At 34.1% G+C, this 72089-nt stretch overlaps 5 protein-coding genes and 1 pseudogene across 6 annotated transcripts; 2 read left to right on the forward strand and 4 right to left on the reverse strand.

Moving 5' to 3' along the window:
• Positions 1-308: 308 nt before the first annotated feature.
• On the forward strand, positions 309-5382 carry LOC110736388 (phosphoglycolate phosphatase 1B, chloroplastic-like). Its single transcript, XM_021916597.1, has 12 exons — positions 309-682; positions 1525-1592; positions 1736-1828; positions 1908-1979; positions 2399-2470; positions 3134-3193; positions 3316-3368; positions 3992-4089; positions 4241-4340; positions 4634-4737; positions 4822-4932; positions 5032-5382. Exons 1-11 carry the CDS (start codon positions 400-402, stop codon positions 4926-4928), a joined length of 1110 nt encoding a protein of 369 aa, XP_021772289.1. The 5' UTR covers positions 309-399; the 3' UTR covers positions 4929-4932; positions 5032-5382.
• Positions 5383-6823: 1441 nt separating this feature from the next.
• Positions 6824-20872, forward strand: LOC110736390 (probable E3 ubiquitin-protein ligase ARI8). 2 transcript variants are annotated; one of them, XM_021916601.1, is made up of 16 exons: positions 7254-7421; positions 10587-10711; positions 11001-11106; positions 11263-11353; positions 11834-12006; positions 12507-12611; positions 12824-12912; positions 13872-13979; positions 14199-14289; positions 14398-14487; positions 18654-18701; positions 19368-19439; positions 19517-19616; positions 19695-19821; positions 20113-20270; positions 20360-20872. In XM_021916601.1, exons 1-16 carry the CDS (start codon positions 7254-7256, stop codon positions 20368-20370), a joined length of 1662 nt encoding a protein of 553 aa, XP_021772293.1. In that variant the 3' UTR covers positions 20371-20872. The 2 variants fall into 2 exon arrangements, with proteins under 2 accessions (XP_021772292.1, XP_021772293.1); XM_021916600.1 differs by having other exon boundaries at positions 6824-7421; positions 20113-20872.
• A 232-nt stretch (positions 20873-21104) lies between these two features.
• On the reverse strand, positions 21105-29343 carry LOC110736389 (gamma-tubulin complex component 2-like). The gene is made up of 21 exons (XM_021916598.1): positions 28995-29343; positions 28825-28871; positions 28629-28674; positions 28167-28301; positions 27855-27986; positions 27339-27422; positions 27139-27237; positions 26896-26987; positions 26623-26695; positions 26394-26546; positions 26153-26272; positions 25932-25985; positions 25073-25156; positions 24845-24919; positions 24618-24746; positions 23040-23165; positions 22829-22936; positions 22548-22610; positions 21851-21925; positions 21545-21720; positions 21105-21460 (listed from the first exon to the last, which is right to left on the reverse strand). Exons 1-21 carry the CDS (start codon positions 29076-29078, stop codon positions 21337-21339), a joined length of 2079 nt encoding a protein of 692 aa, XP_021772290.1. The 5' UTR covers positions 29079-29343; the 3' UTR covers positions 21105-21336.
• A 4008-nt stretch (positions 29344-33351) lies between these two features.
• On the reverse strand, positions 33352-42051 carry LOC110737205 (annotated as a pseudogene).
• Positions 42052-42091: 40 nt separating this feature from the next.
• Positions 42092-46152, reverse strand: LOC110736391 (receptor-like protein kinase). The gene is made up of 2 exons (XM_021916602.1): positions 42858-46152; positions 42092-42741 (listed from the first exon to the last, which is right to left on the reverse strand). The coding sequence occupies exons 1-2, from the start codon at positions 45841-45843 to the stop codon at positions 42389-42391; spliced, it is 3339 nt and encodes a 1112-aa protein (XP_021772294.1). The 5' UTR covers positions 45844-46152; the 3' UTR covers positions 42092-42388.
• Positions 46153-47489: 1337 nt separating this feature from the next.
• LOC110736392 (AP2-like ethylene-responsive transcription factor AIL1) lies at positions 47490-54785 on the reverse strand. Its single transcript, XM_021916603.1, has 9 exons — positions 53825-54785; positions 52874-53513; positions 52445-52527; positions 52253-52261; positions 51956-52044; positions 50977-51050; positions 50801-50851; positions 49361-49437; positions 47490-48872 (listed from the first exon to the last, which is right to left on the reverse strand). The coding sequence occupies exons 1-9, from the start codon at positions 54039-54041 to the stop codon at positions 47998-48000; spliced, it is 2115 nt and encodes a 704-aa protein (XP_021772295.1). The 5' UTR covers positions 54042-54785; the 3' UTR covers positions 47490-47997.
• Positions 54786-72089: the final 17304 nt, after the last annotated feature.

A 72089-nucleotide genomic window follows, 5' to 3' on the forward strand; every position in this document is an offset into this window, starting at 1 on the left:
CCTCTCTTTTGATCCTAAATCATTCACGAGCCGCTTAAAATTCAAATCATCAAATATAAAATCAATTTTTTCTAAATTTAAATCAAATATAATTTACGTCATCAAGGTCAACATAGTTTGACTAAAATCACTAGTGATATGCAATAAATCTAAATGACAAACTGCATAGCGTTCGACTAAAATCACGAGCGATATAGAATGAATCCGAATCCGAATTCCGAACGATGAACTACATGAATTTGGTAGACCCATAGTCATCATTCATCAAAGATAAATCAAACTACAACTATAACCACTCACATAAACCATGTTATCCCCACCACACCCCCGCCTTTTTTTCCAAAAAAACATAACGGCCACAAAATCACTTAAACCAGATCATCCTTCATCACAGTCAAGATGTTGAGTACTTGCAGTACTAGCAGAGCTGCCATTTCCGTCGCTTCTAATTCTCTTTCCAAAACCCTAATTTCTTCCAATTTCATCACCAATCCGAGAAATCTTTCCTCATTTTCTCGTCAATCTCTCCATTTTCTCACTCTCAAATGCTACAGTAGCAAGAATTTTGATAGTAATAGCCGTAAAATGGCGTTGAATTTCTCTCCTCGTGCTTCTGCTCAGCAATTGAAGAATCCTGGTGAACTTATTGACTCCGTTGAAACCTTCATTTTCGATTGCGATGGTTTGATGCTAAACTCAATCTCTCCTTCTTTGCTATTATATTTTTGTTGATTTTGCTGGAAAATTGTTTATAGTGGCGAAAATATGATGCTGATGGATTTTTAGTTTGATTGGTTTGGAGTTAATATTGTAGACTTTACCGACTAAACTAGCTGACATTACGAGAAGAATAAATGAATGATTGATAGCTCTTACGTAGTGGTGAATATAAATGCTTATGGTTTAAAATGTCACCAAAATGTCTCTTAAATTAGAAAATTTGTTCACAATGAGGGTATCAATTTCATTTTTAGTGATCTGATAAAAACATTTGATGGGAAAAAGTTTTATGATAGTTTATGATGTTATTCTTGCTAAAAGCTACTGTTTGATGTGTATATTGGATTGCCAAGAGAACTAGGCATTTACATTGGTTGCATTAATCTTGGTATCGGAACCATTTTGTTCATTCTCTCTCGGTTCTTTATTTTTTGCTGTTGTGATTTTGGTGGTGGTGCGTGGGAGGTTGGGGGAAATGTTGAGACCAACTCATTATGCGTGTGCACGTGTGAGTTGTCCGGGAAGGTTTGGCACCTTAATTTGGGCTGTTCACAATGCGAGGGCACATTGGTGAAGAGGAGATACTAACCATCTTATAGCTTCAGGGTGGTTTTCCTGTTTCCTACCATTGCCAATTGATTCTACGATGGGACTCAATTGGGTGTATGAGTGATCATACTCTTCTTATCCTACCTGCCCATATTACAAATACTGGAAAGTCAACATAAAATGATCTTCTTGTGAAAGATGTCAAAATAAAATGATCTTCTTGTGAAAGATGTTAATACACCTCTATGTTTGTAGGTGTTATATGGAAAGGGGATAAACTAATTGATGGAGTCCCAGAAACACTCGACTTGCTAAGGGAAAAGGTTTGCATATCCTAATTATTAAGCCTGACTACTAAATACTTCTATTTAGGTGCTTTGAAATAGAGAGGTATATTGTGAGTTCAAGTAAGATCAGCTCTTTCTTCATTTTTTTAGCATACTTAATGGCTTCCTCTATCCCACAGGGTAAACGACTGATATTTGTTACCAATAACTCAACCAAGTCTAGGAAGCAATATGGAAAGAAGTTTGAGACACTTGGGCTTAGTGTCACCGAGGTTAGTTCTGGATATGTTGTATACTTGTATTGAACTCTTTGTGAACTTGTTTACTAAACTCATAACACACTTCCCTCAGGAGGAAATTTTCGCGTCATCTTTTGCTGCCGCGGCTTACCTTAAATCAATTGATTTCCCAAAAGATAAAAAGGTATGGCTTTGAGGTGAATTCCTGATTTTTACAAGGAAGACTTTCTGTTTTGAGCATGAATTATCCAAATGATATGACCTGAATGGCTGAATGCATGTGCAATTCCCTTTTGCCGAGGGCTAAAAACTTGAAGTAATGTTAGTTAGATTTCTCTACAATTTTGTAGTAGATAAATTTTTATCTATTTCTAAAGACTATAGAGCAACTTGTATATATTACTATGTAGTATCACAAAGTACAATTTAGCTCTAATTATGTTTGCTGAGATGTTATTTTTAACCATCACTGTCTGTTGTTCCAAATCTGTATGTACCAGGTTCTGGCTCACAACTTTGCATTTCACTAATGACTTCCTTTTTATCATTGATTTCTTGAAGTTAATATCTTGGCCGTTTACTGATGATTATTACATCTCACAGGTCTATGTAATTGGTGAGGAAGGCATCTTGAAGGAGCTTGAGCTTGCCGGATTCCAATACCTTGGTGGTCCGGTATAAATTTCTTCTGTGTAGCATGAACTTTTGGAAATTGCATTGCATTCTCAACAGCCTATTATGTGTTATGTGTAATAGGTTAGATTTTCCCTCTTATCATACTTGGATTTGATCTGCTATGTTTTGGGCATTCATAATTCATTAGACAGAATGGGCTATACATTGAACTAGTGTAGAAGCTCTTGTCAACATACCCATTTTGTTAATTATACTAGTATACCACAAATGCAACAAAGCCACAGAGTTTCATATTTTGGCAATTTAAGGCTTTGAGTAAGATAACCTTTGTAGCTTGTCAAAGTTCAACCTGTACTAGGTCAGCATTAAAGATTGAACTTGCTTCATTATCTAGTATGAGGCAAAGGCAACATAGTCATAGGAGTTGAGGTTTTTTTTATACTGATTTATGCAATATATTCTTTATAACTTGTTATCCTGCACTACATTAGCTTCAAAGACCAAACTTGTCTTTCATCTTACTTGGAGAAAAGGTGACCTAGTTTTGCAAGAAAAAGACAAACTATGTCTGTGTAAACTTAAGGTATCCAGTGGCCTCATAAAAAGCTTATTTAAGCAGAAACCAGTGTTGGGGAATTTTTGTGTTAATCACACTCGCCATGAATGTGAATATGACTGTTGTATCTGTACTTTCTCATGCAGGAAGATGGAACTAAGAAAATAGAGTTGAAGCCTGGTTACTTGATGGAGCATGATGAAAGTGTAATATCTCCTAGACTTTAATAAGAACCATTACACGACTATAATTAGATTCAGAAATGCTGTTCTGATTTGGTTTATATATTAAAGTCTTGCTTATACATGAATACCTTCAATCAATGTAGGTTGGTGCAGTTGTGGTTGGATTTGATCGATTCTTTAATTACTACAAAGTCCAGTAAGTTGCTTTTGTTTAATACTTCTACTTTGTAGAGTTTTCCTTGTATTCAGAGTTGTTTTTGTCAATACTCGTCAATACTCTTCTGGGCCAATCCCCAAATAAAGAAGGTAAAACGTGGTTCTTAGGTAGAAAGTAGAAACATCTGAGAGACTGTCTTTCTTCCTGACTGCTTGAAAATTCTGCTGGGATTTGAACAATGCTTTGTAATTCAGTGATTCACTTAGCATTGAAAATCACAAGAACACAATTCCTCCATCTTGAAAAACTTCACATGAGCATGGTATTATCTGGGAAACTCTTGGTTAGTCTGAGGCTCTGAGCTCTATTACCTGGTGAAATAATGCTCCCAAGTACCAAACTGTTTTTTTAAACTTCAAATTGTAGAACCTTCACCTTGCAGCTTTAGGGAAGCGTTATTCTTTCACCTTTTTTTTTTTTTTTTTTGAACTTTCAATAGCTATGTTTACAGCTTACTTGCTCCCGTAGTTGTCTCTGGCTCCTATAGATGGCTGGTGCAACTTTGCAACTCCACTTGGTTTAGTAATTTAACAATGCTTAATGCTGTTTGCTACCAAGTTCTACAGTTTATTCTTATAATATCTCTTTTATCTTGTCTTCAGATATGGAACACTATGTATCCGTGAAAATCCTGGGTGTCTCTTCATTGCTACAAACCGTGATGCTGTTACTCATCTTACAGATGCGCAGGAATGGGCAGGTTTACTTTTCTCCAATCACTCTACTGGGTTTTTATGAATCTATGCTATAAATTTCACCCCAACACAACTGTGTTTAACATGTCTCCTCAACCCTTCTCAGTTAACTATAGTTACTGATGAAGAGCTTCTTGTTTCTTTTCTTATGTTCAGGCGGTGGTTCAATGGTTGGTGCTCTTTGTGGATCTACTCAGCGAGAGCCCCTTGTTGTAGGGAAGCCCTCTACTTTTATGATGGACTATGTAGCAAAAGAGTATGGCGGCCTGAGTATTCTTTCTTTTTTTTTTTTTTTTTTTTTTTTTTTTTTTTTTTTTTTTTTACCAGGCATTTGTTCATGCAAGTTACATTTTTATCTAAACAACGTACACCCACCCGTTTAAAATTGTTAGGCGGGCACCTGTATTTCTAAATGTTCTAATCCCTTATATCAAGCTTCTGATCCTCTTTTAGAAAAACAAAAAGAAAAAATAGCTTCTGATGTAGGCATATTACAGTCCAGAGTCTTAAATCTCTATTTCTAACTTCTTTGACCATACCAAATGATAGGTTTGGTATTTCCAAGTCCCAAATATGCATGGTTGGGGACAGATTGGACACTGACATACTGTTTGGCCAAAATGGTGGCTGCAAAACACTCCTCGTTTTATCAGGTAATAGCCATGTCTAGTCATGTTTCATGAACTTGTTAATTGTTAGATGCATGACTATGTCTTCCTGATGATTTTGGAAAATAGGCGTGACTAGTTTGGAAACACTTCAAAGCCCCAACAACTCTATTCAGCCAGATTTCTACACTAACAAGATATCAGACTTCCTTTCACTTAAAGCTGCCAGTGTATGAGCATGTAAGCCTCTGAAGCTGTTTTCTTAAATCCCTGTTTTGTGAACTTCTTGTATTTCCTTCTCTCTTCTGCAGCATCATTGTGAAGTTTGCTTTATTACAGTGATGCAGGTTAGGAGCAATAAGTGAACAACAAAACAATCCGATGTGTGGTATACAAGATTTTATTTATTTGAAATATCGAATCATATGGTTTCCGCCTTCCGGCTTCCAGCTGATTTTTCGACCACAAGAGGTTTCCAATTTTCTGGAAAGCTGCTCAAAGTCTAGCAGTGTAGTTTATCAGTCAATCACTCAATTGTCACAGTTTTTTCATTTTCACTTGTATGTTACAACTGTATATGTTGTATAAAACATCTCCATTGTTTACAACTCAATGACATTGGTGGAATTTGATAAGTATGCAGTAAACAACTTCTAAGTCCATGCTGATATATACAAATCTTTTCTGCCAGAGGTTGTTTTTGTTGGACACTCAAAATCAATTGAAGAATAGCTACTGCCTGCTACCGCTAGTCATTCTTTTCATTTGAAGCTCGCTTATTTGATGTGATAGCCCCCTGATAGGCCACATTAGTATCATGGACTCGAACAGTATGCAGCCTATGTTGTGGGATCGATGGTGGGTTTATTGTGTTGAACACTTGAAACTTTTTTTTTTTTTTTTTTGACAAGACAAGACAAGAATTGAACACTTGAACTTGAATAAGGGTAAGTAGTGCCCTGGGAGATTATGTATGGTCCATACCCTAAAAAAAAATAATAATCAATAAAATAAAATAAAAAAAAAAGAAAACAATTGTGTAATGTATGGTTTTTTTGGTGTTTAAAGAGCCAGAAGAGTAGATGATGAGAATCGATTCCAAGATTTCTTGGAACCGGGAGGGGAGCTCTAACCACTTGAGCTATCCCTTACTCTCATTGTGTAACATATGGTGACTCCCTACTCCCTACTCCCTATGTCTTTTGCCAAAAGGTTAATGGGACTCGTATTACGTATTTACATCCATGCCGGTTTGCGTAAGACGGTATTAGTTATAGTTATCTCATTTACTACGTCTATCATACATTAGTTATAATCTATAATAGATCATCACGGGTAAGAGCCGGTGTTGTAAAACAAAAAAAAAAAAAAACCCTTTCAGAGTATTATCAAGGATAAGATATTGCTTAGGGTGGAGGATAAGGGAGGTGGTGGATTCTAGTTGTGTACTTGACTACTGGTACAATTTATTGGATATTTCAAATCAAGAACAATATATTGGATGATTTCAAATCAAGATGGATTCCTTATTTCAAAGATTTTCACATATCATGTATTATAGGTAGGATGAGGATAAATTTATTTCTACGAATATGTAATTTCATATAAAAAAAAACTCGTGTGAGAAAAATTATTTAAACTTTTAAATTTTCAAAATTTGTTATATTATCCACTTATGGTCAGGTTTAAAGATCTCGAGTACTTGACAACTACTTAAGAACAAAATTTTGTCTTTCTCAAACTTTCAAGTGATATTCTTTAGTATGTAATGATTAATAAGCTGTCCATGAAAAATTATTACCTATATCTACTTATTCTTAAAATACTTTATTATATCCAAATTTCTTCAAATCATGATTTCCTATTCCCTCACACTAATATTACATCAACTTTTTACATGTCTGCAATAGCGGCACACTATCACTTCATACTATACACGCTAAAGTATAACGTTTACCACTACACGTGCTCGAGAGATTCTTATCATGTAATTAAAACCAATGCAAATTCTCTTAAGTGTACAATATAATTTTCCTAACTAGTACGAGTAGAAAGGAACAAAAGAACAAGAGAATCAGCAGACAGGATAAACCAAAATCACTGTTAAAAATAAACAAAATCACAACTTATTTCACTTCCATGTTTTTTTTTTGGCCTCCATAAAAGGGCATATCTCTCTTGTTCAGACAAGAGCAAGTAGTTTTTACATTCAATTTCCCGCATATTCATTTTCTTCACCTTTCCTCTTCCCCTCATTTTACACCAAGCAACCATTTTCTCTCTCCTCAATCTCCGAGATCTCAAATTCCCCTAATTTCTTCACAAATCCATCCAATTTCGTACTCTAAATTTCATAATCTCATTCAGAAATTTGATTTTCTCTCCTCTCCTTGCTCGATTCTCTCACCCCTAAATTCTAGGGTTTCATTTTGTTGATTTCATTGTTAAGAACTCGGATTAATTTAGATTATCTTGTATCTATTAATTTAGAGGAAATTTGGTTTAGGAAAATTCGTTATCGTTAATTTGGAGAAATTTTGGTGTTTTCTGGAAAATTGAAAATGGATTCGGAGGATGACATGCATGATGCCAACGATGTTGAATCGCTTGAAGATTTTTACAGTGGCGACACTGCTATCGATTCCGATGATGCTGCTGATGGCGATTATGAATTCATTGATAACGATTCGGAAGACGAGTATGATGATTTCACTTCTCATCGTAATCAGGTTAGCTCCTCTAAATATTGTCTAAATTATTGCATTCTGAATTTTTATTATGGTGTTATTTGATGTACATCGTAATATTTAAGTTTATGTGTGTTTTTGATGATGTTGAGTGTTGTTTCTGAGTGTTTAAATGCTGTTTTTGTTTATGTTCCTTTGTCGTGAAAAGAATTACATTTTTGGATATAAGGTGAAAATAATCAAGGAAATTCTTTGATTGTAGAGAATACTCTCATCTTTGTGGCATTAGAGTGGTATAAAGTTTGAATTTTGGTTTGCTTTGTTGTAGAGTAAAATTAGCTGGTTTGGGCTGGATCACGATCATATGATCATTTTCTTTAAGGTCTTTGATATACAGGATTGATAGCGGCTAGTTGTCATATTTCTTTTTAGGTGTAAGGCTACAATTGAATGAGAGTTGCTGGCAGCACAACCTTCAATTTCAAATAATTTAGTTTCAATTGTTGTTTAGTAGTTGATGCCTACTGTTGGTGGTGGTGATTGATCCGGTGATGCATCCATGTCTGTCTTATCTTTAAGAGTTGATTGGCATTATGGTCCTCGAGTCCTTGGTCTTTGTTATGCACCAATGTTACCTAATTCGCCGTCATGAACCAGAAACCAAAATGTACGGATTGGGACATGCTACATGGTGCAATATACTATATGTTTCTATATTTTTTGGTCATTTGCTTGAAGTTTTTTGTATGACCATTTTGAATTTAGGGCATGAGAGTTGATGTGAGCAGGTAATAAAAACTCAGTATATGAGTGTGTAGCAAAGTCGATCAAGGGCATATTCTCTTTCAATCACCCATAATGTCTGAAGATGAGGCATTGCTAGTATGCTTTTAAATAAATTCTAGGTTGCTTCTTTATGCTAGTGGATATGTATCGCTATTTAAGTTTGTACCTATATTTGGTTTTTTTTTTTCCTTCCAACTCACCATCTCATTTCCAAGTTTATGGCCAAAGTTTATTTCCTCCCAACACAACTCACAGAAAACAAGGTGGAATATCCGACTAAAATGAGCTGTTTAACCTTTTAATTTATGTGATTTATCTTTGGGTCTTGTAGCCCATAGGTATGTGTTGTTTGAGTTTGTAGTTATCACAGAATGGACATCTCAAGTGGCTATTATAATTGCACATGTCCAGTTTTTTTTGTTGTCAGTATGATATCTTACTAGATTACTTGTTACCCTATAGAAGTGAATTTAAAATATATATCCGTATCAAGTAACATAAATCCTCTTTAGATAATATATACCTCATCTGATCCATATATTGCAATGTTTCCCTTTTTTGGAAGTTTCATATACTTTGCAATGTTACCCTATTTTTCTTCCTCTCCATCTCTTCCCTAATCAATGGGTTTTTTTATCCGCACACCTCGTACATGTTGCAATATATATGGAACTGTGGAGGCAATAATTGACTAGTTCATTCTTTTCATCCCTTTTTTTTAAAAAAAAAATAAAATTATACTCTTTCCGTTCTTTAGAGATCTTCCTATTAAATGTTAGTTTGGTCATATTTAGAAATTTGACTGTAATTGGTTACTAATTATTATGAAAAATATCATCATGTAAGTTAAATCTGGTACCATGTGAATGCGTTAATCATCAAATTTTCATAATATTTATTACTCATTAGTAAGTAATTGAAGGATATATATGGTTTAAGGTGTAATTTGGAGATTGTGATAATGTAAATAGGAAGATTTATAAGGAACGGAGAGAGTAGATACGATAGGTTAGTACTATTATTTTTTTTCCCAATTTGCAAGGTTTCATTAGCGATTGTATGAATATGTATTTTTGACACGACATTTTAAAAAGTTTGAGTGAAAGTTTGGACAAGTGTGCATTTCTTGAATTTGTACCTGAGATTTAGAGTAATGTTTTTTTTTTGTTTTTTTTGTTTTTGTTTTTTTTTTTTTTTTGTGTTTGTGTGTGTGAGAGAGAGAGAGAAAGAAGAGTGGTTTTCTTTGCTACATGATGAGTTGATGAGGGATGATTAGCTATAAGGCTGAGACAGTCTAGCAATATTTTTTCTTTTGTGCGTAGTAATATTGAAAGTATGAATCCACACACTAAATATAAAAATAAATGTGGTTGGGGGAGAGCATTGGATGCTAGATTTGGATAGATTATGTGGTTCCATGATTTGGTCTTGGTTAGATGAGTAAAAAGACTGTTGTTTTTGAATTGTACTCAAGGTTGATAAATGAATAGTGCAAAAATACAAAACGTTGCATCTAGGGGTGAGCAAAACCGGGTACCCGGATTAAAACCAAGGACTCGGTACCAAAATCGATCAAACCGGGTCCATGATTTTCGGAACCGGACCCAGAACTGGTGGGGAGTGATTTTTTTATTTTTATTTTTTAGTTTTTCGGATATATTTGGAAAGTATCCCCTTCTAAATTTCCAAAAAAATATAAAAATATTGGAAAATGAGGAGGAGAGAAGTAGAACGTAAGGCGGTGGAAGAAACGACAAATGAAGTGAGCTACAGGGAAGAGGAGAGAGAAAGCGTGGGTGTTGAGAAGAGGTGGGAGGAGATTACACCATGGGTGATTGAGGAAGTAGGTGATGAAAATTAAGGTGTTTTGATGAGTCTGGGAACTGATAAGAGTAGGAAAAAGAAGGCATTTATTGTATAGGTGTTTTAGGGTTTGAGGTGGGTTGGATTTATTTTAACTTTATAAACCCCAAACTCAACTGAGTCTAACAGGGAGTGTACTAGACCTTAAAAATAATTTTTTTAACCAGGTACCCGTTCTTAAAAACTAAGAACTGGAATTGGAACCGGTTCAGACCGGTTTCTAGAAATTGTAACCAGACCCTGTCCCAATGTAACCAGTTCCAAGTCCATACCCATACCCAGCGGGTCCAAACCGGTTCTTGATCTAGAAGCGGGTCCAAATCTTTAGTGAAATAGAAGTGGTATGATTTATAACTGTGACTTGTGTTTGGTTAGATTTGCAATTATATTTCCTGCAGTGAACTCCGACCAATCTGAGCCTTGTTCTTTTTAGCCCCGTGATGTTCTGAATAAAATGCCCATATTTATTACATGCTTGCAACATTTTGTGGTGGTCTACCTGTTTTATGTTTGCAGTTTTGTTGCTGGGTTTCTAATTTTATTACCAATTTTATGTAGCAAAACTATACCATTTTAAGTGAAGCTGATATTCGTCAATGGCAAGAGAATGATATTCTGAAGATATCAACAGTGCTATCAATTTCAAAGGTTGAAGCTGGCATTCTTCTACGCCACTATAATTGGTAATTGTTGCTATGGCTCTTAAGCTATTAAGGAAGCAATGAACTTATGATTCAGTCATTGTGCTGTTTTCTATGTCATTCTTTCATGTGCTCTAGGCTTACAGCACTTGATTCTGTTATTACTAGCAATCTTAGTTATTTACTATTCCTACCTGTTAGCTTGCATATTTGGATTCATCTTGATTTTGGTATTATCATATTAGGCTTGACTGTTTGAGTGGGGACCTGTTGAGTGATGCATGCCTTCATGTCCTGATGATTTTTTATTTTTTTATATGTGACCTTGCAGGAGTGTCAGTAAAGTACATGATGAATGGTTTGCTGATGAAGAGAAAGTCCGCAACACAGTTGGTTTACTGGAAAGGCCTGTTATTGAATTCCCTAATGCAAGAGAAGTATGTAACTTGCAAAAGATCTTAATTTACTGTATTTAAATGTTTGAGATACTGTCTACTTATGTAGAACATGAAATGTTGTTAATGTGTGGATTATGGGATTGAAGAAATGTCTGTTTAAAGTAAGTTTCTCATATTTATGTGCTTAATGAACAGATGACTTGCGGGATATGTTTTGAGGACTTTCCAAGTGCTATGATGAGTGCAGTTGCGTGTGGCCATCCATTTTGTAACTCATGTTGGGCTGGTTTGTTCTAAAATTTTATTCTGATGATTGCATATTGCATTCTTTGTTCCAAAGCAATATTTTTATTGTCCATCTCTCCAGAATTTCAAGATCCCCCCTCCCTCCTGATAAATGGAAATAAAAAGTGATAATATGATTGGAACTTAGAAAGTGAGTTATTAGCGATGTAATTTTTATTGGTTGCGTGTAGTATTTTGTCTATGTTGATGTTTTATTGTTTTTGGGAATATATTGCCAATAAGGTAGTAGTTTTTGGATATGAACACAAAGTTTTGTTTTGAAAAGATTAGCTATACTATATTTCTGATCTTTGTTAGCTAAGTTGCTTATATGACCTGGGTTAGTTGATTAGACAGTTCCATTGCTTCTTCTAGCATCCAAGCAATCACACTAATTCCATCCTTTTATTACATTGTCTGTAGTAGTGTTAAAAAAACAAGACATCTCTATCTCTCCTAATTTTTCTGTGTTTTGGGTCAGGTTACTTGGGTACTTCCATTAATGACGGCCCTGGATGCCTTACTTTGCGATGCCCTGATCCATCATGTGCTGCTGCTGTCGGTCAAGACATGATAAATACACTGGCTCGTGAAGAGGACAGGGAGAAGTATGCACGTTACTTTCTTCGATCTTACATTGAAGACAATAGGAAGGTATATATGGATGAATTTTGTTCAGTTAAATGGTGAAAACAAGTGACACTTTCTAGCTTTGGTTGTTCTTGTTTCAATGAATTTGGCTGAGAAGCCTTATAAATGTTAGCTTGTAGCTGACATAGTGTTTCATACTTACATTTGATATTGCCTTCTTCTATTATATGGCAAAGGCTAAATTTTTTTATGAGATTGATTTTTCTTTTCCGGGTAGCTATCACATCTGTTTTGATTCTTCAAACGAATTTTAATTGAAATCAAGTCTTCCATTTAGTTGGAGAGGCTGTTGTATCTATGTTAAACCTTGCTATTTGAGGTTTGAAAACTGTCTTACAGTTCTAATTTCATTACTGGTGCACTTGACGTTTTATTGTTCTGTTCTTTTTTAATGGTTTTCAGCTCACATGATGCCTCCTTGGTGCTCTAGTTTTCATTTACCACTTTTGTGAAGTATTTTGTTTATGGGATATTGGTTTAATGATTATTTTGGAATTCTGTAGGCCAAATGGTGCCCTGCTCCTGGCTGTGACTATGCAGTTGATTTCGTTGTTGGCAGTGGGAACTATGATGTGACTTGTCGTTGCTCACATGGATTTTGTTGGAGTGTAAGCTATCCTTTGCCTTTTCTTATCTGTTGTTACTTTGTCTCGGTATTATCGGTTATTATGTGGATAAATCTTGTTTTGGAAGATTACTTTGCAAACTTGTTTCTTTCATCATTTTGAAGTTAGAACACCTATATCTGACATCGCTCCAATTTGCTATTGGGGTTGGGGGAAAGTGTTTGAAATATGAGTAATGTATTTCTGATGTGCAGTGTACCGAAGAAGCTCATCGACCTGTCGATTGTGGCACAGTGTGCAAGTGGATCATGAAAAATAGTGCAGAGTCTGAAAATATGAATTGGTATGGCACCACAAGATTTCTACTTAATTAGCTGCCTTATTGGGGATTGTCTATTATAGGGTGAAAGACAGTAATATACAGTTTCATTTTGTTTTTTTTTTTTTTTTTTGGTTTCTATCATCCTGTCAATCTACAGCATAGAGCCATTGCTGAACAGTAATTGATGATGTTGATTTGAACTAGAATTTTGTCGGCTTGTTACATTGCCCAAGAACAAATGCCGTGACTTTTATTTTCTGTTGTGATTTAACGATTAAATGTTAATTGTATTTCTATAAATTGTTTAATGATGGATGCATGGAATCTCTGGACACTTGCTGTCATCAGTAGTGGTGTTAATGCTTTTTTTAAATTTACGTTCATTGAGATTGAATCTCGTAAAGGTGTATTATCTATGGGTCATGTTTTGAGAAGTTTTGAGGTTAATGTATGCTGCCACCTTGAGTCACAAGTCAACCTGCATCTCAAGTTTTTAATTATTATTGAGTAGATTTTCAGTTATGATAAAGTGGTAAGCCTCAACAATGGTGTAAATGTTGGAGTTGTTGGTGACCTGCTGAGTATGTACACCTATTTGGCTAATCCTCCCTGAATTCTGATTTAGAGTAACAGGAAATTACAATATTGGATTGGGATATCTGTTTTTGGTGAGTTAATTATTGATTTCGGTGATACCCATAATCATATTTGTGTTTTTGTGCTTTTCTTTGTTCCCAAGCTTCTAGGGTCAGTTCCTTGTTTTGGGGTTTCTTGGCAAGCGTCAGCTGTTAGTCTTTTCTCTTGTTTATGAGTGCACTGGATTAATTAAATTTCAGTTTACATGTGCTTAGACTGATTATTGCAGCTATTTTACTTGTGTTATAATTGCTTGCCTACTTTAATGTATCATTGATGGAGTTGCTCTATTTTATAAAAAAAATGTTGTCATTATTGCTGAAATGGTGTTTTAATATTTATAGGATATTGGCTAATTCCAAGCCATGCCCAAAGTGCAAGCGACCAATTGAGAAAAACCAAGGATGTATGCATATCACGTGTACACCTCCCTGTAAATTTGAATTTTGCTGGTAAGCTTATGGTTATTTATTTGCATGGCCTCTACTGAATTATGCTTTTTGTTTCTTCCTACTGCTTTTGCACTTTTGTTCTATCTTGAAGTTGTTGATTGAGTTGTTATTTCAATTTCCTTACACTCTCCCGGGGTCATGGAAGAAAAGAAAAGGAGAAAAAAGTGGGGATCTCGAAGGCAAGTCATCTGACTAAGTTTTTAATTTTTTGCCTTGCAGGCTTTGTCTTGGTGCTTGGTCTGATCACGGTGAGAGGACAGGTGGTTTCTATGCATGTAATCGTTATGAAACTGCAAAGCAGGAAGGAGTGGTATGAACACCTGATTTTCAACTATCTGTGATGCACATGCTCCTTTAGCACCTATTTGTGTGGAATGCATTTGTATTGATGAGACACCCTCTTCCTGTTTTGTCACAGTACGATGAGTCTGAGAAACGTAGAGAGATGGCCAAGAATTCATTAGAGAGATATACTCATTATTATGAACGTTGGGCGAGCAACCAATCGGTATGTAGTTGCCTTTTGAAATTATATTTTTTCTGTTTCCGTGGTTATCTTTTTACACAAATTTGGCTGGGATTAGTGTTTTGACTGTTTTCTGCTGAAACCTGCTTTATTCTAGATTAGTCAACTAGATGTGGATGATAAAATGGCTACGAAAGTGGGGTGTTATGGTCATTGCCCCTTTTGTTCTTTCAGCGATCTCTTCTTTTCCTCCTTCCTTCCCTTTCATTTTCCCTTCTCTGTCTGTCGTCTTTTTCTCATTCCATTCAATTCTTTATAAATCCAACACTTATTTTATTTATTTATTTTATTTTATTTTTTATTTGCAGTAGTTTGTCTTGTGCACTACACACATACTCCCCTTTGACTATCTTGGATTATTTTCATGTAAGGTAAAAACATAACTATGTGGGCTTTTGTTAAATTCATCTCAATGTGTAATTTTTTAGATACTTCGTTAAAAAATAATAGTAATAAACTAATAATTATCATTTAATATGAGTTAACAAAAAATTGGTAATAATTATCATTGGCATTGTTGTAAAAATGATAAGAGGCCCAAAGTTGTTGACTAAGTTTAATCCCACTCACATATTAAATCAAAAACCTAGCCGCCACCTTAGTGTAACATAAATAAATAAATAAATAATAACCTTTTAATGCTAATGACTTATTGCTATGTGAATAGGAGAGAGGAGAGAGAAAAAACTCAAGATCCTTCGTATTAAATTATTACATGCACATGAAAGAAGAGAAAATAGAAATGTCTGGAAGCAAGCCATTGAAAGTTGCAGAGCTTAAACAACTATGTAATTTTATATTAATTTTCTCTTTTTTCTTCAATGCCGTGTCAGAGTATAAACAGCTGGTTCAGACCCTGATTTGATACTTGTGTCAGGGTCGTGTCGTGTCGTGTCGTGTCGTGTCGACACGGGTATGGAGAGGGAATATGCCGAGTCCATGTAAAGTAGACTCAGTGTTCAGTTCTCTTTGATAACTTTTTTCGTGCTTACGTTGATATTGGTTAGTTAATACTTATGTATAGCAAGTTCTCGGACATGAAAACGAGTGCTTGGTGTGGGCATATCAGAGCTCAAAATATAGAATGTTTGCATGTGCTTATAACATAACAACTACATTTATACAAACTTCTAGGGTTGCTTGTTGGATCTAAATCTCAGATGCATTTAGTGAGCACATATCACATAATACTGCTTTCAATCCATCTCTGTTTGTATGCTTTCTTTATGAAATTGCAATTCGAAAAATAAAGACCCTCAGCGAGGATAAGGATTACATATTCTTGTTGGAGTGTTTAGTGTCAGTACAAGTATGTGAGGCTAAACGAAGAGAAGTAGCTATTCAATGAACCCTAAAATGTGTAAATGAAAATAATCAAAGATGATCGGCATTTTCCCCCCTCTATACCCATGTCGACACGACATGACCCTGACACGGTTATGAAATCCGGGTCGGAACTAGCTGTTTACACTCGGACACGACATTGAAGAAAAAAGAGAAATTAAGATAACATTACATAGTTGTTCAAGCTTTGCAACTTTCAATGGCTTGCTTCCCGACATTTCATTTTTTTTCTCTCTTTTCTATCATGTGCATCTGATTATTTAATACGAAGTATCTTAAGTTTTTTCTTTCTCCTATTCACATAGCAGTAAGTCGCTAGCATTAAAAGGTTATTTATTTATTTAGGCTACACGAAGGTGGCGGGTAGGTTTTTGATTCAATATGTGATTGGGCTAAAACCTAGTCAACAACTTGGCCTCTATTATTTTTACAATAGTACCAATAATAATCATTATCATTTTTTGTTAACTCATATTAAATGATAATTATTACTTTATTACTATTATTTTTTAACGAAGTATCTATAAAATTTCCCGACACTATATTGTTTAATGAAGTATCTAAATTTTTTTAATTTTATATTATATATATCTCGTACCCGTGTCCAAAATCCGGATAGAGTCTCCATGTCCTATTTTTTAGGAAATGCCGTATCGGTCACTCGGATTTGTACCCATACCCGACTCTCCTAAAGGGGTCCCTGTAACATAGGTTTTAATCATGATCTTAGTGTGTTGCTGAAGTGATGGAAGCATTGTACATAACCTTATTGAGATAAAATAGGACATTATTTGTGTCTAAATATATTGCTCATGTGGGTAAATGGTTTAGGCCTTTCCCTTGTGATTTAATGTCTTTTGGCATTGAATTATCAAGAGAAATTACAAGTTTCATCAAAATGAGTGGGTTGTACTTTTGAGATTTAAGCGTCGATGGTACAACCGATTGTATCATGCACATGGCACAACCAAGGCTATTTTTTTGCTCATTTGGGCACAACCTGTTACTCTTAAGAGCTCCAAATGAGCAAAGAAATAGTCTTGGTTGTACCATACTCAAGGTTCAACCGGTTGTACATTAGAAATTGCTTTTGTGAAAATGACCTACACCTTGCCTACTCTTGGAAGTTAATTTCAAGCGTGCTCACTTTCTTCTCAGCTTTAGAAAAACTCTAAATAATGGATGGTTGCATATTTTTATGAAGTAATTTGGAGAGATCACTAGATCAGCCTTTTGTATTCTCTTGGTTATTCAATCTCTTCTCCCCTTAATGCACCATTATCAAATTGATAATTGAGATATACGTTTCCTATGGCCACCATGTAGTAAGAAGTAAGAGGAGTTTTGTTCCTTGGAGTGTTTGGATTTTAATGAGCAGCAAGCCAGCAATGGTGGATTCTGGATTATGGTGTAAATAGGGACTCATCAAGGTCTTATACTTGTAGATTGTTTCTTTGTTGCTTAGACTCAACCTTTTCAGTTTTTAACTTTGGCCTTGTTTGGTTAAGAGCTTTTTGAGAAGCTTTTAGCTTATTGAACGCTATTAGAGGGTTGACCATTTTAAAAAGCTAATTTTGGTGTTTGGTAAATAGCTTATTAAAAGAACTTTTTGGGGTCTAAAAACTCTTTTAGAAAAAGCTCATTATAAGAATTTATTGAACAATTAGCTTTTTGAACAATTAGCTTTTTAAGTAATAAAGATGCTAAAACAGCTAACAATATACAATTATTTACCAAACACTTTTACACAATCAGTTATTTACAACCAGCAAGTCAAATCATTTAATATAACCACCTAGTCAAACCAATTAATACAATCAGTTATATCAACCAGCTAATTACCAGACAGGGCCTTTATCCGGCCACAAACTTTATTTCAAAGGTGAGGGTTCCTCTAAAAGTGAAGAGCTTTTATATTGACCCTAGCATTGAGTAGGATTACTACTAATGACATGTTCCAGTATCACAGGTTGGGTTTGGTTATCCATCACATAATTGTATGGTTTGCTGGGCTGTTGCCTGTTGGTGATTCTTCTAATCTTTGTTAGTCACATGTATATTTTACATTTTGACGTGGCAAGATACCTCTGGAGGAGGTAATTGGTTATTCGGCTGTATGTTAAATATAGGGGTAGTGGACTTGTGGCACAACACTTAATGGAAATCATGTGGTTGTGTTGTTTTAGCAGAATTTAAGAGATTTTTAATAGCCTCATTTTCCATTCATAATAGTTTTTGACACATCCTTTTTTTTTTTTTTTTTGTAAGGTCCTTACCAATTCTTATTAAATAACATGTAACCCAACTATATAACTCATCTCCTAAATTAGACAACAAAGGTAGAAGCCCTTTGGAAAGAAAGTGAACATACAAGTGATAACGAGTAGGGGAGGACCCCTTTTTAGACATTTTCTATTGAAGGTGAACAATTGAGCATGGGCCTAGTCCTGCCTGTTTTCTTGTTCTTACTTGGTCCACCGCTTCTCCTTTTGTGGGATTTGGTAAATTTTCCATACATTCTCGGGGTTTATTCTCTTGGCATGAATGAACGCAGCAATCTTGTAATTTACTTTTTACCTCCAGTAAAGGTCATTCTCTACTTGTCTTTAATTATTACATTCTGAGTTTTGACTTTACTTGAAAGTTGAAACTTAGTATAGATCATCATATCTTAATTATGGGACTAATTAAGGTCTTGTTGGTTGGTCCGTTGTCTCTAGCTGTTGAGTTTTTTTTTTTTTTTTTTTTTTTTTTTTTTTTTTTTTTTTTCAGTTCTCTAAGTTACATTTGGTTTGCTTGTGCAGTCTAGGCAGAAAGCACTTCAAGACCTTCAGCTGATGCAAAGTGTGCACGTAAGTCTCCTCTCTTTTGATGCATACTTACTGGCCTTTTCATTTGGTTATGAATTGTGATAGAAGGAAAATAATAGCACTGGTAAAGCTGGGCTAGGCTTTCAATGGCAATGCCTTGAAGGGATAGTTATTTGATGCACTTCGAAACATTAATGTCTAGTCTGTTAAAAGTGTGTTCTATTTATTTATTGAAAGTAGTTGACTGGAGATATAAATATTTCATGTAGAGCTGAAATCCTAGTCTCACTGACAACCTCCTCATTTTCCAATAACCGCATGTGTCGTGTCTGGGATCCTTTAATCTTTATTCATATTTAGTTATTTTATATATATATATACCTCTCTCCTTGTTTCTATTGCCACTCGCTAACTACGTGGATAATTGTGTAGTATGTTATTGCTCCAATACAATTCTCACTCTTTTTGAAACACAAATACGCAGTGTTTTATTGAAGTAAATTACCATCTCTTCACGTATTCCTTTTCTTAAATAACTTATAAACATCAGGGAAAGACTCCTTGCTGTGTGATTTGAAATGACATCCGAATGATGTATCTTCAAAGGCATTGGTAACATTTATTACAAGGATTTATTCCTTAACTAATACTTCATAAATGTTTGAGTAGTATCGCCATGAAATATTGATATTTGTTTGCATGCTGCAGCTAGAGAAGCTGAGTGACATACAATGTCAGCCAGAGTCACAGCTGAAGTTTATCATTGAAGCATGGTCACAGGTAGGTAGTAGATTATGTCTTTTGTTACCTCTCCCAAATTTTGAGTCTCTCTCTAATGAGTTTAGTTGTGCTCACAGATTGTTGAATGTAGACGTGTCCTAAAATGGACGTATGCATATGGCTATTACTTGCCTGAGCACGAACATGCAAAGAGACGGTTTTTTGAGTATATGCAGGGTATGCCATCTGGGATCCAAGGTTGTAAATTCATTATAAGTCTTATGGTTGCTGATAGGCTTTATGTTTGTCTTGCAGGAGAAGCAGAGGCTGGTTTGGAGCGACTTCATCAATGTGCTGAGAAGGAGCTGCAAGTGTACCTTAATGCAGAAGGTCCATCAAAGGAATTCAATGAGTTCCGCACAAAGCTAGCTGGTCTTACAAGGTATTGCAATTAATAGATTGAGTTTTGAGGATATCTTGTGGCTTCATTACATTAATTAATTGATGCTTATCACTGATATTTAAGTAACTCAAACATATAAGCCTCCCTTGCAGCCTGTTAGGGATAATAACAATTAATTTACTTTTTGTTGTTGTTGTTGTTGTTATTGTTGTTGTTTCGACTTGTACTTTCCAACTATGCCAGTTGAGCAAGGAATAAAGATTCTCAAACTGCAACTTGCAATATAATGTTTCATTGTTCCCTGACGAGTGTACATTAAATTGGTGACAGTGTAACAAGAAATTATTTTGAAAACCTTGTGCGTGCCCTAGAAAATGGTTTAGCAGATGTGGATTCGCATGGTGCTTGCAGCCGAACCACAAGTTCAAAAAGCCTAGGAGGAAGCAGGAGCAAAAGTGGAAGGGGCAGAGGCACCTCTTCAAAATCTGGTAGTTCCAGTAGGAATATTGATGATTCAAGCCACTGGTCATGTGAACATTGTACATTTGCTAATGTTAGATCCGCTACCATTTGTCAGATGTGTCATAATAGAAGGTGAACAGCCTCCTATAGTTGGATTCACCTGAAGGCGAAGACAAAATGTCGAGGCCAAAAACTCATCGATGGTGGCCAAGGCATCAGATGTCAATAATTGATGCCTAATGATCTCATTGCAACTCACTTGTTGCCGACCTCCTATGCATATGAGGTGGTAACCTGAGTTCATACAGACAGAAATAACAGACGTTGATAATGGTTTGGGGAGGTACAATGTTTGTATCGTGTCGTAATTTTAGCTGTATATAGTTCCATCTGCTGTGTCTGCATTTGGATCCTGACCAGAATTTAATGAAAAACTTGTATTATCTAGCTGTTCTTAATTATTTTTTTTTAATTTGTTCAATGGCCTGAGCCTTTCAGCCAGATTGTAATAGTGAAAAAAAAAAATAGAAAAATAGTTGTACAATAGTGAAAATATTGTACTTGTAACAAGCTTGTTTGACGATCCTCATCGAGTCATTGTCAATAAAGTTTTTCATTCTATCATCAATTATGTTATTGTAGCTTAATGATGTGGTTTAGCCATTCTCAACATTATACATTTATGTATATATGTTCAAAATATCATGCTTATTTCATAATTTTATTTAATATTCAAATATTAAGTTAGTCTTTTATCAGAATACATTCCCTTTTTATTGATGATATACTGAATGTATATTTTAGTAGCATATTTAGATATAGTTAATGCATTTTTTAACATATGACTAGATGTTTCAAAATGATCACTCAATAACAAAGTTAATTGTATACTTGACTTGGAACTGCAGAGTGAATCTTTACACAAAATTTTACATTTGCATCACCTTGAAACTTGGTACAAATTCTACTTGGTATAACTATTTTCACAGAAATGTGAGGCACACCAAGAACATGTGCAGGTATGAACGGCTATACTGAGGCACACCCTGCTTTTTTTTTTTTTTTTTTTTTATACTCGTATTATACAAATTACTATTCATTTCCAACTCCAAGAATCCACTGTGCTAAATGAGTCAAAAACGGTTCTGCTTGTGAATGGCTACTCAAGATTGGCCCAAGGCTATGGAGTTCAGCATTAAATTCTCTCTCGAATTTCCTGCAACCATTTATATACAATGAGTGAGTTGGACTTAGGAGAACAGATAAGAGAAGCTGTGGGACATGTTATTATTTGACTTACTGTATAGAATCTGTAACTGATGCATTTTCTATGAACTTTAGCGACTTGGATGAAGTCCTAAACTTCGATTCTTTGCCCAAACCTGATTGTGGCTCAGTAATTTCAATGGAGGAAGATATCAACCATTGAGTAGCAGCGGCGTACTGAAGACAAATAAGTTTTAATTTCTCCATCTTCTGCATTTTCAAGCCAGTTATAACAATCAGAATATGTCCTCAATATACAGAAGTTGCATCTTACATATACTTCGAGCAAAGCATTTATGGATATTTTTTCAAGTGAAAGGATCATATCCAAGAACCTAACCTTGAGAAGTTCTGGCAGTAGCAGCATACATTCTCTGAGACACTTCTCAAGAAATAAATCATGATACTGGATAACCTATTTATCAAAATCAGCAAACTCAGTGAGAATTAGAAAGATGTACTAAAACAAGCTTGCTCTCTCAACTGTCTTCCTCTCCTCGTCTCCCTTGAGAAACATTACTGCAGAATTTGCGCGTGTTTTTTTTTTTTTTTAAGAAGAAATGCTTAATAAAATCCTCATTACATCTCATTTTCGATTTAAAAAACTGACAACTTAGCAAACGCTTGAGAAACTTGGTGTGTTTGTGTAGGTGGGGATTGGGGGAACGGGGGGAAGAGGGGTTTTTATAAGAATTTTGGGCGTTCAGCCTTTATCTGTTGAAGTATTGAACACTTAAGCTTTCATAATCTATCTTTTCATTCAATAATACTCATCTATTTTGCTTCCTAGTTAACTTGTATGAAGGTTGGTTATAATTTTTTATTTTTATAGAAAAATTCATGGCCACATTCTGGATGCTTGTATGACTCCTACCTTTTTGAACTTTGCATTCTCTGTATTAAAACATATCTACTCCTTGTTTCTATTTGTATGTGACACAAATAAACCTCAAGCTTAATCAATTAATTGCTAAATGAAATTGTGATGCTAGCAGCCATTCATGAGCATTAACAAGAAAATTATAATAAATTCATACCTCATCTATGCTCTTTGCTGACTGCAGCCTATTATTCATCACATGCCAATTGGGTTCGAGGACCTGATTCATATTATCAAGAAGAATTAAACTATGCAAAAGTCTATCTACAAGCTACAAATCATAAACATTCTTTGGATGAAAGAAAAGAGCATATAGCAAAAGAAGTAACAAATATGACGTACAGTATGCTCAGAATGTGATGCAGAATATTCCACAACAAAAAAAATGACAATGTAATACTCCATAGAAATCAAGCACATAAAACTCCACTGTTTTACCTCAAAAGTTAGGTAATGTAAAAGGCTATTGATAAACTTCAGCATGCTTCTACAAAGAAGGGAAGAACGAGATATAGCAGTTCCCTTTAAATTAGCAGAACGAACTCCCTGCAACATGAATCCCAATCTTTACTATAAAGTATGAACAAACAGAAAACAGCATCATCTACATGTCAAGCATGAAAGCATACAAAAGACTTTAATAGCATACTTGATGCACTTGCCAGGCTCCACAAAGCTGGCGGCTGACATGTTTACAGTGAAACAGAAATCGAAAAATTAATTGATACTTGGTCAAGGCTTTTCTTGATATAACAAGAGACATTGGCCACTGTACCTGAGCAAAAAACGTGAGGCAAAACATCAGAAAAATATTATGCCACATCTAGTCCCATACACATCAAATGGAAGTCTGGAGTCTTGACAATGTTAATCGGGGGTATAAAAGGCAACAGGAGCTATAAGTATTTCACAGTAAAAGACAGTGATTGTTGGATAATTTAGACAAACCATCACATATAGTTAATACATTTTCAGGATTGTGCGTACCATAAATAACTAGTTGATCCCATAAATATGTTAACAATACAAAGAGAAGAAAGAAAAAATTGTAAAAAAAGCACATCATGTTCCACAAAAGATCAAAAAGCAGCAGTCTGACTGTCTAATACATGGGGCTTCAAGCTATTTTTAATACAAAGATCAGTAAAGTTGAATGATTAAAATAACTGCCAAAAAATATTCTTTATTTCTTGGCATTATACCTATTTTGTTTTGTTATTCAGACTTTATTTGCAAAGACAATCAGAAATATTAGAGATTATTTTATAAATATATACTTTATAATTCGCATATAGATGAAATGTGTACTGAAAAAGGAAAAACATTTAAACATAGAGAAATTACAAGAAAGAATATCAGAGGACTTAGAGGAGAAAGAAAGAGCAGACAAGCAAATGGAAAGAGAGAGATCCAACAATGGTGTGGGATACATGTCTCAAAGACATAGGCAGTAATTTCACATAGGCTTCCCTTGAGAGTTCTTAAAAACCTCAAATGCAAGTTCATTATATAAAAATGCATCCTAAACTACCTTAGGTGTCTCATTAGGAGACAAGCAGTAGTTAATCAATATTCTCAATAAACTTTCCACCACTGGTAACCAACTAGGTTGCTTGGGACTTTGGGAGATAGAGAACTTGCTTTTGAGTTCCCTTCTTTGTTTGAGGAGGAAATGTCAGGTGGTGCAGTTCCATGTATAAAGATTAGGCTGTGTGGGACTGAGTAGTGACAAGTTGACAACCTATACGTTTATTTGAGAGCTAGAGGCTTCTATTTTCCCATCTTTGTCGATGGGTGTCAGGTGGTGTAATTCATAGTTAAGATTAAAGGTTAGAGGAGCAATAATATTGTTTGTAGGAAAACAGTTGGGACATGAGGAATATTGATACCTCTCTCTACATAATTCTCCATGAAATTGTCACATCGTTAAGTAATCCTGAGCTTTGTTGGGTACAAAGCCTAGTCATACCTGTCAACAACCTTCTCATGGAATCGCAGACATATGATAGTGGCACAAAGCTTTTTAGGCCTTTCAACATCAAGCAGGGTAACATGAGTAGATAACACATGAGGTCTATGGTACTCTGAGGTCACCCTCTCAATACATCAGATCAAACATGTAGAAAAACATGCATCTCAAACTTATCTAGTTCATACACAATATTACACAGAAGGGAGTATTTGAACAAGAAGACTGATCAAGAAACACAATCTTTATTACTCGTACCTTGTAACTCAAGGAAAATGTCTCAAGGCCAGTGATGCTTGCTGGTTCCTCGAGATCATTATCAGATATTGTTTTACTAATTTCAAGATCTTTCAGCATGCTTAATCTTTTCAGCAAAGTAGATCTTTCCTGCAAGGTGTCAATACCAACAAGAAAGTCAGGTTACCAAATAGCACTCCTGAAGGAAGTTTGTTCATGCACGGGAAAAAAGGGTTATAGTAGCTTACAACACAACACGTCAAATCTTCATGACACGGGTCCGCTGCAGCTGCTGTGGATCGCAAAGCAAGGTCCAAGAGAGACTACGATGACAAGGTAGTTCCAAAACCATACGTTAGTCCCTCAAAACACAAGTATCAGTGAACAAAGAATATTAATGGAAGAGAAAAAGAAAAGTACACAACCAGGCAGAACAAATGCAGAAAGAACTGATGAAGAATATAAAGTCAAGAGACCTGCAGTTTCTCTACTGAGATCTCCTCTGTCTTTTTGGTCAGTTCCTCTCTAGCTATGTCCATGAAATGGACAAGGAAATCCCCCTGCAGCGATTAAGCACTTTCATCAAAACATAATCTTATAAATCTGGAAAATATTATTTACCAATGCATACAGGACAGACCATTTCAAACTAAGTTGAAAGCAACATAGGGTTTCAAAATTTTATCCTTGGATTTAATTAACTTCTCACCAAATTGGCGGCTCAAAATTCAGAAACTGTAGAATAATTGATGTTTTTACAATTAAATTCTAAAAACGAGTCTCCTTAAAAGTTTAATCACCAGGGAAAGGCAGTAGAAGACATCTTAAGTGAGAAGAACACCCCGCACCTCTTCCTCCAAAACACTGACATGGAAGTTAACTGGTTCTTGTTATTGCTAAAAAGTTTAATACATGCAAACATATGGCTTGATCTTATATAATGTAGAGTTTAACGTCTACAAAATATTTACTCCTGAACAATATATAATTGTGTGTCTTAGTGGACAAGGGAAATTTTGGTTGATCCTCAATATGAGATGTCTTAGAGACTGGGACACAGCCCTGAGTTAGACAGAGCACATCATGCATTGCTATCAACCATACAACTACCTATACAGAAAAGAAGAAAATGATCTCAAAGCCGGAAAAAATAAATAAAAAAATAAATCAATGGGATTCATGGTTTTCAGTTTTAACACACAAGTAAAATTGACAAGCACATATAGCACAGTGCAGTGAGACTGTATAAGAAGGCAGAGTAAGCAAACAATTACGAAACCAATTTGCACAAATTTCATATCAACTATTCAAATGCATAAGAAAATGTATAAATACCTGGTCCAGAAGAAGATAATGCTTGATAGATAGCAGCTTTCCCATCAGATCATACTGCATGCAAAAAGATAGGGAAAAAAAAAATTAAAAAATCTAAGGAACTAGAAATTCTCATATAAAACAATGCAAAGGTGATACAACTTCCAGCCTTCCCACACACAAACAAGCATGAGAGAGAAAGGGGGGAGGTGGGCTAAATGATCGAAGTGACAGAAATGCACCTTCTCTCGGATTAGATTTAACAGCTCGCCACTGGAAAAATCATATGCAGTTTTTATACATTCAAGATAGTGATGGTTTGAACCAAAATTCTGCAATTTCGAATTTTCTGACACTCGAACCTACAAAATCATGTTTGTCAAAGGCAGTCTACTGAAATTTAATAAACTTCTAGCACTCAGCGTACAAAAAAAATGAAAAATAATAATAACCAGGCATATAGATATGATAACAAAGCAAGACCTGAACATTATGGCCACATTCCCTCATGACATTCAAGTATTTCCCTGTTGTCAGAATTGTCCCAGCAACATCAGCAAGGAAGCTAGGAATGCTGGTCTTGAGGCTATACCGTTGTCGCCAATACTTTGCATCATAATCCAATGTGAGACTTTCCTGAAACAAAGAGTGAAAGATATGAGTATTCTAAAAAAAGAAATTTCATTGCTCGCACTCTCTATGATGAGCATACCTTTTGCAGAGATCTGTTTTCTGCAATGAAGAACTCGCCATATGGATCATCAATTACCCCTTCATAAACCCACCTATAATAGATTTCCAATGAGAGAAATACAATATGAGAAAGGGGAGAAGTAGATAATACCAACTACCAAATTCCCACAAAAAAAAAAAAAAAAAAAGGGCACTGTGACATACTGACACACACGAGTCCTGATATTTTCTCAATCCTACAAAATAGAGGAGATACAGAGCATGGTGATTTTACTAAATACTAAAGGCTTACCTTTCAAGCATCTTGAGATATGCAGAACTTGCACAATCTGACATTTTTTCTAGCAGTGATCTTACAACATGATCACCAGCCATAGCTTTAGCCTGCAATTGGACAGAAACAATATGAACCAAGAAGATAATGGTTTCTATCTAACTGGTTGAAGGAATTGAAAGTTCAAAATTAATCACAGGAGAAAAATCTAACAGTACTTCATAACCTCTCTTGAATTTGGCACTGAGCTTAAACTCTTACCTGGCTTTGAAAGAGGTTAAGAACATCTACACCAGCATAATCATTTGACAAAGCTTTCTGGATCACAGAAGATAAAGCTTTCATCGATCCCATCATTGGCTACAAGTAGATATAAAGGAGGGTCATTTAGAAAAAATTCTTTAAACTTCCTTCACCAAAAATCCATTATAAGCAAAGCTCAAATAATAGAAGGCTCAGACCTGACAGTAAAACCACAATCCTTGCAGAGAAAGTCTTCCAAGGCGAAATTGGTGTTCAAGTTGAGCCACCATAGCCTGATAATCCTGATCAACAGTTATCGGAAGCTAAATGTCAGCCATTTAAAAATTCAAACATGAATAAGGAAATACTTTCAGCTTCTAATGCATAGTCTGCAAATAAGAGCCACATTAATGAAATTATCCTCATAAAGTCAATGTTGGGGTGGCTTCGAACACCCAATGGTGTGATTGTGTGAAGGTCATCAAGATACAAGGATTTTGGTATAATCTAATGAAGGAAGCTAATGGAAGGGGATGGGGAAAAAAGAGAGGTGAAACAAACGCGTGATAAGAGAATGAGGCCTCTTAAAACCTTTGACCTAGAACCAAAAGCTCCCTCACAAAATATGCAGACCGAAAAAACTGCACTAACACGTTTAAAATTCCTTTTTGGGGGGAGGGATAAGTGACAGCAGAATAAAAATGGAATGAATAGCAGAAGGCCATAAAACATACCAGAAGTAGTGCTCTAACTGCAGCTGCAAAGGCATGATTAACCAGTCCCTTCTTGAACAGTGATCTTGACTCAACGAACTGATCGATCAATAAATAACTCTCACATAATGGAAATATGCGTTTTGCTAATTCCTGCAGCATTTACAGTGAGCTGTTTTAGTGCTCAGCATTCAAGCAATTCTTGAAGTAGTCAATCAATGATCAGGAACTACACATTATGATCAGCGTTCTACAAATCATCTAAACTTACCAATAAGAATACATTATTTCATATAAGGATAAAAAGATTTGCAGGGAGTAACAAATTCTCACCTGAAGAGTTAAATCCATTGATGCATCAACCTGGAAGGTAAGTTTATCCTCCTTTCCGTGGGCTCTTCTAATAGAAGTGTAACGTCCTTCAATTCCAACCAAAGCAGAAAGGAGATCATCGATAACAATGAGTTCCTAAACCAGAGCAAGCAAACAATATAATCAACAAATTCTAATAATATTCACCCTTAATAAATTTGAAATTTAGTAACAAAGTTTGCATTACCTCGAAATCTAGCGACTATATTAGATTGACATCAAAATAGTCCTAATCTTTTAATAATCACACAAATCCTAAATTTAACCAAAGAACTCTAGAATGTTACATACAATACTGTTTTTTTGTGATAGACTAGGCAGGTAATTGATTACTACTGTCTTTAACATTGCATCGATCAACAAGAACATCGTTTCGACAATAAATCGATGTAAAAAAAGAGACGACAGCAAAAACTATAATACCTGGACAGAAGCATGGTAACATCCAATGGCTTTTTCCACTCCAGGACTGCATAAAAATCATACATTAAACTAAAAAATATTAATTATTCAAACTAAAACTAAATCAAATGATATTAATTTCTCAGATAATTAATTCCGAAACTAGAGGAATCACCGAAACTTAACATTGAAAAGAACAAAAAAAATTGAGTAGTACCTGAAGGAATTCATAGAGAAACCCTTGGTTAATGATTCCTTAATTTCCTAGGTTATTCAAAACAAAATTAATATAATTACACAACCAAAATTTAAGAAATTAAATCAAAATTTAAGAAATTAAATCAAAATTGAAGAAATTGAGCAAAAATTAGAGAAATTAGGGCAAACCTGATGAAATCGACCAGTAAGAAAAGGTCTATCAGAATTCCAACGAGGAGTATTTGGTGCAGTTGTTGAAGAATTCGACTCCATTTTCAACGAAAATTCAAAGATTTTCGTTGAATTTCTTCTCAGATCTCTGTGAAGGAGAGAGAAAGTAGAGTGAGAGTGAGTGAGGATATGAAGAGAGTGGGGTTTTTGTTCTGTATTTTTCTTATTTTTGTATTCATCTCATTAACCCGCCATTTTTTTTTCTCTTGTTCAATTTTGAAGTATTTATGGAAAGTATGCTAAGAGGAAATACCGTATGCAAAAATTCTTCTTAGGAGGTTTCGGATTCGAGCCTCGCCGTATGCGGAAACTCATCCATCATAAGTTAGGTGTGTCAGATGTAGTCAGAGTTAAACTCCGATGAATTGAGTGAACATCCAATAGAAAAATGCTATGAGGGAATACAAGTTGGTATGCCTGGTATACAATTTATGCATATCAAGGGATAAATGGGTAGTATAATTTGTGGTAAATTAGCTAATGTCATTACAGGTTGATTAATGGATATAGCCTCATATGATAGAGGAAATTAAATAAATACTTGAGGAGGGTTTAATGTTAGTCCCACCTAGTCTTGAAGAAGAGTTTTGTGATTAATGTGTGGAAAGATTTCATGTAATGATGTGGGTCTATATGAGTATCTTTTTTCCAACCCACCAAAATTTTGTAATATCACATTATCATCGTGTATAGAGAGTGAGGGATAACTCAAGTGGTTAGAACTTCCCTTCCAATTTCAGGAGAGTAATTGATACTTTTGCAAAGTTTAATACATTTGCATGTGTGTTAAATTTGATTGTATCCATTATAAGTATTTAAAAACCGAGAGAGAAGTTTACAAGTAGTCTAAAAAGTTGTAATTGGGTATCGTTATCAGCACGAATTCAGTGACGTGCTCATTTAACTCGTTCTACAGATTGTATGATTGTAAACCTTTGTTTCAACCCTGCAAACTTGCCTAACCCTTTTCTCTTCTTATTTTTCAGGTTATTTTTTTTTAATTCAAAAATAGAGTATATAAATATTATTTTCTAATTTAAAACCCTAATTTCTTTCTTTATATATACATGTAATATTTGTATGGAGTAAACAATTTGTTTGATTTTTTTTTTAATTCTTTTTTTTTAAATAACAATTTGTTCAATTTATATTTTTCTTAAAACAGTTAATCAATAATGAAAGGAATGGTGTCCTTCGAACAAGTGTATTATTTCGATAGAGGGTTCGGAATTATTAGAAAGTTAATTATTCAGTGAGGTCAAGTGATCGGAATGCCTAGTTAGAGGCTACTTCCTATCAGTAATATTAATGCGTAATTGATATTACAGCTTATTCTTGATTGAACCCTTCGGGTCACACCTAATCGAGTAACCGAACCGAAACGACGAATTAATCCGAAGGATTAAATGAGTTATTAGAGTATTATGAACAAAGACGTCGGATATCGAGCTTAGAGCGTTGAAACCGAGCATCGTAAGTCGAGTCGAATTTAGGATTCGACAAGACGAGAAATCAAGCAAACGACAAGTTTAAGCTAAGCCGTAGCTTCGCATTGGCCTAGCTATGCGACGGCTAGGCTAGCATAAGGCACCAACCGCAATGCATAGGTGTGCTGCAAGCCAAGCATGCATGTGCGTGCTAGGCTTGCTGGCCGAGTATGCTTGCGGGGCTGGTGTGCCTGGTCATACGCAAGCTAGCGCCAGCACACAGCGATAGCATGGCTGGGCTAGCAAGGGGCGTGGCAGCAGCTCGCTCATGGGGCAACAACGCCTAGTTAGCATGCTAGGCCATGCGAGCAGCAAAGTTGCCTAGCACGAGGCCCAACACGCAAACTGGCCTGTGCGTGGGCTGGTTGTGCCACATAGCAAGGCTGGCAGCCAGCCAGGCCTTGCGCCAATGCCCAGCCACAGCACTTGCGTGTGGGAGCTTGTGCGTGTGGGAGCTTGTGTGTGTGGGTTTGCTTGGGGAGCAAGGGGATGGTGGTCCCGCCCTTGTGGTCCTCACCTAACTCCTTATTCGCCACTTTAATTTGGATTTCAATTTGATTTTGGAATTAAAATAAATTGAATAAATACATTTTACCAACTCTCCCACATTGATGGGAGATTGGAATTTAAGGGCTCTCTTCCCTATAAATACCAATCATTTGGCATTAGGAAGGGACACTTGAGTTGTGAATTTTAAGGGATCTCCAAGAAGAGAAAACATTTGTTCTAATACTCTAAGTTCTTTTGGTCTAGCCCCGAATAAGCTTCGAGGTAGGGGTCGTTCGGGTCGGGTCTCGAGGGTGAGAGCCGTTGGAGGCTTGCGCATTTGCGGAGCTTTACGCTTTCAAGTTTGAGTTCTAAAAGGAGCGAAGCACACATAAAGGGTATGATCGTTTTTCTCTCTCTCTTTATTAATTAATTATGTGATTGTTAATTAATATGCATGTTTAGTTACTTTAATTTGTGTGCGGATTTTGGGAGGTTTTATTCCGCGTAGTGTTGGACACTACGAAACCCAACATAAAACATAATACTAAAATAGACAACAGAAATGACACATGTCACTCCATGGTGCTGTTTTTTCCCTTCAAAACTCCCCCTCCCTTATTAGCAAAAAAATCTTTTATTTTTGGAATATTTGTATAATACAACTATAATAATATATTATTCATAATCTTATATATTATCTTTATAATAATTGTATTCCTTTTTATCTCGTGTTATATTTACTTAAAACAGTTACACAAGATTTTGAGACTTTTTAATTAAGGGAGAATAAGCTATAATTTAGAAGGTTGATTTATGGTGGAGAGTATATAATAATGGGGTCAAAAATACAATATTAACATTTAAATTACTATTATATAGTAGTATAATAGTGGGGTTTAATGGAAAAAAAAACTTTCTATTCATGGTGTTGATTTGAAATCTTATGAAATAATAATAATTGAGTTAGTTTTCCGTTAAATATTTCCGTAATAATGTTACCGACTTATAACTTTTTTTTTCCCTTCAAAAAATCTATTAATTATTACTAAACATAGGCCATTCTTACATTGATCAATTTGGACATATGTCGCTATCATTAAAAAAAATTCCGCCAATACAATATATGATGTCAGCTTTAAGGTTTTTTTTATTTAATTTAATTTTAATTTTAATTTTTTATATTTATTTATTTATTTATAATTATTCCCCTTAGCTTTTGTTTTGGAAGTACATACATTGTATATTTTTTTTAACTAAATTAATTCATCAATAAAAAGTCATACGACATCTACATTGTACATTTAGTTTTATTGGGAATAACATGCATCATTAATGTAATATAATGTATACTTTTTAAAAATATTTTCAACACAACTAATAAAAAATAATACTACCTCCGTTTCTGAAAGTTCGACTCACTTACTATTCATGTGGTCAAAATAAAATAACTTTGACTACATTTTATGAGCTATACAATATAATAAACTAGCATGTGAGATCATATTAGATTACCCTTATTATAAATAATCCAAACATCAACTTTTTACAAATTTCACTTATACACAATTGGAGTTATTCATGGTCAAATATGTTTATTGGAAACCGCGCAATTGCAAAGTGAGTTGAACTTTCAGGAATAGAGGCAGTATATTTTTTTTTAATTGTAGTTTTAATAATTTTTGCCTTAATTTCATCTTTCTTATTTGTATTACATATGTTTATTCCACATGAGTTACTTCATTTTTATATTATATCACAAATTAATTATGGAAAAAAAAATATTATTACCGTTTATTGCACGAGCACTAATCTAGTAATTAATAGCTTAGGCCCCGTGCTATGCACGATAAGTGTAATTTTTTTTTGAAAAAAATATTATGTCTAACAAATAAAAGTGATGCTTTAAAGTAGTTTCTTTAATATCAATAAAATGAATCAATTTTATAACGGAGTATTAGCAAAATCTAATGTTGCTTCGTCTATCAGATAATTAAAAAGGAGTTGGATTAATATTTTAGAAAAGAATTATAAGCACCAAATAAAAAGTAATATTTTTGTCATAAAGATAATATAAAAGATTTAAAATGATATTATAATTGTATCAAATATTACTAAAAAAAAAATGGTTAAAAAAGCAAAGGAGAATTTATGCACTTAAGACCGACATACATATTCTTGTGTTCTTGTAATTGTATGATCATACTTTTTAGAGCATTTAATAAACGATATTAACTGATACTTATCCCCTAGCTAAGTTTTGTGTTAGTTGAATGTCATAATGACTAATGAGTAACATTTTTTCAGTTCATTGATAGAAACTTTAGTCCTTTTGGTGGAGTGATCGAGCTTTGGTATACAAGATAGCATCGTTAAATTCAAGTTCTCAGCACCTCTCAATTGTCGGGTGTGTTTACCAATCTTTTTTTTATATATATATAATTTGTCTCCAATTAGGATTGATGATTTCATTTGCTAGTTTTAGAATTTAGAGTGTTCACTGAATACTGAAATCTTTTGTTTCGTACCACTGTCCCTATGCAGTATTGCTTATATGCTTCATATGATTACACATTCCTATTTTTATTTTTATTATTTTTTTTCCCCCTCTTGTAGTATGGATGCTAATCTATCTATTTAGGCTTGAAACCTATCACCCTGAGACAGTGACTCCCCATTTTCCGGCTATTTTATATTTTGGCGTAGCAATTATGAAGTGCTAGCAATGAGTAGATATGAATTGTAATTACCAATTTGTAAGATCCTTCGGACTTTGCTTGAAGTTAGAAACAATAGTCATTATAACTACTGCCGCTACTACTATCCTGACTGGGAACTTTTACATGGTTCCTGGTTTACTTTGATATGAATCAAATAGGTCAATAGGAACACACATATATTTTAGCCAAGTCACATGCCCACATACCAAACAGACTCTAGTTAGTACTCCGTATAATATGTATAATTGACAGATTATAACTGCAATGTATGTTTACAGGGGTACATACAGAGGTGGTAGGAAAACACACAGAGCTGCCGTTGGTAGGATATGACAGCTTAGATGAGAAATACTAGGATCTTTTCCTACTTCTTGCATCTTCTAACTGATTCACAACATCTCTCATAGTTGGCCTTTTTCTCGGTTCCCTTTCAGTGCATCTCAAGGCTATGGAAAATACATCGTAAATTTGCTCCTTGACCTTTGTATCCTGAAACTCCTCTAGAAGGGTGGAATCGATCACCTTATCAATCTGTGCAGAATTGTGCCACATTGACCTCGCCCATCCTACTAAATCCATTCCCTCAGGAAGAGATGCATCTACTGCTTTCTTTCTGGTTAACATCTCAAGCAAAACCACTCCATAGCTGTACACATCCGACTCCTTACTCCTTGTTGTTGCATATGCATTTTCTGTACCGTTAAATAAGTTAAATTAAGCTCTCTAAGCTTTGGATTTTCACCATAAAAGATTAGAAAAAAAAAATAAAAAAAATCATCAAAAACTCAAAAGTATTACCTGGTGCAATGTAGCCTATTGTCCCAGGAAGTGCCAATGATTGTGTTGAAATGGAAGATTGATCTAAAAGCTTAGCAATTCCAAAGTCAGAGATGTGAGGCTCCATTTCAAAGTCGAGGAGTATGTTCTCAGGCTTGATGTCACGGTGTAGAATAGGAGGATCACAGTCGAAGTGGAGGTATGCTAATCCATGGGCCGTTCCAAGAGCTATATTGTGGCGCACATCCCACTTGATAACTGACAGAGGGCTTGTCCTATGAAGAGCATCACCAAGGCTACCATTTTCCATGAAATCATACAGTATTAGACCATAATTCTCCGTCAACCAAACTTTCTTCAATTTTACTAAATTCCTGTGCTTGATATGTGCTAGTGTCTCAATTTCCCTCACCAAGCTCATACTTGCACCTCTTTCACCACCAAAATCTATCTTCTTAACAGCAACAACTTCATCTGAGCCGAGCACAGCCTTGTAAACAGTTCCATGAGCTCCTCTCCCTATTATATACTGTTCACCAAGATTTTCTGTAGATTCCAGTATTTTACTGATTGTGTAAGCAGAATTTTCCTTGCTGGAAGCTTTAGCATCCTTTTGCAGTCGTTTTTTTCCGCTTGACAAGTGCATAGCATATAGAGAGTGCAGCAAGTATTGTAAAGAGTGATGATCCAAGGGCTATCATTGCAATCTTAACATTGTGAAGTCTTTCCTTGTCATTGTTCTGTTTAGAATCACAAATTCTGATATTCTTGCTTCCATTACAAGTGGAGCCACCAGAGTGGCTGCGGTCGACACAAAGACCAGGATTCCCAAGAAAGGATGTTGGCAGCTGTTTTAACAAAGATGGGGGAATCGGACCAGAAAAGAGATTATATGAGATGTTCACACTGTCTAAAGTACGCATAGAACCAAGAACTTCCAAGGACCCTGTTAAATGATTGTGAGATACATCTATCCACTGTAGACTGGTCAATCTCTGCAGATCAGGGGGCAAGTGACCTGTGAAATGATTGTCACTAAGATTTAAGGAAGTGAGGATCAAGTTCTTCGTTGCAGTGATTGAGGAAGGAATTGGCCCTTTCAATAAATTTCCACCAAGATGAAGTTCTTGGAGCATTTGAAGTTCAAACAAAAATGGTGGAACTCCTCCTGTCAGACGATTCGCCCCCGAATCTAAGGATGATAAGGCTGTCATGCTTCTAAGGCTTGCTGGGATTGATCCGTTTAAAGAATTGAAAGACAGATCTAACTTAAGCAATTTACGCCAATTGCTAAGTTCAGGTGGCAAAGGGCCTTTCAAATTGTTATGAGATATAAAAACAGCTTGAATTTCAGTCAGATTTCCGAGCTCTGAAGGCAGAGAGCCAGAAAGATCGTTCCTGGTGAAATTGATCCAGGTGAGATTGTGACAGCTACCTAGGCTTGAAGGAACTTTTCCATGAATCTTATTTTCACTCAAGTCGATAAAAGTTAGGCTATGATTTTCTTTAAACTCTGGAATCATTCCTGTGAGGTTATTATGTTCAAACCTCAACCTTGTCAAACTAGTGCAACTTCCTACATAAGGAGGTATGCTTCCACTCAGCATATTGTAGCCCATCAGCAGAAGTTGCAGCTTGTTATTGAAGCAAAGGTTGGGCGGAATTTCCCCAGTAAACTTATTGTTTGTGACATCAATTATCACCAAGCTGCTGCTATTAATCCCCAAGCCACGAGGTATGATTCCAGAGAACTGATTGCCAAATAAAGTAAGATTTTTGAGGTTTTTGAGCTCAGTTATTTCAACAGGCAACTCCCCTGATAAGTTGTTACTATAAATTAGAACAAGCTCAAGACTCTGAATCTTCCAAATATCTAGTGGAAACTCACCTGTTAGACGATTATTATATAAGTGAAGTTGTCTTAAATTAGTTAATATCCCAAGTTCACTAGGTATTTCACCCTCAAATCTGTTATCATTTAGCTGCAACTCCGACAGAAGCTTACAATTTCCAAGCTCTGACGGTATCTTCCCCGACAGCAAGTTTTCAGATAGGTAAAGAATTGACAATTCAGTGAATAGGCCAATAGAAGATGGAATTGTACCTATTAGTTTGTTAGTCATGGCAGAGAATTCTGATATCATACTACAGTTGGCAAGGCCTTGTGGAATTACACCGTTAAATTGGTTTACTGATAAGGTTAGTTTCGTTAAATTCTTGCAGCTACCAGAAGCTAAAGAAGGAATGGTGCCTTTCAGGTTGTTTGTGCTTACATCTAAAACAACCAAACTTTCAAGATTAATCAGACTCGATGGCAACACACCGGTCAGAAGATTGTTATACAGATAAACTTCTTGGAGTGCTGAACAGTTTCCAATAGAAGGCGGTATAGTACCAGTCAGTTGGTTATTATTAACCCAAAAACTCAAAAGTTCAGTTGCATTTCCTATATTTGAAGGGATAGACCCACTAAGGTGGTTATTATTAAGGAAAACATATTGAAGATTTGGGATCTGAAACAAGGACTCAGGAATCTGACCCACTAATGAATTCTCATAAAAGCTGAGGGCCTGCAGATTCTGCAAGTTCCCCAAATTTTCTGGGATTTCACCAGTGAGATTGTTTACTGATAGAGTGATAGGTCCATCTCCCAAAGAAGGCTACAGTTGGTAATCTCAACAGGTATAAAACTAGAAATCGTGTTAGAACTTAGATCAAGTGTCTTTAAATGACTTAATCTGCCTATTTCAGGCCCCAAAGGACCAGAAATGCCATAATTGGTTAAGTTGAGAGTAACTACATTCTGGTTTTTATCACATACAACACCTAACCAAGAACAAGGGGTAAGTTGGGAAGAATTCCAGCTACTTTTAACAGATTTCGGAACCACCCATTCGCTTAAAAGCGATACTAAAGCTTGCCCATCAGAGCTCAAAGCAGATAAAGTACTGAATAATACAGTGATAATACAGAAGAATAACAAGATGATCAAGCTCCTGTTTTTTGCCATGAAAACTCAAAATTTAAGAATCTTCAAGAGAAAGAATGAGAATCTAACCTGGAATTAGATTAAAGGCTATGACATTCTGTGTTTGCTGTCTTCTTGTTATTGGGAACTTTGCTGCTCAATGAATGCTTATATTCCAGAAATTCAACAGAGTTATATAATTCAAAAAAAGACTTTTTTGCAAATTCAAAGTTTTTTTTTATTCCTTTCTATTTTTTTTGTTTTTTTTTAATGGGTCAATGAGTTTCAGGTGTGCTTTTTTAGTTGTTTACACTATATCTAAAACATTTAGTTTAGTTAGTGGATGAAGTGGGATGAGATTAGGACATCTAATCTTCCCTGTTCAAAGTAGTACTGCATATTAGTATATCAAGTTGCATATGGGTCTCACTCAAGTGAAACCATGGGCTTTTATTTTGAACTTAAAATAATTTGTTAATGAAAAGTTATACGACATCTTCAATATAGTAATATAAAAATCAACAAATACATATCAAATTGAATTAACTTTTGCAAGATTACAGTCGTTTGAAGCGTGTTGGTGATGTGGAGTTGTCACGTCAACAAATTAAATAAATAGTAAAAATATGGACTTGGGTAATCTGGTTCAGGCCTCTCTTGTTCAGTTACTCCTCTTGTCCTATGATCTGCAAGCTGCAATAGCTAATTTTGTTGACTTACTGTAATGTTCTGTAAGATTTTGCATACTGGTATTTCGGAGTTATCTAATCTAGTTTATCATCATGAGCAGGGTGTATGGAACGTTTGTATGCCTTAAGCTGATTATAATTGATTTTTGCTGTGCATTCGACGAGCTCTGATTGGAAGTGTTGTGGAAGATTGTCATGTATCTTGGAGGTATTACTTTGCCTTAAAATAGGTTTTTCGTCGAAGCGTCATATTTCTAGTGGACTAGTGGCATGCTTGATTATTCAATGTGCTGCTTAGTGAGAAAGGGCGGAACATTTTTCCAAAAAAACCAAAACTGTCAACGCATAATCGTATATTGAATATTTCTAGTGGACTAGTGGTATGCTTGATTATTCAATATGCTGCTTAGTGAGAAAGACTGGCGTTTCATTTGACTCTTTCAAGGACAAGTACATGCTCTATTTATATCGAAATATTGATGACATAAGAATCTTAGATGATAGATTGGTGTTAATGACGCTTGGTGCAGAGATGTTTGGGGAGTGGGAAGTAAAGGAGAAACTAAGAAGAAAAATCCTGTTTATAGGTAAAATTGAGATGGCACTTTGGCAGTGCAAGCATGCATGTGGTCTCGGTCCAAGTGTGTGTGATGTGTGTGTGTGTGTTGGGAGGGGGGGGGGGGGGGGGGGGGGGGGGGGGGCATTTTGTGGCACGTTGGGTGGCCTGTGAGTGAGCACAATAGTAAACAGAGGGAGACCAGTTAATCTTCAATATAAATATTTATCTAGTGACATTTCTGTAAATAAATGTAACACCCCTTATTTACTAACTAATAATAAATAAGAATTAAAGGAAAATAAATAACCTTTAAATAAAATTGCGGAAACATACCCCTAAATCGGAGGTATTACTTCCACAATTGACAACTTGTCAAGTGCTAAGGCTTACAAAATCCCAATAATTACAACTAATAAAACTAAGTGAGCTATTTATATTTTATAACAACTTTACAAACTCGTTATATCAGACTAATCGAAACAATTGAACTCCTTTGGCTACGATCACTTGATCAACCTGTTTAAATAATTTCGACTACTCATCATTAAGGACAAATTCCAAAATAGATCGTCGCAGGGCCACCATACGAAAGACATGGCCGCAAACACAAATAGCACAACAAAATAAAACACACGGCAGCAAAAAAAACTGAGTAATCACCACTTATCAAAGTATATGACAAAATAATAAAATATTATAAGTAACTCACTTAAACAATGTAGTTCAAAACTACATCACACATATATACCTCAAGGTAAAATAACTCCGTATTCTGAAAATAACTTTTGTCAAACTCAACCTCGAATAATAATACAAACCTTTACTCAATTAACTCATCTATCCCATAAGTGTATCATGCTCTTTGTTCTATACCTAATCTTGGACATGGGTAATTCAAATAACAAACCAACAAGTATAAAAACTTGAATACTCTCAATAGCCAGAAAATACCTTAAACCATGACCAATATGGGTCAAATCCCACTGTAGGGGACCATAGAAAAATATAAATAAAGATTGTACCTCATTCTTAACTGATGATCATTATCTCCTCACCAACATGCCAAGGACTAAGGTCTATAACGCCGAGCCTCAAACCAAGAACAAAATAATAATTCTCAACCTTTTGATCTCATACTTTACTCAAATAATCTTTCACATGATAATAGATAATATCTCAATATTGGCACAAGTTCCCAATTCATATATCACGACATATTTGATTCGTGAAATATCTCAACTCTTATAGGGCTAATACTAGTAACCAAAACTTATTAAATGTCAACCCAAAAATAACATTAGCAACTCTAATCTAAAACCTCAAATATGATACTCCATATTCAAACACAATGTCATATAATTGATTGCCTAACAACAAAAGTTTACATAAAATAAAGACATATAAACTAAATTGCACATGGGAATCATATGTATCAATTAATATTAATTCAACTCCACGAAGTCACAAATCATCAAATACATAAATTACACTTTATTATCATATTATTATTATTATTATTATTTTATTTCAAATAATTAAATTACAAACATGACTGTAGTATAAGTAAACAACAAAAGATGCCGTGATTATGCAAAATAAATTATAAAATCAAATAACTCTAAATAAATTAAAATTGTGTGATACACATAACAAACAATACAACCAAATTAATATCAAACGACTCAAAAAGATTGATATAGTGTGATTACTAGTCAAAAATATAAAAACATACGACTCAAAAACGACAAGTGTGATTACCTTTCAAGAATGAACACCCAAATATTATAACTCTACGCAAAACCAGAGCAACTCCATCTCCGATCCACGCAAAACATGAGAAACCATAATGGGTTTCTAAAGTAATGATAATATATATAAATGAGATTGATCATTAAAGAATTACATTAGGAAATTGGGTTTGGTGATGATGCGATGGTGTATCAGTGATGGTAAATTAATATTGGCTAAAAGACAAGATTTTCTTTGCTTGCTGGGAATAAAGGATGGAAATCACGGCTATTATACATAAGAAAGATTAATAATTAAGGTAGGTTAACAAGTATTTATAGTTTGGTAAACAAGAGTCCTACTAGATATAAATTAGGGTTTAAAACTTTTCAAAAATAAACTATGTAGATAAAGAAGGTTACTTAATAATTAAAATAACTTAATTTATCAATAAAAATAATATACCTATAAAATCATAAAATATTCGGGTATTACAATCTACCCTCTTTAAAACAAGTTTCGTCTCGAAACTTAATTTAAAGTTAGATGAATAATAAATTACTTTATAAGTTATGCAAAAATAGATTTGTACCAAACTTTTCTTTATAACATATATAGATAGAGTACTAAAATATTAGGGGTATTACAATAAATCAACAAAATATCCCAATTAACATGACATTTTCGTAAATAAATCAACATTTGTGAGACTCATATTTAATAAAAGTTGTTGATTTATTTACAGAAATGTCACTAAATAACACTTTTTTGTTTATCATGAAGATAAACTTGTATTTTCTCTAATAGATAAAGATTGATCTTTTTTGTACAGTACTTAAACTTCCATTTCAAAACATATCTCTAGTTATTCTGATCATGTCATGGAAACATATAAAGTTTATGCTAAAAAAGCAAAGCCGTATGTCAATGATCAATTACATACTACTAAAAGCAAATCTAAAGACACACTTGACAATATACTATTAAAAAATTTTCCACCAAAATTACTTTCTACAAAAAGAGATATTATATTAAAATAAGATTGTATTTAGATTATGACTTTGATTTTATAAAATCTAAAGTAAACTTTCTAAAATATCAACTTGCACGTTATAATTATTACATATTTAAATGTTTTCTCTCATATGTTTTTACTGTTTAATTTATTTCATGCGTTTTAATACATGATCAATCGATTCAATATTTATATATATAATTATTACTCGTATACTTTTATTATAATTATCAACATCCGTGCATCGTACGGGGTTTAACCTAGTTACTAGATATAAATAGAAAATGGGAACACTAAAGTTGGAAGTTGATTGAGTGCAACTTGGTGACTTTTGGTTACGTGCTGAAGCACAACTTACACAAGGGCGGAAAACTTGGGAAGTTATTGAAACAGACTACCGAGTTGCTGGTTGGATTTTGAAATCTTGATGATTTGCCTGAGCAGGCAGTGCTGTAGTGCCTAGGCACTTAGGCAGGAAGGAAGTCATCTGTTGCAATACCTGATCTTTATTGCTTCGGTTGCCTGACTGATGCACGGGTTTCAGCACCGGAGTCTTGCAGATGTGAAGTCTCTTGTAAACACACATTTTGATTCAGTATAGAAATGTAGATCTCTTATAAGGGTGGTTTTTATATAGTCTTTTCTTTTGAGGAAATTTCCACATTCAAAAAACTTTATTTTTGTCTCTTGTGTTACTTCATCAAACCCAATACCTTTCTAGTTACAACACTTTCCTGTGTATATACTTGACTAAAATCTAGAAAACAGTTTGAATGGTTTCTTGTCAACCATGTCAATGTTTGTCAAGTAATATACATTTGACATGTATGTTATAGACACTATGTATTTATATACAATTCAGAGATGCTAGAAAATTACAGGGTTGGAAAGAGATGAATATGTGATAGCTTAGCAAAGAACTGCTAGGATTCTTTTTTCATTCTTACAGCAGGATTTGCATCTTCTAACTGCTTCACAACATCTCTCATGGTTGGCCTTTTTCTTGGCTCCGTTTCAGTGCATCTTAGAGCTATGAAGAAAACATCATAAACTTGCTCCATGACTTTCGAATCTAGAAACTCTTCTAATAGGCTGGCATCGATTACCTTATCAATCTGTTCAGAGCTGCGCCACACCGTTCTTGTCCATCCAACTAAATCCATTCCCTCTGGGAAGGTTGCATCCACAGCTTTCTTTCTGGTTAACATTTCAAGCAAAACCACTCCGTAGCTGTATACATCCGACTCCTTGCTCCATGTTGTTGCATAGGCATTCTCTGTACCGTAAAAATTGGGTGACAAAAGTTAATACATAAATACTGAACATTAAAGGGGGAATTTTCTTGACAAAAACAAGTGCAGAGTATTATAATTGATCATCAGAAATTATTACCTGGAGCAATGTAGCCAATTGTCCCAGGAACTGCAAATGATTGTGTTGAAATGGAAGTTTGATGTAGAAGCTTAGCTATACCAAAGTCAGAGATGTGTGGCTCCATATCTGAGTCGAGGAGTATATTCTCAGGCTTAATGTCACGGTGTAGAATAGGAGGATCACAGTCAAAGTGGAGGTAAGCTAATCCATGGGCTGTTCCAAGAGCTATCTTGTACCGAACATCCCACCTTATTATTGACTGTGGACTCTTCCTGTGAAGAACATCACCAAGGCTACCATTTTCCATGAATTCGTAAAGAATTAGGCCATAATTCTTTGTTACCCAAAAATTCTTCAGTTTCACTAAATTCCTATGCTTGATTTGCCCCAATGTCTCAATTTCTCTCATCATGCTCATACTCATTACCCTTTCTCCACCAAGTTCTAGCTTCTTGACAGCATAAACTTCGTCTGAGCCTAACACTGCCTTGTAGACAATTCCATGGCCTCCTCTCCCTATGATGTACGAGTCATCAAGATTTCCTGTACATTCCATTATTTTTCCGAATGAGTGAGAAGAATTCCCCTTGCCTGAAGCTTCAATATCTTTTTTCTGCTGTTTCTGCCACTTGGCAAGTACATAAAACAGAGAAACTGCTGCGAGAATTGTGAAGATTGATGAGCCAAGAACTATCATTGCTATCTGAACACCGCGGAGTCTTTTCTTGTGATTATTCTGCATTGCATTACATATTTTGATATTCCCGCTTGCTTCACAATTAGAACCACTGGAGTGACTGCAGTCGATGCAAAGCTCAGGATTCCCTAGAAAGGATGATGGCGACTTGCTGAACAGCTTCAACAAAGATGGGGGGATTGGACCGGAGAAGAGATTATAAGATATGTTCACAGTAGCTAAACTAGGCATATGAGTAAGAGCTTCCAACGACCCTGTCAGATGATTGTGAGACAAATCTATCTGCTGTAAATTGGCCAATCTCTGAAGGTCAGTCGGTAAGTGAGCTGTTAAATGGTTGTTACTAAGATTCAAGGAAGATAGGATCAAATTCTCTGATGCAGTTATTGAGGAAGGAATCGATCCTTCCAGTAAATTTCCGCCAAGATGAAGCTCTTGGAGCATTTGAAGTTCAGACAAAAAAGGAGGAACTCCGCCAGTGAGACGATTCTCACTCAGATCTAAGTAAGACAAGGCTGTCAAACTTCTAAGATTTGATGGAATTGATCCATTCAAAGAATTGAAAGACAAGTCCAACTTAAGTAACTTACCCCAGTTGCCTAGTTCTGGTGGCAAAGGGCCCTCCAAATTATTGCGAGATATATAAACAGAACGAATTTCAGTCAAGTTTGCGAGCTCTGATGGTAGAGATCCAGAAAGGTTGTTCATGGTGAAATTGATCCAGGTGAGACTGTGACAGTTAGCAAGGCTTAGGGGCACTCTTCCATGAATCTTATTTCCACTCAAGTCGATGAAAGAAAGGGTATGATCTTCTTCAAACTCTGGAAGCATCCCAGTGAGGTTGTTTCGTTCAAGCCTTAACCTCGTCAAACTAGAGCAACTTCCAACATCAGGAGGTATGCTTCCACTGAGCATATTGTTGCCCATGTCTAGCACCTGCAATCGTTTACTGAAACAAAGGTGGGGCGGAATTTCCCCAGTAAACTTATTGTTTGTGACATCAATCATTACCAAGCTAGAATTCATCCCCAAGCCCGGAGGTATGATCCCAGAGAACTGATTGTCAAATATCGAAAGATTCTTGAGGCTATTAAGCTCGGTAATCTCAGCAGGCAGCTCCCCCTGTAAGCTGTTATTGTATATAAGAATCAACTCAAGACTCCGTATCCTCCATATACCAAGTGGAAACTCACCCGTCAGGTGATTATTATGCAACTGAAGGCGGCTTAAACTAGTTAACATCCCAAGTTCACTTGGAATTTCACCCTCAAGGTTATTATCATTTAGAAGTAACTCTGTCAAAGACTTGCAATTACCAAGCTCTGAGGGTATATTCCCGGACAATGCGTTTTCAGCTAGATAGAGTATCGACAGTTCAGTGAGCAGCCCTAGAGAAGATGGAATTGTCCCTGTCAGTTTGTTTGTCATGGCGGCAAAGGTTACCATGCTACTACAGTTGCTCAGGCCATGTGGAATGACCCCAGTAAACTGGTTTACTGACAAGATTAAACTCTGCAGATTCTTGCAGCTACCAGAACCCAAAGAAGGAATGGTACCTTTCAAGTTGTTTGAACTTACATCTAAATCAACCAAATTTTTGAGATTAATCAGCCTCGATGGCAACTTACCAGTCAGGAGGTTGTCAGTAAGATAAACTTCTTGGAGTGCTGAACACTGTCCAATTGAAGGCGGTATAGTACCAGTCAACTGATTATCATTAACCCAAAAACTCAAAAGTTCAGTTGCATTTCCTACATTAGAAGGGATAGACCCACTAAGCCGGTTACTACTGAGGAAAACATATTGAAGATTTGGGATCTGAAACAAGGACTCAGGAATCTGACCCACTAATGAATTCTCATAAAAGTTGAGGGCCTGCAGATTCTGCAAGTTCCCCAAATTTTCTGGGATTTCACCTGTGAAATTGTTCACTGATAGGTCCATCAGCTGAAGAAGGCTGCAGTTGGAGATTTCAACAGGGATGGAACTAGAAATTGTGTTGAAACTAAGATCAAGTGTCTGTAAATGATCTAATTGACCAATTTCAGGTCCTAAACGACCCGAAATGCCATAATTGGACAGGTTGAGAGTAATAACATTCTGCTTTTTATCACATTCAACACCTATCCATGAACAAGGTGTAAGTTGGGAAGTATTCCAGCTATGTTTAACAGATTTCGGAACCGCCCATTCGTTTAAAAGCGATACCAAAGCTTGCCCATCAGAGCTCAAAGCAGAAACAGTACTGAATATAACAGTTATAACACAGAAGAATAACAATATGATCATGTTCTTATTATTTTCCATGGCAGCTCAAAATTTTTAAAGTTGCAAGAAATTAAAAGAAGCAACTTTTACCTGGAATTTAATTAGGAGAATTTCTTGAAGTATGAAAGTCAGAACTCGGTTCTGATTGAAGAAAGGAAAAACATTCTGTATCTGCTGTATTCTTGGATTTTCTGAGAACTTTTGCTGTAAAATTTATGCTTATATTCCTGAAAATTCAACGCACTTTCAGAATTCAACAAGATCTTTCTAAAATTCCATTTTTTAAAAGTTAATAATGAGTTTCATGTGTTATTTAGCTGTTGTATGATTTAATTTAGTAGAGTAGTTATGTGATTAGGACAATTGAAACAATAGATCTTAGTTTTAATACTACAAATACACATATTAAACTAATATATCCTGCTATATCATGTTGCAGGTGAGAATGTGAGATTATACGGTGGGTCCTACTCTAATGATACCTTAGGGGCTTCTCGTAATAAGTAGTTGAGCGGGTGGGCGCGTGGACCCGGATCAGTTGGAGAATGCTTAAGATTTGGACTTGTGGAATCTGACCCGGGTCAATCTTTCCTACCTTAACGTCCTTAAATTCTTATTAGTGCTGGGGTCGGGGCGGGTCGTGCAAACCCAAGTGACGGGCCATCAGGGTTGTGATGTGCTTGAACGGGCCAAGTACATTTTGTGTTGTGCCAATCTTCCGACAAGGCCTATGCAGTATGCAAGACCTGACTCACATGTCATGCCATACTGGCGGAGTGATGGTCCCCTTGAATAGTTTTTAGATTTTTGTTTATTGGCTACAAAAAGTAGTCTGATGTGCAAATTGCCCCTTCATGCCATGTCGGGCTTGTGATGGGCTAGTTTTGTCTCGGCCCAAGATGGCCCATGTACCGAAGTGGCACATACATCTCTACTTCTTATCATTCAAAAGCTTTCATCTAAGTTTAAAAAGGAAATGATAGCAAGTTTACTTTCATTACTAGTCTATGCACAGGGTATCTTTGATTATACCACTTCATACTCTTGGCTTTAATTTATTGTTTTATACTCATAAGATTTATGTACAACTTTATGTCTTTTCTCATCTAGTGTATTATGAGGATTACATATAAATTATTTACGCATTAAGCTTGGTATGATCAACCCTAATCTACATTTGAAAAGGTTTAATTGGAAGCTTATTGAAAGTTGTTCTTGCAAGAGCTAGGAAACTTAGCAAATTCATTCTACTGTCACACCTAAAGTGGACAGGAATGAGCCATGTTCAATGGCGAGCCAAATTGAACTCAACATTTAGCTATGAGCTATGGTAACACTCACACACTCACCCTTATTACAAAAGTAGGCATGTGGCCGCCTGAACCTGAACCTGGGATGGCTAATAAGCACAACAGTACGGCACAATAACTGTACGTGCCATGCTGCCTAACCCCTGAAGTTAGTGTTTTAATAGAAGCTTATTTAAGAATTAGTTCAGATTTCTAAATTAATTATGAACGATGTGTCTTCCCTCCAGGATCCATAGCATGATTAAGGAAACTAGTATTTTAATCTCCCTACACCTTTCTTTCAGACTGTCAGAATAACAGGGAAGATTCAATTCCAGCTGTTATTTCTGTTTGCTAAAATCTCTGAACTACTGCACATTAGTACCTCCAACCCAATTTTATTCGTACACAATGAAAAGTTAAAATGTTGCTATTGACTGGATTTAAAACATTGCTGAAAACAGAAAGTATACAGAAATGAGAGCCCCATTCTTTGTATCATAATGTTAGTTATTTCAAAATTACAAAGCATGGTGTAGTCAAAGGAGTGAGAAAAAAAAAAAAAAAAAAAACCTTTCCGAGGATCTAATTCACCCAAAGTTCCCAAAATCATAGCAAAAGTGAGCTAACAACTCAAAACCTTTGCTATTACTGAACTCCAGGCTAGATCCCTGTGCAATTTCCTTATAATATAAATCTGAAATAAAGAAAAAAAAAAATCTAACTTGATCCTCCTAATTAGTTAATTCTGTTAAATGGAGTAGCTATAACAAAATGGGAGGAATGAGAAATAAATACTAGTAAAAATATTCAAACCTAGGAAATGAGTTGTGTACACCCCAAACCTTCTTAAATCTTCCCTTCCATCTTATTATTACTCCTCACCCTTTCTTTCCTTTTGATTTTATGTGTCATTCCACACAGTGAATGTAGGGATTGCACCTCCACCATGACCACCAACAGCAGCCATGTTATTAGGCCTCGGAACGAGTGCTGGAATCGCGGTTGGGACCCAGTTGTTACAAGATGTCCCTTGATCATAAGTCCCAACAGCTCCTCTTACACCAGTAGCATTGCTAGCATTATTTCCTTGGTGTGAGTAATAGTAGTAATTCTCATACCCACTTTTCTCATTTCCATTCTCATTTCCTTCATGAGCTATAACTGTAGACATCCCAAATGGCAATCCATAGCCACCACCACCAACACTTTCATTCCCACTCCCATTCCCGTAAACACCGGGATTCGACCCTGCTGAGGTATGCTCTAAAGTAGAGGAAGGATTCTCCAACCCCATCAAATTATGCATCTGGAAGAAATTATGAGTCCCATTATTCAACTGAAGCTGCTGATTAAGATGATCTTGGTAGTCATGAGTAGTGTCCTGTACTTCTTGCTTACACCACAGCCTCTGCTGCTGCTGCTGCTGGGATGCAGCATAAGGGTAGTGCATTGCCAATGGTTGAGCTTGAGCTGTGGGGAACGCGATCCCGGGCCACGAATGGAAGTTAGGAGTCCCATTACCATAAGCAGCATTAGTGAGCTGAGAAGTTTCATGATCATCAACAGCAGCAATTGCTCTAATGATCTGTTTATCTGGTGCAGCTGTTAATTCCTCAACATCTTTTAGCCTCTTTGCAGCTCCTCCAATGGGAAGTGTGGTGCTGTCTAGTATGGCTTTCACATCATATCTGTTTATCTCAAAGTTTGTTACTGCATTTAGTCCCCTGAATTTTATTGCTGCTATGTCATATGCTTCTGCTGCTTCCTCCTGTGTGCCTGTAACAGTAGAAAGACCTTAGTATAATGTTGCAAAATATGTTACATTTTTATGAGACAATAATTCCCGTCAAAGTAGAAACAACGTTTAAAGTCGGAAAAGTATTTTTATGCAGAGAATATACAAAAAGGCTAGTTTGATACAGGGCTTTTTTTAGTATATGCAGACTTACAGTACAGTTCTGTAATGATGAGCACAATTATTGTTTGATAATACAGTAATGAATATTTCATTGTTTTACATACAGTATGGTTAATGTTGCATATCATGACATATAAGCCTATGTGTTAAGAGTCTTGGCCTTGACTGGTTTTGGAGCACTGTACAATAAGGTTCCGAGTTAAGCCCGTTCATTACCATCCAACGATCTATACTAATGCACAACAGCACAAGGTACAACAATGCCCTTTCAAACCTTATCGGATGTATGTAGTTTTATCCCTTACGCGATACCAACTAAAACAATATAAAGATAATTGTTACTTACTGAAAGTGCCCAGGTAGAGGTCTTTGTTACCAGCAACCCTGCCTATCCTAGCCTGCCAACGACCATGCTGATGATGCCTAACCAAAATAAACAATAACAATTAGTCAAGACATGCATAAACTTAGCATAATTAATAACTAATGTTATAATTAACATTTAATAACTTTGTACTTCTTAGGGTTTTACTATTAGAATTTACATAATTAATTAATTATGTGCATGTTTGGTGGTAAAAGTAGGCACATTAGGCTACAAAATTCCTGCAACAGTTGCAGGCAGAGTTCACATAACTTGGTCTTTTATTCCAGTCAAATAAGATTTTCATATTATTCTAAATTATATTATAAATTTTATATTACAAAGTACTTAAAAGAATACATGTGAACTAAGTGAATAAATTATGTCCTATCCACACGTATTGTAGTAAGAGTAGAATACAATCAAAATCATTATATTATAAAGTTTTTTAAAATAAATAATGAGACTTGAAGATTTGGTCATTCAATTAAATAATTTATTTTTTAATTTTGTGGAATATATTAATTAAGATTTGGATATAGGGGTAGTATGACATTCTCATATGCATACATCCAACTTAAGATTGCATTTTGCAGAATGTGGTCAAAATTCGAAAATTATAATTCAATCTATTTATATAACTTAAAGATGAAGAAGCTTCTGATTTGATTTGATTTGCTTTGATTATTTTTATTATAGTTAATTAGACAGAACTAAAAAAAAATATATATGCATTCAAAAGAAATTCCTTACTAATTCTGGAATATTAACACTACCTTAAGTGCTGTTTCTAAGTAATTGCAATTCCAAAAATGGATTAATTAATAATACAATGCAAAATTAATGAAGGAATCAATTTATTGACATAATATAATTTAATAGTGAACATTTAAAGTGTTTTGGTGTCATTAGCTTTTGTATCTTATCATAAAAACAATAATTTGGTGTCTATTTATTAGCCTTTACCTTGTACACTACTCCTGCTTAAAACAAGTCAGACCTGTTTATGTCATGAACTTCCAAAAGAGAGTATAATTACTAATTAATAAGGTGACTTTCTGAAATATCTACTGTCATTTAGGTTTTATATTATATAGTAATTACAAAGGGAGTTGAACTATCAAGCTCCTTTAAATTATTTGAGGAAGATTAGTTTTCTCTAATGCTGGTAACCTAACTTCCTGCATTATGACTTTGTTATTTTTATAACAATTCTCTTTATTTAAGTTGTACGCTTAAAAGATCGTATCAGAATTTATTTGAATTAGTAATATATGAAAACTCTAAGTCCTTAACTAGACTTATTTGAGCTTATTTAAACTTATTTATTTCGTTAGGAGCTTATACTTTTAGGTTAAATCAACAAATTAAAGCTATGTGAAGAAGAAATACTTTGTATATAACAAAGTCAAAATTAAATACCTTGTTACTCCTCGATAAATTGATGCACCACGAGAGAATCCACTGCTTTTCCTGTATTAAGAGAATTGAGTAATGCTTAATGACCATTAACCATGCAAATTAAACCTAATTCAATCTTCGGATCCCCTCTAACAAAATTTGATTAAAATGTACTACGTATAGATCAAACACATTACCTTCGTAGGGATGCAACATATTCTTGGCGCGTCATATGCTTCATATCCTCAATTTCCTTCTCATAATCAGTAATCTGAAATATTGAAGAAAAAATGATTATTAAAAAAAATAGACTAGTGATTTAAATATATAATAATGTTAATGATGTTATTAATACAAAAGATGGACATGCAATGCAAAAATTCCTGAGTCATGCTTCCACTAACAATGAGTTTATAGTGCAAAACTTTCACCATTAGCACCGGAGCATGTTTCCTAATCAAATAATTAATTGTTTAAGATAATAGAGACATAAAATCCTTAATTATGGTGCACTTAATTAGTGAAAATGCTTGCACTTTGAGTAAAGCTTTTGCATAAATATTGTCTCATGAAAGATTATTAATTAAGAAAAACCGGGATATGATATATATTGTGGAATTTGAACTTTATCAGAAAACATAATAATAAAGCAAATAATAACTCCCCTCTTTCCACTTTCATTTACATACTTCAATTAATTTAACTTCATAATTACTACTTGTGTTTCTAGATTTCTCATGCAATATTACTAATCACGTTAGAATATTATAATTAATGTAACAACTACCAAAGTTTCTAGCATGTATATTTTAGCCTCAAACGACACCATATTTGAAGTGGAGTACTATTATGTAGGTTAATTACATATACAACCATGCATTTAAGTTTTACAGAACACTAAAGTTGAAATAATCAAGGAGTATTATTAAGCTTAAATGCATGTACGGGTACGTCTAAGTTTATAATTTTGATATACAAGTACGATAGATTTATAAAATCTCTCAACCCGAACAACCCAAAACTGCTCCATACTCTATCTACATTTAAAATGTATCCATCTAAACCCTATTATTCCTAAATAAGCATATCAAAGTTATAAACTCGGCGATTTGCGTAAGATGAAATAATTGAATTTAATCAAGAATCATAATAATAATGTAAAATGAAAGAACTTACAGGAAAGTTGGTGGTGGTAGTGGTACCCCAGTATTTTAATGCAGCCAAATCATAAGCTCTAGCCGCTTTTTCTTCTTTGTCATAACCCCCTAAAAATTATATATACACAAAATGAGAGAATAAAATCAGAAAACAAATTAAATTATATACCATAGTATATAAATTATACATAAGATAAGATCTATTAGATTCTATTCTTATTAAAAATAAAAATTTTGTAAGAGTATCTAAGTACTATAATTAACAATTCAAAGGGCTCAAAAAGGAACTTTTTGTTCTCCACTATATATTACTTACCCAAATAAACTGCAACATTCCGCAAGATTGCCCACCATCAAACACGCGATTGTTGTACACCCAAAAAGGAAACATATAATTAGTTTCTTTAATTATACACAAATTTAATTTTCTGATTAATCAGAAAAAAAAAATCATTTTTATGAAGAGAAAATAATTAAGATTAATATCAATAATCTTTAAAATAATTACCTTGCCTTCCTTTACGAGTTTGCCCTTCTCTTCTACAACTATTATCCCAAAGATGAGCTTCATATCTTCCTGTCCATCTATGTCTGAAAAACCATATATTATAAATTACAATAAGATATAAGTATATCAATATTTCAAATTCATAAAATTAATTGGACTATTATAATTCTATAAAATAAAACAAGAAAACAAAGGCCTAGGGAGAAAAAAAAAATTAACTCAATCATCGATTAACCAAGAAATTAAGTACAAAAACAAATAATTTAAGATCGATTATCGAGTACATTGGATACCCAAGGTGCAAAGTTTAAGAAATTTTTAAAAAAAAACATATAATAATTAAATACAAGTATATTATTATATGAAGAAAGATAATAGATATTTTGTTTTTATTTTTCGATAAAACTAAAAGAAAGAAGAATAATGTACCTTGTTACACCACGGTAAATAGACGTACGTTGTCCAAAAGTATCAATAGATTTCCTAGGAACAGATTCAACAAGTGCACCACTTTGAACCTCGACATTAGTAGTAGTAGTACTACTAGTCGTATTATTGCATACACCCGTCGTAGCATCACTTTGTTGTTGTTGTTTACAACTACTATTATCGGACAATTTACTTTCCATTATTTCACCACCACTACCACCACCTCCGCCTGTCGCTAGTAGTGGCAAGGCGGAGTGTGACCCACCGGTGCCCATCGAAAGGGACAATGTTTGCGCATTCGTTAACCCGGCCCCACCACCACCACCACCGCCACCACTTCCGTCGACTAGATTTGATTGAGAAGGGTGGTTTGATCTCAACCATGTCTTGATCATGGAAACATTGAGTCCATTGTTATTGTTGTTACTAGTAGTGTCTTTAGGGTTTGCCATATTATTATTTTCTTGTGGGGTAGTTGTTGTGTTAAACATGTAGTGATCTCCATTACTTTGTTGTTGTTGATGATTATTTTCTCTAAAAGAATGGCTGCTTCCTAGAAAGTTCTCTAGTTTTGGCTCTTCTTCAACTTCTTGGTTTCCCATTAACATACTTATCTCTGAGTTTCCCTTCATATTCCAATCTGCAAAAACATCACAAACTTCCCATTTTTAATTTCTCCCTTTTTTAATATAAATAAATTATTACAAACAAAAAAAAAATAAAAAAAAAAAAAAATACTAGATGAGGTTGGATAAATTAAAACACCATTTAATCCTCTTTGTTTTTGAATTAGGGTTTTGCAATATGAGAATAATAAACATTATAAACCATCTAAAGTGCTAAAAATCATTTTGTAATTAATCTAGGGCATGAATTTGTAGGTTTGTTATATGAGACCAACAAAAAAAAATTGAAAAAAAATACTAGATTTAGAAATAAAATTAAAATTACCTTGTGATTGATTATTTGTTGATCTATGGAAGGCCTCAAGGATGCCAAAGGGAGGAGGAAGATGATTAAGAGAAGGATGACCGGGCGGTGAGTCGGTAGCGAGATCAAAACACTCTCCGGTGGTGCTTGTGAAGGGATTATGATGATCTTGATTAGGAGTTTGAGAAGGAATTTCTTGAGGAGATAAAGAAAAACCTAACCAATTCATTGAAGCCATTTTTATAGATTATCTAACTATATATATTTTAGACAACAAAAGAAAATAAACTTGATAATATAAGGTAGGGTTAGTTTAATTTCTTTGTTAAGAGAGTGTTTGAAAAAGGGATTAGATAGATAGATTTAAACTAGCTTAGTTTCATGCATGAAATGAAGAAAACTTAAGGGTTAATAATAGAGAAGAAGAAGAAACCATTTTTAAGGAAAATATAAAAAGGGTGAAGATAGAGGAAAGGAGAAGAAGAGGAATGGTCAAAATTATGAAGAGAAAATTGTTTGTTTCAAAGCAATTCTAGCATTTATATAATCTCCTTCTCTTTCTCTCTCCTCAATTTGTAAGTTTAATTAAACAAGTTTGTAGCACCCGTCCAAGTCAAGTGTAATTGAAAATTGTACAAGTAGTTGTAGCCTGAAATTCGCCCTATTGTGATAGCATATAGCTAGGGGTGGGACTTCGGTCTGGCAGTTCGGTTTGACCTCAGTTTGAAATGGTTTCAGTTTGAAACGGTTTCGGTTTTAAACGGTTCGGGTTTAAACGGTTTCATTTAGACGGCGAGTCGGTTCAGTTCGGTTTTGATTAGTCACAGGTCGGTTCGATTTCGGTTTATTTTTGTACGATTTAAATTCGGTTCGGGTCATAAACGGTTCGGTTTATAAACAGTTCGGGTCATAATCAGATCGGTTAGAAACGGGTCGCTTCAGGGGCGGATTTACTCGGGTCAATGCCGGTTCGGTTTTTAAACAGTTCGGTTAATAATCGGGTCAATTTGAAACAGGTCAGTTCAGGGGTGGGTTTACGCGGGTCAATGCCCGTTAGGTTTATAAACGGTTCGGGTCATGATCTGACCGGTTTGAAACGGATCGGTTCAGGGCGGTTTTACCGGGTCAACGTCGGTCCGGGTTCATATCGGTTCAGGTCATGAACGGATTATTTTGAAATGGGTCGGTTCAGGGGGGGTTTACCCGGGTTAATGCTAGTTCGATTCATATCGGTTCGGTTTATACTCGGTTTGGTGCTAAAATCGTTCGGGTTAGTTTGGTAATCGGTTAAATTGGATCGGGTTGAAATCGAGTTCTAAAAAGTGGTTTTGACCAGTTAGCGCGTTTTGTTTTATATCAAGTTGGGACTAGTATTTCCATTTCATTAGCGGGTCGGAATAGGTTGGTGAAAAAAATAATGGATCGAGTAGAAATTGGGTTTTAAGAGATTTTTGACCGATTAGCTATTTTCGTTTTATATAAAGTTAGGAGTTCGTCACTTTATTTTCAGACATCGGATTATATACCATTACACAAATCTTCATTTATTCAATTATTCTATATCATGCTAATATGTTATGTTTCAAGTTTGGTTATACTCTTGTTGTTGTTTATTCGATATTATCATATTAGTCTATTACAAATTTATAATGTATTAATGTATTATTGTTTCATTATTAAATATATATTATTAGGTTATCAGCTTCTTGTTGGATTGTTTTAGATATCGTGTCATGACCATGTTTTGATGAGTTGCTACTTTGAATACGATAAATCGATTCAGATATCAGATTATATAGAATTACAGAAATTCTCATTCATTCTATATCATGTTAATGTGTTATGTTTCAAATTTGGTTATAGTCTTGTTATTGCTTATTAAATATTAGTCTATTACAAATTTATAAGGTATTAATGTATTATTGTTTCATTATCAAATATTATCAGGCTATCAGCTTCTTGTTTTAATTGTTTTAAAGATCGCGTCATAACCATGATTTGATGAATTGGTACTTTGAATACGATAAATCGATAATTGATATTGTAATAAACTAATAATTTAATGTTACGGAACTATATTTGGATGTTTAATTAAAATCACGATTATTCAATTTCCCATTAGTCTAATAAAGTAATAATTGACAATTGTTTGTAACTATTCCATAATTTTGGTGTTAAAGTTATATTGTTGAATTAATTTGTTGTCTTACCCTCTCTAATCACCTTTTAAGATTACGTGCCTACAAGGCTGCAACATATATATGTTGCAACTTACAAGTTAAAGAAAACGGGTGGGGAAGTAGAAGTATTCAATTAGATCGATCATCAACTGTTTTAAGTTTTAATAATCAGATACATTTATCGATTATCTATACATACCAATGATAGTATGATACCAATCGTACCATACATTATTATTTATTACATATACTGATATACATATAACTAATATACATTAAATATGTCATATTGAATCAATTCCAATTTCCAAACATTTGTGTTTCTTACAATTTATAAGTTACATAAAGTTAGGAGTACAGTAGTGTTTTTATTAGTACGTAGCTATGAATAAAAAAAAACATACTATCCAAATCCATTATCCCATGATCCGTGTCACCGTCTTATATTAAATATCAGCCATTGATTTGCATGTCATCTAACGACCTATCATCGCACACATTCCAATTCACGATCCGTGTGTTTTCTTTTCCACCAATCAGATCACTCTTACCATCGTCTCTTTAGTACTCTTTTTGATTTCTCTCTCGTTTTCTTAATCCTCTTCTGTAATATTATCAATTTTTTGAAGCCATGGCTGCTAATATGCTCACTGCTCTCTCGTTTTCTCTCTCATCTCCTCTTCCTTCTTCCTTTCTTCTTCTTCCTTCTTCTCCCTTCTTCCGTCTATGTTCTCCTTTCTTCCATCTCGTTTCTCCGTCTCCGTCCACCGGCACCACGCACGACGGTTTTTATGGTCAAATTCGACCACAAAACTCTAGATCTAGTTGTTTCATGATCGAATTTGGCCTTTTAAAACCAAATTCGAGGCCAAATTCAGGATTAATATATAAGGTGTTTTCGTTCTTCCTTTTTTTATTTTCTGTTTTTCTTTTTAATTTTTTTTCAAGTTGTGGGCAACGGAGGGGGCCGAGTTAGGATGGGTGCGGCGGCGGTTAGACTGGGTTCGGGTGGGTGGGGAGGGAGGATTTTTCGAGGGAGGGAGTTTTATGGTGGGTGAGCAATTAGAGTGAGTTTGGGGGTTTCGAGGATTTTGGGTTTCGTGGGGGTGGGTGGGGTGGGGTTACGGTGGGTTTGGGTTTTTTTTTTCGATTTTTTTGTATGGGGTGGGGTGTGTTACGGTGACGGTGGTGGGTGTTGGGGTTGGGTCTGGTTTTTTTTTTTTTTACAGTGACGGTGGTGGGTGGGGTGGGGTGGGGTTTGTTAAGGGGGTGGGGTGGGGTACGTTACGGTGATGGTGGTAGGTGGGGTGGGGTATGGGTCTGGGTTTTTATTATTTACGGTGACGGTGGTGGATGGGGTGGGGTAAGGTTTGGGTATGGGTTTTTTTAGGGTGGGGTGGGGTGGGTTACGGTAATTATGGTGGGTGCGGGGGTGGTGTTAGGGTGGGTCTGGGTTGACGTTGGTGGGGTGGGGGTGGGTTACGGTAACGGTGGTAGGGTGGGGGTGGGTTAAGGTAACGGTGGTGGGTGGGGGGTAGTGTTAGGGTGGTTCTGGGGTGACGGCGGGGGTGGGTTACGGTGGTGGTTGGGTGGAGGGTGGTTGGATTGGGTGGGTGGCCAAATTTTTTCATTTTTTTATTTAATTTATAACTCCTAATTTAGTTATACAAGAATATAATTTTAATTTTATAATAGCAAAAAAATTTACAAATTTAAATCAATAATTATATGTAAAAAAAATTGTACTGTTAAATTACATTAAACATCAAATATATTTTGTGGAATTCTAACAAATTGTTAAAGGCTGTAAATAGTTCAATTTGAATGGAACGGGTTGTAAACGGTCCGGTTTAAATAGTTTGTAATCGGATCAGTTTAAACGGGTTGCAGTTTGAAAATAGTTCGATTTAAATGGTTTAATGGGTTATAACAGTTCGGTTTAAACGGTTAGCGGGTTGTAAATGGTTCGATTTAAACGGTTTTTTTCCTACGGTTTAAAGGGTTTCGGTTTATAAACGATTCGGTTTAAACAATTAGCGGGTTAACATTAATCGGTTCAAACGGTTTCGGTTTATAAACGGTTTGGTTTGTTATTGGTTTACGGTTCGTAACGGGTTAACATTAATTGGTTCGGTTCGGTTTCGGTTTGACATTATACGGTTCAGTTCGGTTTTCGGTTTAAAATTAGCGGGTTATAAACGGTTCGGTCCGTGATGGTTCGGTTCGATAACGGACGGTTTCACGGTTCGGTTTGAAAAGTCCCACCCCTACATATAGCTTACTATATGTCACTATATACATATTGGTGTTTATTGGTTAGTAGTGAATAATTTTGAATGAAAAAGATTGCTAAAAATAGGGGAAATGGTTTATGAACATTATAATTAATTAATCGAGTTGTATGGGAATATAATACTCTTAATTAAGTGTAACTAATATTCGATCTTTCTTTTGTCGTAAATTAAAATTATACATGTTGAACAGGATTATAAAAATTATACAGCACATCTTGTTTTTACGATTAAATTACTAATATTAAGTTGACGGTTATGAAATACAACAAAATATTATGGCAACATAAGTAAACTCATATGACTTTATAATCATTTAATTTAATTAATCAACCAAAAATGTATAATTACACCCTTTCACAAAATATATATATATATATATATATATATTTTATTTTTATTTTTATTTTTTTGCTTTCAAATTTAAACATTTAATATTTTTTTTACAAATTTTTTTGTTGCTTTCAAATTTTAACATTTAATCATCTAATTTAATTAAACAACAAGAAATGTATAATCGCACTACGAGTACCGAGAATGTATATAATTATTACTCTTATGATGAAAAAAGATTTATTATTTATACTATTCGTAATTATCTTAATTAGTCAAATGAAAATATAAATTCAATGGATTTGAAAACAAAAGGGAGAGAGAGGAAAAAAAAAAAGGTGGAGGAGAGAGATTGGGGAAGGGGATGCAAATTTTTATACAAAGTACTATGTCTATTGAGGGAAGTGCAATAAAGACTTTCTGTCTATCAGAAAATTAAGGTACGTTAATTAAAAAAAATGTGATAAAAGACTAAAAGGAAAGGTACTCTAGCAGCAATTAATTAAATTAATTAATTTGTTATTTGGCTAGGTTTAAAAAAAAAAAAAATACCCCTCTGCTCAAATCATACTAATTATCATAGTACTTTTGTTATTCAAACTCAGGTATTCATGTAAGTCAGGCACATACATATTCGTGTTCAAGTGTTCGACTTAATAAATTTAAGAATTTTTTCATAATTTTAGTCTAAAATAAAGTTTCTAAAGGGTAATTCATATCTATGTCACTAACTAGTCAGAGTGCTGAAGATTCAATACAGGTAATCTACATGAAATGATAAACACGAGTAACATTAGCTCTAGTCTAAAAGTAGATAGATAGATAGATAGACCATAGACAGACAAGTAGATGGAACAAAAGTAACACTCTAGCTGCTGCATTGCAATACATGTTTGGGTAATATTGAAGATATGTACGTAGTGATATTTTAAGCTTATAATTCTAATCACCTTTTGGGTCTAGCCCAAAAATAGAGACAAGTGAAGCTTATCGCATGTCGAATTTATGCTAAGTAGAGAACGTTGCAATACATGTTTGGGTAATAAACTTAATTTAATTAGTAAGCCTAACACATGGGTCTGCTAGCTCAAGCTATACAACCATGTTGTGCTATCGTAAACCTTAATACTACCTCCGTTATATATTATGGACAACTTTTGGGTATTATTTGTGAGATATAAATTATTCAAAAGTTGCACATAATATGTAACAGAGGTAATATTTACCGTCACAAGTAGCAGCATGCAACATTTCATAGATTTTAGCTACTCAACTCATTCAATTTTACTTCTGGCACACGGTAACTTATTATACAGGTCGGATCACGACAAAACTAAATATATGTAAACTGTTAGACATAGTTATTGGGTGGATCAATCTTATTAACGAGTTTGGTTGGATGTAGTTGGACCACTTAGTAAAATTGAGTTTGAATTATGTCTTAATATTATAGGCACATATATAGACGAAATCTGGACAATTTAGATAGAAGGACTTGTTATTATTAAGAGTATCGATCTTTATCCAACTACGCTCATTATTAATTCAACAACATATAAATATATATAATTTACTAATTGTCAAATCCTAAACATTATCATGGTTAACAATTCCCATTTCCCACCATGCACCTTCTAGGAAAGGCATGAACATGAACATACACATACACTTCTAGATTTGGCAAAAGTATCAGATCAAGCTTTGATTGTTGTTGCTATATATCATACAGAATGACAACAACTCGTGCCAAAAATCTAAAGCAAAACGGACGAAATTAAGATAATGATTGATGGTTGATTTTTCTAATATTATATTTTTGTGTTTTTTGAGAAGAGCATATATAAATATGTGCATATAATTTGGAGTAATTGGCTCAAATTCTGTCAACTAAGGTCAGTTCTTCAATTCCCGGGGTTGGGTTCAAGCTTTCAAAATTAGCCTGCTCACCTGGTTTGGTTGCTCAATAGACTTGTGAGACTTCAGTTTAATACTATTTCGATCTACTCACCAAATTTCATAAGAGAAATTTAACAATAAAACAATAGCAATAAAAAAAAGTAATGATATATTGACATATGCGGCTTTTAATTTTTTAAGACCGGCCGGGTAATACATTATGGCCCTGTTTTTAAGAGCAGCTCTTCTTTGCTGAAATTTGCTCTGATCTGCTGAGCCCTGCTTTATTAACTTAATATGTTCTGCTGACACTTGCTTTACTCTATTGAAATCTGCTGCGCTCTCCGTAGAAGCTCAAAAGAACGCCATACTTTGATGTATTAATTCATGAATGTACGACTAAATCACACGTCAATTAAAAAAAGTGGCCTGGAAAACAATTTCTAATAAGTTTTTTTTTTTTAGAGAAACAACTAGATGAATAGAAATATATAGAGCGTAACCATTATTTCGAAAAGGCTAATATAGAAAAATAGTGTAAGTGTAACCATTATTTGGAGACAAAAGAATTAGTATGAGATGGATTAATAAATTGTTATTGGGTAGGGCCTTAGAGGCATGCATGCAAAATGCAAAAGAGAACCAAAACCATCCCACACCTATTAAATTGAAAAATATCGTTGGAAAACATCAATTTCAATTCTTAGCTACTTTAATTTCATCAGTTTGTCAGTATACTTATACCATCAACATACATGATCTCTGAAATCTGCATGCATTCATTCATTCATTCATTCATTCATAAAATCATATTATATAAACTATACTATAGTACTATAAATAAATGTATTATACTTTTTATAACAACCTCCTGAAAGGCAGAAAAGAAAAGAAAAAATCATAATAACAGCCTTCAAAAACGAACCCATAACTTTATCACATTCTTTCCCATATCTTACTTGCCTATTATTATTTGTATACATGCTAAATGCCAGTAATATATTGCTGCTGCTATATTTCTCAACTTTATTCTATATATATATATATATATTTTATATGATTCATTTATATCTAATGATCAACCAACCTGGTGGTATCTGCAGTGCTCCCCCGCTTGAACCGGGAGTCTCTGTGATGGGTGCACGTATATCTATAATGCATGCATGACTGACACTTTTTCACTATGCAAACTACTGCACCTGATGAAATCAAGTACGACTCAAGTTATGTATGTGTTTATGTACTTCCATACACACATAACTAACCTAGATACTATCCTCATGCCTCAGGGTAGCTCGCTTTATTCGGAAGTAATAATCACATACGTATATAAATATATTTGTATGTATATATGTATTATAACGAAAATGATATATATAATCCTAAGAGCTACATGTATTATGTATGAGTCAATTAAAAGTGAAAGTATTACCTAGCTAGCTTAAATCAATGAACCTTTAATATAGAGACATAGTCAACACAAGTGGTTTGTTATATTTTTTTAAAGTAATATGATAACCTTATATATTTATAATTAATGTCTAAAAATTAATGTTTGTCATTGATTTCCTATTTAAATTGCTTAAGTTATATATGTTGTATCACTTGTATGTACGTATACTGATACTTGACGGAAATTTGATTTATCAATATAATTTCAACCTATATTGAGTTGTGAAAATTGAGACTACTCCAACAAACAATAAATTTTGAATGAAATGAGCATATTTTTCAATCATCAAACATTCAAACATACTCATTCATTATAAATTATGAAAATAAATTATTGTCTTTTTATAGCATATCATTAATGAATAATGATTATGGTGCTCCTAAAACTTTAGATAATAATGCAGGCAGATTATTACGAAATGAAGTATAATCAATTAAATTAGTTGACAAAACATTCATATATAGGACCATAAGTTTCAAACCATTACGGAGTATTTCTCTTTCAACATTTTTATTTAATCGCTATTGTTTTTATTTCTTGTGCCGAATAAAAAAAAATAAAAAATAAAAAAGTTAAATTGGACAAGAGCATAAAAGAATCAGTAGTAACAACTCTAACTGGAAAGGAAGGAAACTACTACGACTTCATGTAGAGTCTAAACTAGGGGGGATTGCGCCCCTAAATTGAGACATTAAACCTTGTATTACGGTTAGTTTATAGTAACTAGCCTTAACATACTCTATCTACAACTCAATTTTCATTAATTTTATAAAGTATAGCTGTATAAAAGATTTGGTCTATTATATTTTGCTTAACAGTACAGTATGCATGCATCTTATTAAGCTAAGGTAGTTAATAATTGGCTTTGTACTACTATAACATTTTCAATTTTTATTATAATGATTTGATTTTTTTTTTTTTTTTTTTTTTTTTTGAAGAAAGATTTGATGAAAATTTAATTAAGCATTGCCAACAAAATTTAAGCAATTAGAAGAGAAAAAAAAAAAAAAAATTAAGCATCACTAGTTGATTATGAAACACAATTTGATCTTAAATAGCTTAGATAGTTAGATTTATAACATAGAAATATCTAGAGCGAGATCAGCTAATCTTAAGGAGATTAAATTTTCGCACAAAGGAAGCATATATACGTACGTTAGCCACATCCCACATAACACAATTTGATCCCTTAGATAGATATAGTGTCATACTTCGTAACATAATAGCTTTAGAGACAATTAGTTTAACATTTTCTCCGTAGCATGCAACATTTGTTACTAAACCTACTAACCTAGTATGACTATACCATAATACACAAAATTGTGAGACAATCTCCTACAAAGCTACAAGTAATTTTAATGCTATTTCATTATTCGGCCTTGCGAAGTTGTGATGATTAATTAATTGGTTAATTGTCCTCGTACCTTTGTATATATCAACATCTGATCTCGATCTCTCTAAAAAAGATCAAATCTTCCTCACCCTCTAATAGTCTAATATGCATAATATACATTACTGTAACTTTTAAAATTAAGTTTAATTTAATTTGGGTAGATAATAATTAAGCTTAAAACAACAGTTAAAGTAAGGTGTAAACCTCGATGGGAGCAAGCATAAGACCAAACCCGCACTCTTCTCCTTCAAATTCACTGAGTTTGACCGTCAATAAAGGAAACACACACGGTAATTTTCACATGGGACGACGGATTTCTCTTTATAATTTATTTCTTCGTTTTCCATTTTTAACTTTACTAGCTAGTTGTAGTAACTATTACTGCTACTACTATACAACTACATTCACAGAATCACACTACACATTACAACACATTACAAACACGTACAACACACAATGGGAAGGTAAAGTTGCGTTTACACTCCAGCTGTAGGAAAGTATTTTTTACTATCTTATCTAAAATTGTCTCGATATGATTGTAGTAATGGTGGAAAAACGATTTTACCCTATCCTCTTAATTAATCTACAAAGTACGGAGTAAAAGATTATATATCCGTGCTAAAATAACAGGCCGTGGTATCAAATTATTAGTAAGTTAAGATTCAATTTTTTCATAAATTACTATGAATTACTCACATCATGTGACATTATTTAGTAGCGAATAAAGTAAATTATTCAACTACAAATAATTAATGATATGTGATAATTAGTTCCTCTGGTAAAAGAGAAAGAAAGAAAAAACAAAAAAAGAAAAAGAAAAAGAAAAAAAAAAGAAGACAAATAATGCCTTATATACCTCTATCTTAAATAAATAAGGAGTAATTAGGGTTTTAGATTGAGTATTTAATACCCTGTATATTTACTAAACTATGAGTTCACCGCACGTTGATAAATGATAATATTAATTAGTTTGTAATTTAATTAAATCAAGGGAAATTTGTAATATGTTCACTGCATGCATTGATAAATAATAATAATATTAGTTCGTAATTCTATTCAAAAAAAAAAAATTAGTTCGTAATTAGATTACGGAGTACTAGTTAATATTAAGGGAAATGAACACTATTAAACCTTTTTTATATTATACTGAGTTGAAAAGTGTTCATAGTGTAGAATTTTATCTTCAAATAATATTATCTAGTAAAATTTAAATCAGATCAATAAAATTCAATAACTTCATGGGTCAAATATAAACTCTACATCAATAAAAGTCCTTCATACATTAAATCAATTTCCACTAGTAAAAATAATTTTAATTAAATCAATCAAAATCATGTGAAGATAAAATACATAGGGTTTTGTCTAATAGGAGTAAAAACATTTCTGCCTTCCTGGTGTGAATTCATTTATAAACAATAATAAATTTGATGATTTTGAAACTAAGTCATTGAAATTAAGAAGTAATGTGAAAGTAATTATGATATACACTGTATATAGCCTTTCCTCAAAAAAATAAAAATGTATATAATTTTAAAAAAGTTGTATATAAACATTAGTAAATGTATTTTCTAATTTGGTACTCCATATTTCATGTAATTTTGAAAATTTATGACAATATTATATGCAAATGCGATCAATGTTATCAACGTTTAATAATTTGTAAATTATTTTTTAAGCTTCTTATATGATGTTCTTACTTAGGCCCTGTTCTTTTGAGCTGCCCTATTCTTATGAGCTACTCCGCTCTGCTCTGTTTAGCTGAAATCTGCTCTATTCTGCTTAGCTGACACCTGCTCTGCTAAAATTTATTCTGCTAAAATCTGCTCTGTTTGCCCAGAAGCTTAAAAGAACGTGGCTTTATTTTTATTTTCATTATTATGCATGGATATATACTGTACTTCTTACTTGTATAGTAAAAAAAGAAGAAAAAAAAAAAAAAAGGTTAGAATGACGTTTTTAAAATGAAAAACGGTACAGTAAAACAAAAGAAAGACAAAATCTCGGTAATCTCATCGTAATCATACCCCCAAAAACTTAAGCCTATTGGGGGGAACAAAGAAGGTTGCCATTATAGACAAAAAAGAGAGTTGCACCAACTTTTGACCATTCTTCTCACCTAATTTTTTTGAATATTTTTCACCTTTCATAATATGTTTTTTTCACCGTCCTATTACCATTATATTACCACGTACAGTTTACATTAACTAGTTGGCAATAAGCTGTAAAAAATTGCATGAGTGAATAATACAATTTCTTTTAAAGAAACCAAGTCACCTGAGATTAGAGATGTCAATTTGAATAATCGGATATATCTGGGTCGGGTCTGTTCGGGTTGGGTCTGTTCGGATCGGGTATATTCGGTTCAAAATTATCCTATTAATCCGCCTCGGGTCGGATTGAGTCACTTTTGGGTCGGATCGAATTCAGGTCAAAAACTGTCGGGTCCAGGTCGAGTTTGACTCGGGTCAACTTCAATTCGGTTCATATTCGGTTCGGATAAATTTGGATCGGGTACAAAACGGGTTTGACCGGGTTAATTTCGGGTTGATGACTTTGTATCGGTTCCGGTTCGGTTGATTTCGGTTATGTTAAGTTTGATTTGAATACTAAGTTTGATTCAGTATTCGGTCAATTATTATTTAGATACTTTGTTTGGATGAATTTTGGATGTGCTAACCAAATTTGATATTCAAATAAGTAATTATTGAGTTTTTTTTTTTTATCTTGTTATTAGGTCGATATCAAGTCATTCACGTGTCATTTTTCTATATCGTTTCATTAATATATGTTTAAGTAAAAAAAAATAATAATAATAAAATAATAAAAAGGTAAATAATAGGTTGGTTTGCAATCATGTCAAGTCAAAATTTGGTCAGGTTAAAATCGGATTGGGTCAATATCATTTCGGATAAAAAATAGATCGGATTGAATCGGGTATTTGTTGGGTCAATTTCGATTTGGATTGAGTTCAGGTCGGATCAAATCGGTTCGATTTGAGTTCAAGTCGGGTCAAATCGGTTTCTGGTCGAGTTCAAGCCGGGTCAAATCGGTGCCGGGTTAAGTTCAAATCGAGTTAAATTTAGTTTTGGGTTGAGTTCAGTTCGGTTACAGATCGGGTTTGGGTCTTGAATTTCTCGGATCAAATCGGATCGGTTACAATTCGAAACTGATGGTTTTTTTCGAATCGGTTTGGATTTGACACCTCTACCTGAGATGTATCATGTATTTTCATGTGTATAGTACAATGTCCTCATACAGAGAAGCTAGCAAGGTTTTTGAATATATTCGCTTGTCCCTTCTCTTTGTGTCTTTGCATATTGATCATGAAGTTAATACTTGCTGTTAATACTAATATAAATGTCAATATATATACGCGATTTTCCCCATGAGCTCTTAAATATTTCTAGTTAACATATTTAACTCCGAATACAACAATCATATATACATACCCTATATAACGTTGTCGTGGTAAGTTACTTAATTTCATTATTCGGTTAGAATGAGTTGAGCATGCAACGATCTCAAACATAAATTATGCGTCCAAACTTACAACTAAACGATCAACTCACTCTTACTACCAGTTTGTCACTTTGTCTTCTTTAATCGCAATGTAAATTAGTTTCACTTTCATGGCAAACTAGCCTAAGCTACTTATTATCACTATTTATTGACACTATTCATTCCTTGTTTTGAAATTTTATATCCAATCTTGTTTAACTGCCAGTTCGAGTGCATGCCTTATATGTGGATTGATAGACATTTTGCGTCGATTGGAATTAAAAAATGAATTAAAATTTCCGTTGCAACTTTGCAATCATGTGATACCATGCCCATGATATAGCTATTGCTCGATTTGGTGTCGCTTCACACCGACGCATTTGTGTGTCCAATTTAAGGAGGCTAACTGTGAAGGTGCACATCGATCATTGCATTCGTCTTATTTTTAGAAATTGCTTATTTATTTAACATGAACCTAATCAAGAGTAGGTGACTAGTTGGCTATTGTCTTATTATTGCACGATATTGCAGAGAGAACATTTTGCTTCAAATGATCATCCATCCCTACAAAACTACTCGTAATTCGATCCAAAAAATAATATCATATGTACGTATATAAGATCATCAATTTTCTAAATTATTATTTTGTAAAGTATTTGGTAAATAGCAGCTAAGCTTGCGACTTCAGTTGAGCTCGATACAAAGGACACTCTTAGAGGGTTAGAGGAGTATAGACCCATATTGTGAAATGTGAATGATCAATTATATGAGGTGATACAAAGGAGTAGGATAAGGGGTGTCAAATCAAACGGCTAATATAGGCCAGTTATTAGTTAATCATCTGTCGATGCATGCACACTTGGGTTCGTTGTGGGGCTATATTTTCTGATTTCATGCATTGTGCCATGTGATTTCAGCATGCCTCTTCCTCTTTCATCTTCCCCCCTATTTTCTTCAATTATAATTCTTTTTATTCGATTATATAAGAATATGCATCATCATCATCATTATTATTGCCTTGCAGAATTATATATAGGTCCACCTCCATTTACGAACTTGTTACATTATTACGCTGGTAGTGTATGTGTTGAAATAGATAGACATGGAATGGAAGTTTCTGCTTTGTAGATAGATAGACATGAAATGGAAGTTTCAAATCATTGAGAATGTAATTCAATAAAGCAAAGCTCGGTAAAGATGATGTAGTGAAAATCTCACCTTTTGATTTTGAGATTATCAGTTCTAATCATTACTGTATCCTTTAATCTCAAGACCTATGCAACTAGTAAAAAGGGGTTGCCGTTTGCCCGTTTCAGATAATAGGGTCTTTATGATTAAAATTAAAAGTGTTAGTATTGTTAAATGTGTAAGGGTTAGGTTAAATAATTTTTTGTAATTCTTTATTAAATGGAAAAGGGGTAGAGGGTAAAAAAATTTGGTTGTTTTATTTCAGCGATAATTCAATTTTGTTTTGTGTAAATTTAGGGATCGATTCGAATGTAAATAAATTATTATCCGTAGTTTGTATGTATCATTGTTACAAATTTCTGAGGTGCATTTTAATAAGAAAATATCCCTGATTCGGCATATTAAAAAAATAAAGTGTCGTCCAGCAATAAACATACATTTTTGGAACTCCTTTTGCAATTGCATGACATAAACGTGGATTGGCTAATACAAAGGAATTTTTTTTTTTTTTTTTGGGTGCTATTTTTCAAATGAAATGATCTTCAGAAACAACCTGGCTGTCAGTTTGACTTAATTATCTTGACTATAATTGCTTCAGAATGCAAATTAAGGCATTGAATTATATTAATGTTTCTTCTCCATTATTAATGCCTCTATCACCTGAATTTACTATCCTCTCCTATTTTTTGCATAACTCAACTAATTGCTTAACTCAACTAATCTATGTTAAAATTACCTTACTTTTGCTAAGGATATGTTTGATTCGACTTATTTTGTCTGATTTTAGCTTTTTCTGACCATGTCTTATTTTGTTTAAACTCTTATTCATGTGTAAAATTGTATGAAAAAAATTACGGAGTATATTGTTTGAAATTGTCTTATTTGCTTATATTTTGTCTGAAATTGTTTGAAAAAGCTTTTTTTGTCAAAAAACTTTCATTTTCTTTAGAATGCTCGTTTGATAATAACCAAGTATGAAGAAGTATGTAGTATAATTTATTTTGAAGTCGAAGCATAAAGCCATAAACCATAAACTATAACTTGGCTCATTTTATCTAAATTAGTAGTAATGTTCGATCATGATCAGGCCAATAACAATAGACCAAAATATCTATCAAACATATTTGTAGCACTATATAATACGGAGTATTTAAAAAGACCTATGTATATATATAGGTCACTGGTTTAAAATCTCCCCTCTAGTACTTGTAATTTGTTATGTCTTTTAAACTCATTCGCACCAAAAATATAAAACGGAGTATGTGTGAATAGATTTTAAAAAATCTTCCAAAACATTATTACCTTTAAATTTACTAAAATAGGAGTAAAATTGTAAGAATCGACCAAGAAGTATGGTCAAAAATAGATTTGAAAAAAAAAAAAAAAAAAAAAAAAAAAAAAAAAAAAGTGGGGGAGAGAGGAAGGGAGGCAGTGGGAAGTGGGAATTTGCATGGGAGAAATCAGCGGAGCACCCGTGCCTTCTTGGGAACAATATTAGCGAATATTGTCAATCCCCCCTTTTCTTTAACACTATTATCCATGCTAAATTACTTTTTTAATTAATTAATTACATGCATAATTACACTCAGAAGAAAAAGAATAACTCTATAAACACAAACATAATCTCCATAACTCAAGTGCTACTGCTTCCCCAATGAAAAGTTACACTTTTTTATATAATAAGGTGCCTTTTTTGCATGGTCCATGCAATGCCTCATTGGCAACCTAAGCCATATCTCTATCTCTTCTATTTGCATTCTTCATTATTATGTTAATATGCTATTAATATTAAACATCCATACATCCAATACAATATGTGATTTTCTCATGAATCTTAAAATTAATATTCGTACCATTTTTTTTTAAAAAAAAATACTATGTATATATATACTTAATGTACATACATTACTTTTATGGATATTAGTCGATTTTATGTAACAAATTTTTCAGACCTATTTTATATGATTTCTTATTTTGTCATTTGGAAGGTCGAGCCGATAGAACCAAATCCACCCTTGCCTCCAGCCATATATATGATTAAGAAATTAACTCGTATGTGAGTTTGGGCTAGTTATCACTCATTTAAAAGAAAATAGAGAATGAAAAATTAACAATAGATAATATTGGTGGGCTACCCCTGATTGTCAATTGATCGATTTTAGGATAGAATACTATTAAGTCTTACATATGTGATCATACTTTCCTGTGGTGTATGTGGGCCTGCCCAATAAAGTTTAACACATACGTAACAAATTAAAGTAGCTCCAAATACAATCATATAATATCCGTTGATGGTACTTAAATTTACACCATTCATTCCTATATACTCCCTCCGTTAACAATTAGTTGCAACACACCTTTTATCACGCTTTTTAATGAGTTGATTAAATTAGGTAAACGAATTAATTAAGCTATGAAATTTTAACCGTAGCAACTTATCCCTTTCTTCTTATCGGTGGTAAAATTTTGTGATTTAATTTATCCGTTTACCTAGTATAATATCTCCCTTAAAATGCGTGCCAAAGAGGTGTGTTGTAACTAATTGTTAACGGAGGAAGTATTTTTTGTTTTAAAAGCGGGATTACGTTGTATATGGTTCCGATTTCTGAACACATACTCATGTACTCTATATTACATGACCTATCTAGCTATCTTACATAACTCCAATCACGCGTACCTTAAAACGTAACCATCAATCAATGCAAAAATAAAAACCCATTACATATTACAAAGTATTATTATTTGTTTTAAATAAACACATAAAATATCTGATGAAATGTAAAATGCATGATGAAATTGACCTGGCCAAAGTATGGTCAAACAATTACATGAAAATCTTCTGCACAGAAAAGAACAATCTCTGTCACGACATCCTATCGAAAAGGTAGGCGGATAAAGAACTTGTAGATCATACAAAGTAATACCCTATTTATCAGCAAAAAATACTAGGGTTATTAATTGCAATTATTTTTTTTAATATTTGAAGAATATATATATTAAAAATAACATACTAGTAATATTGTTCACTTAATTAATTGATTTAATTAATTTAAATAATAACAAAGCAAGGTTAGTTATGAGTCTTATGACTGCTAATACATAGAGGGTAGGTCTTGTGGCTCTATGAAAGATAAAAGAGACAAAATTAAAGCTAAGCTAATTAGTGTGGGATTAGAGCTTCGTTATTATTTTTATATTTTTCTTGATTAAATCAATAACATGCACTTTGCCTCATGCTTGTCTAGGGCTGTCTTCTTATATTTATAATTTTATACTTAATTCTTCTCATTTATATTTTTGCTTAACATTTTGCCCTAGAAATGCTCATAATCCAACGGGAAACAGTAATTGGGATTCAAACCTCCTAATTACTAGGGTTTTTCCCCAAGAATTACTCCTACAATTTGATAAATTAATCATACTGTGGTTTGCTAACATCCTATACATATTAATGAAAACGATCAAGTATATAGATGTATAGTATACTGTAAGTCTAGTGGTTGCTCCACCTATTATCAATTCGTTAAATTTTATATATAGAGTTTCACTTAACTGGGTCTGTATATATGTGGTTAGTCTCTACTCCATATATGCATGTCCATTATTTAAGGTTAATCTATATTTTAAGAGATCGATTTTAAATTATTGTGATTGTCGTAAATAATATTGCATAAGGATTTTCAAAGTTTTCATACAATCATCCTAAACATATACAACCCTTTGCCTTTTACAATTACGATTAGTAGTTTTATATTATAAGCTGTTTGAAAAATTATTACTATGTTTGAAAAATTCGGATAAATATCATTTATCCCTTGTTTAATAAGTCTTGAATCTTGATCTTACAATCGGTAGATCAATTATTGTACCAGTATATAATTCTTATTGATCTTAAATCTTAAACACTATTACTATATGTTATTTAAATATGTAAATCTAATTGTTGAATATCCCGGGGCCTAAGTTGATCTCCCTTGGCATATGAGCTCTCAAATGCAATTTGCATTCATACATTGATCTATGCAATTTAACCACATAAAAAACTTAATTATTG

Source organism: Chenopodium quinoa, unplaced genomic scaffold, assembly GCF_001683475.1.
Source record: "Chenopodium quinoa cultivar QQ74 unplaced genomic scaffold, ASM168347v1, whole genome shotgun sequence".
NCBI classification, from domain to species: domain Eukaryota; kingdom Viridiplantae; phylum Streptophyta; class Magnoliopsida; order Caryophyllales; family Amaranthaceae; genus Chenopodium; species Chenopodium quinoa.

Coding starts and splice junctions, on each gene's coding strand:
- LOC110736388 (XM_021916597.1), top strand. CDS start 400: ATGTTGAGTACTTGCAGTACTAGCAGAGCTGCCATTTCCGTCGCTTCT. Junction 1,980..2,398: donor ATTTCCCAAAAGATAAAAAG/GTATGGCTTTGA, acceptor TACATCTCACAG/GTCTATGTAATTGGTGAGGA. Junction 4,090..4,240: donor AGATGCGCAGGAATGGGCAG/GTTTACTTTTCT, acceptor TCTTATGTTCAG/GCGGTGGTTCAATGGTTGGT.
- LOC110736390 (XM_021916600.1), top strand. CDS start 7,254: ATGGATTCGGAGGATGACATGCATGATGCCAACGATGTTGAATCGCTT. Junction 12,007..12,506: donor ACATTGAAGACAATAGGAAG/GTATATATGGAT, acceptor GGAATTCTGTAG/GCCAAATGGTGCCCTGCTCC. Junction 19,822..20,112: donor AAGCTAGCTGGTCTTACAAG/GTATTGCAATTA, acceptor AATTGGTGACAG/TGTAACAAGAAATTATTTTG.
- LOC110736389 (XM_021916598.1), bottom strand. CDS start 29,078: ATGGAGTCGAATTCTTCAACAACTGCACCAAATACTCCTCGTTGGAAT. Junction 22,611..22,828: donor TACATTACCTAACTTTTGAG/GTAAAACAGTGG, acceptor AATATGAATCAG/GTCCTCGAACCCAATTGGCA. Junction 21,721..21,850: donor TACTGCCAGAACTTCTCAAG/GTTAGGTTCTTG, acceptor TTGAAAATGCAG/AAGATGGAGAAATTAAAACT.
- LOC110736391 (XM_021916602.1), bottom strand. CDS start 45,843: ATGGAAAATAATAAGAACATGATCATATTGTTATTCTTCTGTGTTATA. Junction 42,742..42,857: donor AATTGGCTACATTGCTCCAG/GTAATAATTTCT, acceptor TTTACGGTACAG/AGAATGCCTATGCAACAACA.
- LOC110736392 (XM_021916603.1), bottom strand. CDS start 54,041: ATGGCTTCAATGAATTGGTTAGGTTTTTCTTTATCTCCTCAAGAAATT. Junction 53,514..53,824: donor AACAAATAATCAATCACAAG/GTAATTTTAATT, acceptor ATGTTTTTGCAG/ATTGGAATATGAAGGGAAAC. Junction 51,051..51,955: donor CTACCACCACCAACTTTCCT/GTAAGTTCTTTC, acceptor TCAATATTTCAG/ATTACTGATTATGAGAAGGA.